Source organism: Physeter macrocephalus, chromosome 2, assembly GCF_002837175.3.
Source record: "Physeter macrocephalus isolate SW-GA chromosome 2, ASM283717v5, whole genome shotgun sequence".
Taxonomy (NCBI): Eukaryota; Metazoa; Chordata; class Mammalia; order Artiodactyla; family Physeteridae; genus Physeter; species Physeter macrocephalus.
Genome location: NC_041215.1, coordinates 14186566 through 14253962, shown reverse-complemented (window position 1 = coordinate 14253962; position 67397 = coordinate 14186566). Strand labels below are relative to the sequence as shown.

At 48.3% G+C, this 67397-nt stretch overlaps 2 protein-coding genes and 2 pseudogenes across 2 annotated transcripts; 2 read left to right on the top strand and 2 right to left on the bottom strand.

The window, feature by feature from the left end:
• The first annotated feature begins 12173 nt into the window (after positions 1-12173).
• LOC112067637 (NADH-cytochrome b5 reductase 3-like) lies at positions 12174-13071 on the top strand (annotated as a pseudogene).
• Positions 13072-17873: 4802 nt separating this feature from the next.
• LOC102994417 (NADH-cytochrome b5 reductase 3-like) lies at positions 17874-18771 on the top strand (annotated as a pseudogene).
• Positions 18772-21903: 3132 nt separating this feature from the next.
• Positions 21904-53210, bottom strand: AP1M1 (adaptor related protein complex 1 subunit mu 1). Its single transcript, XM_007104974.4, has 12 exons — positions 53052-53210; positions 47298-47454; positions 44730-44797; positions 42821-42951; positions 41828-41975; positions 31862-31988; positions 30672-30814; positions 30136-30207; positions 29340-29498; positions 23687-23812; positions 22977-23052; positions 21904-22814 (listed from the first exon to the last, which is right to left on the bottom strand). The coding sequence occupies exons 1-12, from the start codon at positions 53091-53093 to the stop codon at positions 22792-22794; spliced, it is 1272 nt and encodes a 423-aa protein (XP_007105036.1). The 5' UTR covers positions 53094-53210; the 3' UTR covers positions 21904-22791.
• A 3734-nt stretch (positions 53211-56944) lies between these two features.
• FAM32A (family with sequence similarity 32 member A) lies at positions 56945-61614 on the bottom strand. Its single transcript, XM_007104969.3, has 4 exons — positions 61497-61614; positions 61265-61406; positions 57504-57557; positions 56945-57201 (listed from the first exon to the last, which is right to left on the bottom strand). The coding sequence occupies exons 1-4, from the start codon at positions 61568-61570 to the stop codon at positions 57133-57135; spliced, it is 339 nt and encodes a 112-aa protein (XP_007105031.1). The 5' UTR covers positions 61571-61614; the 3' UTR covers positions 56945-57132.
• Between the last annotated feature and the right edge of the window lie 5783 nt (positions 61615-67397).

The following is a 67397-nucleotide window of genomic DNA, read 5'->3' as shown; positions in this document are numbered from 1 at the left end:
GGCCCGCATACCACCAAAAAAAAAAAAAAAAAAAAAAGGTGGGTGTGGTCAGCACCCCACTGGTTCCTCAGTGGGGAGCTTGGCACAGAATCCGGTGGGTGCAAAGTCCAATTGCAGTGGGGTTGGAACATGCATGAACCACAGCCCTACCAGCAGGGCTGAAATGGAAAAGTCTGATAACACTAAGTGTTGACGAGGATGTGGAGCAAATGGAACGCTAGCTCACCTCTGTGGGAGGTAAAATGATACAGCCACCTTGGGAGACTGTTTTGCAGTGTCCACCGAACATAGATCCCCCCTCCCCTCTAACCCAGACATTCCACCCCTGGGTATTTATCCACAAGAGATGAAAACATGCAGTAGCCACAGGACCTGGGCACACCTGCTTGGAGAAGCTCTGGACACAAGCTGAACACCCATCAACAGAACTGGCCAAACAAATTGCTGTACAGTGGTGCTGTGGAATAGTATACCTCAAGGAAAAATGATGGAGGATGTGGGTGAATCTTGCAGGTACGATGATGAGCAAAAGCAGCGAGATCAAAAACAGGACACACTGTGTGAGTCTGTGTACCTGAAGTTCAAGAACAGACAAAATGAACCAATGGTGTTAGCCAACAGGATAGTAGTTCCTTCTGGGAGGTGGCACGAGGGAGCCTGCCTGGGGGATGGAGCGGTGTTATGTTATGTGTCAATTTGAACATACACAGAGGTAAAAACGCATCAGGCTACACATTGCTGTGTGTTATATCTCAATCCAAAGGTGAATATATACAGTCACAAAAAACAATTTGGGCAGCGCTTGAAATACATGAGATTTGGTGGGGTAGGGAGGCTGGGCAGTGATCACTGAAAAGAACTTGCCAGAAAATTCCAGGCATGGTATTCCCAGTTTGGCCAGGAGTCATGGCCTTTTAGTCTTATAAAAACCAGTGAAATTCCTCAAAAAAACTAAACATGGGATTTCTGTATGATCCAGGAATTCCACCCTTAGGTATATACCCAAAAGAACTGAAGGCAGGGATGAAAATAGATATTTTTACACCTATGTTTATAGGAGAATTATTCACATTAGCCAAAAGATGGAAACAACTCAAGTGTCCATCTACAGATGAGTGGCTATACAAAATCTGGTAGATCCACCCAATGGAATATTATTCAGCCATAAAAAGGAATGAAGCACTGATACATGCTACAACATGGATGAATCTTGAAAACATCATGCTGAGTGAAAGCAGCCAGACACAAAAGACCACACAGCACGTGATTCCATTTACATGAAATGTCCAGAACAGGCAAATCCGCAGATATGGAAAGCAGATTGGTAGTTACCAGGGACTGACGGAGGGGGATGGGGAGTGACTGCTCATGGGGACGGGTTTCCCTTGAGGTGATGAAAATTTCTGAAATTAGATAGAGGTGGTGGTTGCACAATATTGTGAATGCACTAGATTCTGTGGAATTGCCCACTTCAAAATGGTTATGTAAATTGTTATATGTTATGTGAACTTCACCTCAACTAAAGAAACAAGAGTAAATTGGCGACATCAGGGCCTTGCACCTTCTAAAAGGATCTTGTCCCCTAGAGAGGGCAACTGAGTAGTTCCTACATGGTTGACAACAACCTAGAACTTCCTTCTTCTAACAGAATGGCATGTAGAAGCCCGATGTGGACATGGAAACAGGCCCAGAGAGGGTGGGGAGTCTGCTCGAGGTCACACAGCAAGGGGAGCTGGTCTGTGGGCCTCGGCTTTGGACTGGGGTTCCCGGCTGAGCTTGAGCAAGGGACAGACCCAGTTCCACATCTGTTGAATGGCTGGAAGGAAGTGGGTGAGGGGTGCCCTGTCTGCTCTCCCCCAGGAGGCCCCCGTCCCGACCCCAGGGGGCAGCACTGGGTGTAGGGGACCTGTCCAGTCCTGGTGCCCTGAGGACTGCTCCAGCCTGTCTTTGGGCCTCAGTTTCCCCATGTGTTCAGGGGGAGCTGAAGGGCTCAGGCAGGTACTGGGCCACCTGCTGTGAGCTAAGGTTCCCTGAGTCTGGGAGGGTCAGACCGACTCCTTGGTGGCCCTAACTTGATCCTTTTAGCCAGGACAGGCTGGCCAGTGGGGATCACAGGCACTACCCAAGATCAGGGCCCCCAGTGCCCCTGTCCTCCTTCCAACCATAGTTTCCCTAGCTTCTTCTGGAGGGGGCTGAGAGAGCACAGCTGAGCGATCTGGGAGCATTCGGAACCTGAGAACTTTCTATGACATTTCCGAGACAGTTTCTACATCTCTCATGGTCAGGTTGAATGAGAATCCCCCAGGAAGGATAACGTGTCTGGGGCACCCCCATGCTCAGAGAAGGCCTGATCTCCCCATCCCCAGGCCTGTCGCGTCCACCTTTCTCTGTGGCCTTGGACCCAAGTCCCCAAGCATTTATTTCTGACCCGTGGGCATCCCCTGGTGGCCACGACTGGCAGAGCCTTGTGGACATGTCCACAGGTCCCAGTCCCAGCCTAGCACTGCCCTGGACCCTGGGGACACAGCAGTGACAAACCAAACGGGGGACCCTTCCCTTGGGGGGCTTCTAGGCAGAAAGGGGACACAGGAAATGTGGAACAAAGAACAATTGTATGTATGGACAAGCTGGCCTGGCTCGGGGAAGGCGAGATTTGAATTGAGATGTGAGTGTCAGGGAGGAGGCAGCCGATATGGGTACACGAGGTGGAGGTATCTGCGAGTGCAAAGGCTCCGAGGTGGGAACAAGCTTGGGGCACATAGGTGGGGGTGGCAGGAGCAGAGGGGAGGAGGGCGAGAGTGGAGGCCTGAGAGGGGATGAGACCAGACACTCAGGCGAGGAGGGACTTTATATTTTATTATATACTATGTGACCATAGATGTCCAAGTGTTGTTTTATGTGATTTTAAACTTTGTATAAATAAGGGGGGGGGGAACATCCTCCTGCAGTTTGCTCATTTCATTAACAAGGTTTATATATTTTTAGCTATTAGTTTTTCAGTTTATTTTTAAACTTTGAAAAACTGGGGTATAACACGTGCACATAAAGTGTTTAAAGCGCATGTCTTCAGTGCATGCGACTTACACGTGTGTAAGCAGCACCCAGGTCACAATGTAGAGCTTTCCTATCATTCCTGAAGGTTCCCTCCAATCAGTAGCCTCCTAGTCCCAGCAGCAGCTGCTTTCGCTCGTGCCTGTGATCCGTTCTGTGGTGGCGTGGGGAGAGCCCGTCTGCTTTTTTTGTCACTGTATAATATTCCACTGTGTGGCTCATCTACACCTTGTGTTTCTAGTCTGGGGCTATCATGTGTCAGGCTGCTGTGAACATTTGAGCCCCTGTCTTTTCGTGGCATGTGTGCTCGATTCTCTTGGGTGAATGCCCAGAGGTGGAAATGTAGAGTCGCAGGCTGGGCAAATGGTCAGCTTTGGTAGAGACCACTGGGCGTAACTGAGAGATGTGGCCGTGTCAGCATACCCAGCCCTGGGCCATTCACTGAGTGAGCAGAATATGTGCCTGGATAAATTGACAACTGTTCTGCCATCATCCCACCAGCTCCCATTTGGTTATTTCCCATTGTTAGCTCTTCCAGAGCTATGGTGAGTGTTCTTGGACCATTTGTGCTTGTGTGAGGGGTATACAGGGGACTTGTGATGGAATTTGGGCCAGGGCCATAGGACAATGACATCGTTACTTTAGCCTCTAATTAAAATTCAGCATTTCTGAGGCAGGGCTGTGAAACCATAGCGGGCTTAGGGGGGCATCGATTACTGGCCCTTCCTGCCAGCTCTGTGCCTGTGCCAGAGAAAGCCTTTCCTTCTGTGCTTGTCTACTAGGATCTCCGAGAGGGGCACTTTCTGATGTTTGATGGTAAATGGGGATCGTTTATGATGGGGAAGTAGCTTCCTTCTATCCCTACACCTGTTTCTATTAGAAAAGTCTGCTGTGTCTTAAGCATTCCTTTCCCAAATTTACTGATATGGTTCAGTTTGGTGGTGGATGAGTTATGTGGATCGAGTGGGCTCTGTGGAACCCATATCCTTCCTGGAATAAACCTTGCTTAGTCAGAGCATGTTGTAGTATTGACTTGCTGCTCAATTCTGGTTGCTAATATTTTGTTTAAAAGTTTTGCTTCTAAAGTAAGGCTCATCTACAGTTTCCTTTTTCCCCCCTATCTTAAAAAAAATTTTATTTATTTATTTGTTTGTTTTTATTTTTGGCTGCATTGGGTCTTCGTTGCTGCGCACGGGCTTTCTCTAGTTGCGGCGAGAGGGGGCTACTGTTCGTTGTGGTACGCGGGCTTCTCATTGTGGCTTCTCTTGTTGCAGAGCACGGGCTCTAGGCACGCAGGCTTCGGTAGTTGTGGCACGTGGGCTCAGTAGTTGTGGCTTGCGGGCTCTTGAGCACAGGCTCAGAAGTTGTGGCACAGGGACTTAGTTGCTCCGTGGCATGTGAGATCTTCCCGGGCCAGGGCTCAAACCGGTGTCCCTTGCATTGGCTGGCAGATTCTTAACCACTGCGCCACCAGGGAAGCCCCTTTTCCCCTATCTTTAACTGGTCTGGGTATTCAAGTGCTGGCTGCTTCAAAGACTAAACTGGGGAGTTTTCCACCATTTTGATTGCCTGGAATTAGAGTCATCTGATTTGTAATACATTAAATTGGGGGGGAATTATAATATCATACTGTAAAGTACATGAAACAGAAATGTACAGTTTAACAGAATTATGAGGCAGACATCTGTGTTACCACCATCCACTCAAGAAACAGAGTACGGGCAGCATCCCAACACACCCCCCCCTGGTCCTTCTCCTCTCCTCCCCCTCCCCCAGGTAGCCCTGTTCTGACTTAACCTTCATCTAGCTTTTTAGAGTTTTTCCCTTCCTCTGGAAGCATCTCTGAAGAATATAGTTTAGTTTAAGCCTGTTTTTGAACTTCATCCCAAAGGAATCACACTGTTTATGTTGTGTGTCTGAATCACTATCCATTAAGTAGGTCTTGATGCCCATTTTTTCTTTAATGTTTGGTAAAACTTTCCCAATAAAATCATCTGGATCTGGAGTTTTGACTAGTTTAATTTCTTTAGTAGTTATAGAACAATTCAGATTTTTCATTTCTTTTGAGTCAGTTTTTTTCCCCTCTAGGAATTTATCCAAGTTATCTAAAATTTTCAAGTTTGCTGGCATAAAGTTGTTCATAATACCCCTTTATCCAGTACTCCTTGCCCATATGGTATCTTCAGGTGGATTAGAAAAAGACAGTCCTCCTTGAGGTGGATGAAGCTCTGGGCCAGGCACACAGCTTGGTAAACAGAAAGTGGGCTGAGTGTCTTTGTGAAGTGGCATTTGCCTTGTTCTCATCTTTTTAATGTTTCAAAAGCTACAGTAATGTTTTTTTTATTTTCCCATTTCCAATAATAGCTATTAGTGCCTTTTTTTCATCTTGCTCAAAATTTCCAGCAGTTTTTCAATTTCATTCATCTTTTAAAATAGCTGACTGGTTGATTCTTTTTATTTGAATGTTTGTTTTCTATTTCCTTCATATCTGCTCTTTATTATTTCCTATCTATACTCTTAGGTTTATTTTGTTCTTTTCCTAAATTCTGGAGACAGATGCTTTATAACATATATTTTATCAATATATATAATGTTGTATTACATATTACATATATGCAACATATATTGCATATATTTTAATATCTAGTATTAATACACTTAAGGTTACAAATTTCCTTCAAAATGCTACTTTAGCTGCATTGCACAAGTTTTTAAATGAAGTATTTTCATTATCTCTCAGTTCAAGATAATTTTCCAAAAATTTAATTATTTCCTAAAAATTAATTTCCCAAAATATAATTTTCCTAAAATTTCTTCCTTGATCAATGGGTTATTTAGAACTGGTTTCCAAAAAATGGAGATTTTTCTTATTATTGTTTTAAAATTGATTCCTAACTAAATAACATTTTGGTAAAGGGACTATTTCCTTCAATCTTGCTTTATAACCCAGTGTGTGCTTCAAAGAAAAATGTATTTTGTAGCTGCTGAATATAATGTTCTACATATACAGGCCCATTAGGTAAAATTTATTAATTGTATAGTTCAAATATTCTGTATCTTTACTGACTTTTTTGGTTTACTTGTTCTATCAACTGCTGAGAGAGATGAATTTAAATTGCTCATTATTACTGTGGATTTAACTATCTCTCCTGGTAGTTGTGTCAAATTTTGCTTTATGTATTTTGAGGCCATGTTATTAGGGTCACACAAATTAAAAATATTTTTATCTTCCTGATGAAATGAATCCTTTATTATTATAATAAACGGGAGAGGCCACAACAGTGAGAGGCCCGCGTACCACAAAAAAAAAAATCATTGTCTTCCCTCTGAACAGTTGGAAGTTACAATTCTGCTTTTATTATTGTAGTGATTCCTTTAGAAGTTATAATGCATGCTTATCAAAATGCAGATTTCATGGATGTTTTTAACTTTTTTTTTTTTTTTTTGGTACGCGGGCCTCTCACTGTTGTGGCCTCTCCCATTGCAGAGCACAGGCTCCGGATGCGCAAGCTCAGCAGCCATGGCTCACGGGCCCAGCTGCTCCGCGGCATGTGGGATCCCTCAGGCGAGGAGGGACTTTATATTTTATTATATACTATGTGACCATAGATGTCCAAGTGTTGTTTTATGTGATTTTAAACTTTGTATAAATAAGGGGGGGGGGAACATCCTCCTGCAGTTTGCTCATTTCATTAACAAGGTTTATATATTTTTAGCTATTAGTTTTTCAGTTTATTTTTAAACTTTGAAAAACTGGGGTATAACACGTGCACATAAAGTGTTTAAAGCGCATGTCTTCAGTGCATGCGACTTACACGTGTGTAAGCAGCACCCAGGTCACAATGTAGAGCTTTCCTATCATTCCTGAAGGTTCCCTCCAATCAGTAGCCTCCTAGTCCCAGCAGCAGCTGCTTTCGCTCGTGCCTGTGATCCGTTCTGTGGTGGCGTGGGGAGAGCCCGTCTGCTTTTTTTGTCACTGTATAATATTCCACTGTGTGGCTCATCTACACCTTGTGTTTCTAGTCTGGGGCTATCATGTGTCAGGCTGCTGTGAACATTTGAGCCCCTGTCTTTTCGTGGCATGTGTGCTCGATTCTCTTGGGTGAATGCCCAGAGGTGGAAATGTAGAGTCGCAGGCTGGGCAAATGGTCAGCTTTGGTAGAGACCACTGGGCGTAACTGAGAGATGTGGCCGTGTCAGCATACCCAGCCCTGGGCCATTCACTGAGTGAGCAGAATATGTGCCTGGATAAATTGACAACTGTTCTGCCATCATCCCACCAGCTCCCATTTGGTTATTTCCCATTGTTAGCTCTTCCAGAGCTATGGTGAGTGTTCTTGGACCATTTGTGCTTGTGTGAGGGGTATACAGGGGACTTGTGATGGAATTTGGGCCAGGGCCATAGGACAATGACATCGTTACTTTAGCCTCTAATTAAAATTCAGCATTTCTGAGGCAGGGCTGTGAAACCATAGCGGGCTTAGGGGGGCATCGATTACTGGCCCTTCCTGCCAGCTCTGTGCCTGTGCCAGAGAAAGCCTTTCCTTCTGTGCTTGTCTACTAGGATCTCCGAGAGGGGCACTTTCTGATGTTTGATGGTAAATGGGGATCGTTTATGATGGGGAAGTAGCTTCCTTCTATCCCTACACCTGTTTCTATTAGAAAAGTCTGCTGTGTCTTAAGCATTCCTTTCCCAAATTTACTGATATGGTTCAGTTTGGTGGTGGATGAGTTATGTGGATCGAGTGGGCTCTGTGGAACCCATATCCTTCCTGGAATAAACCTTGCTTAGTCAGAGCATGTTGTAGTATTGACTTGCTGCTCAATTCTGGTTGCTAATATTTTGTTTAAAAGTTTTGCTTCTAAAGTAAGGCTCATCTACAGTTTCCTTTTTCCCCCCTATCTTAAAAAAAATTTTATTTATTTATTTGTTTGTTTTTATTTTTGGCTGCATTGGGTCTTCGTTGCTGCGCACGGGCTTTCTCTAGTTGCGGCGAGAGGGGGCTACTGTTCGTTGTGGTACGCGGGCTTCTCATTGTGGCTTCTCTTGTTGCAGAGCACGGGCTCTAGGCACGCAGGCTTCGGTAGTTGTGGCACGTGGGCTCAGTAGTTGTGGCTTGCGGGCTCTTGAGCACAGGCTCAGAAGTTGTGGCACAGGGACTTAGTTGCTCCGTGGCATGTGAGATCTTCCCGGGCCAGGGCTCAAACCGGTGTCCCTTGCATTGGCTGGCAGATTCTTAACCACTGCGCCACCAGGGAAGCCCCTTTTCCCCTATCTTTAACTGGTCTGGGTATTCAAGTGCTGGCTGCTTCAAAGACTAAACTGGGGAGTTTTCCACCATTTTGATTGCCTGGAATTAGAGTCATCTGATTTGTAATACATTAAATTGGGGGGGAATTATAATATCATACTGTAAAGTACATGAAACAGAAATGTACAGTTTAACAGAATTATGAGGCAGACATCTGTGTTACCACCATCCACTCAAGAAACAGAGTACGGGCAGCATCCCAACACACCCCCCCCTGGTCCTTCTCCTCTCCTCCCCCTCCCCCAGGTAGCCCTGTTCTGACTTAACCTTCATCTAGCTTTTTAGAGTTTTTCCCTTCCTCTGGAAGCATCTCTGAAGAATATAGTTTAGTTTAAGCCTGTTTTTGAACTTCATCCCAAAGGAATCACACTGTTTATGTTGTGTGTCTGAATCACTATCCATTAAGTAGGTCTTGATGCCCATTTTTTCTTTAATGTTTGGTAAAACTTTCCCAATAAAATCATCTGGATCTGGAGTTTTGACTAGTTTAATTTCTTTAGTAGTTATAGAACAATTCAGATTTTTCATTTCTTTTGAGTCAGTTTTTTTCCCCTCTAGGAATTTATCCAAGTTATCTAAAATTTTCAAGTTTGCTGGCATAAAGTTGTTCATAATACCCCTTTATCCAGTACTCCTTGCCCATATGGTATCTTCAGGTGGATTAGAAAAAGACAGTCCTCCTTGAGGTGGATGAAGCTCTGGGCCAGGCACACAGCTTGGTAAACAGAAAGTGGGCTGAGTGTCTTTGTGAAGTGGCATTTGCCTTGTTCTCATCTTTTTAATGTTTCAAAAGCTACAGTAATGTTTTTTTTATTTTCCCATTTCCAATAATAGCTATTAGTGCCTTTTTTTCATCTTGCTCAAAATTTCCAGCAGTTTTTCAATTTCATTCATCTTTTAAAATAGCTGACTGGTTGATTCTTTTTATTTGAATGTTTGTTTTCTATTTCCTTCATATCTGCTCTTTATTATTTCCTATCTATACTCTTAGGTTTATTTTGTTCTTTTCCTAAATTCTGGAGACAGATGCTTTATAACATATATTTTATCAATATATATAATGTTGTATTACATATTACATATATGCAACATATATTGCATATATTTTAATATCTAGTATTAATACACTTAAGGTTACAAATTTCCTTCAAAATGCTACTTTAGCTGCATTGCACAAGTTTTTAAATGAAGTATTTTCATTATCTCTCAGTTCAAGATAATTTTCCAAAAATTTAATTATTTCCTAAAAATTAATTTCCCAAAATATAATTTTCCTAAAATTTCTTCCTTGATCAATGGGTTATTTAGAACTGGTTTCCAAAAAATGGAGATTTTTCTTATTATTGTTTTAAAATTGATTCCTAACTAAATAACATTTTGGTAAAGGGACTATTTCCTTCAATCTTGCTTTATAACCCAGTGTGTGCTTCAAAGAAAAATGTATTTTGTAGCTGCTGAATATAATGTTCTACATATACAGGCCCATTAGGTAAAATTTATTAATTGTATAGTTCAAATATTCTGTATCTTTACTGACTTTTTTGGTTTACTTGTTCTATCAACTGCTGAGAGAGATGAATTTAAATTGCTCATTATTACTGTGGATTTAACTATCTCTCCTGGTAGTTGTGTCAAATTTTGCTTTATGTATTTTGAGGCCATGTTATTAGGGTCACACAAATTAAAAATATTTTTATCTTCCTGATGAAATGAATCCTTTATTATTATAATAATAATATGTCCCGCTTTATCTCCAGCAATGATTTTGCCTTAAAGCATATGCTGTCTAATATTAATATAACAATTCCAGCTTTCTTATGGTATTTCTATGGTTATTTTCCCCATCTGTTACATACATATTTTAATTAATTAATTAATTAATTTTATCTTTGGCTGCGTTGGGTCTTCGTTGCTGCATGTAGGCTTTCTCTGGTTGCAGTGCACAGGCTCTAGGCTCGCGGGCTTCACTAGTTGCAGCACGCAGGCTCAGTAGTTGTGGCGCATGGGCTTAGTTGCTCGGCTGCATGTGGGATCTTCCCGGACCAGGGCTCGAACCCGTGTACCCTGCATTGTCAGGTGGATTCTTAACCACTGCACCACCAGGGAAGTCCCCATCCTGTTATTTATTTATTTATTTTTTAAATAAATTTATTTATTTATTTTTGGCTGTGGTGGGTCTTCGTTGCTGTGTTAAGGCCTTTCTCCAGTTGCGGAGAGCGGGGGCCACTCTTCATTGCGGTGCGCGGGCCTCTCACCATCGTGGCCTCTCTTGTTGCGGAGCACAGGCTCCAGACGCGCAGGCTCAGTAGTTGTGGCTCATGGGCTTAGTTGCTCCGCGGCATGTGGGATCTTCCCAGACCAGGGCTCGAACCCGTGTCCCCTGCATTGGCAGGCAGATTCCCAACCACTGCGCCACCAGGGAAGCCCGGGTATGTTAGTTTTGAGATTTTGAGAAGGTCTGTTGAATATCCAGATGGAGATGTCATATAAGCAGTTGAATCTACAGGTCTGCAGTGCAGAGAGGTTGGAGCTGGTGATAGAAATTTGGGAGGATACAGTATAAGGATGGCTATTTAAAGCCATGATATTATATGTCCTTAGGGAGTAAAATATAGATAGAAAAGTGGTGCCAAGGACACCACCTTGGGTCACTCCCAGCATTTAGAGGTCAGAAGATTAAAAGAAACCAATCAAGAAGATTGAAAAGGTAGGAAAACCAAGAGGGTAGTGCCGTGGAAGCCAAATGAAGTGTTTCAAGGAGTGAGTTACTTAAGTCAAACGCTGGTGGTAGGTTAGTTAAGCACGGGACTAAGATTGGATTAAACAAAGTAGAGGTCATTGGTTACTTGCCAAGAGTGATTTCCTAGAATGAAGAGGATGAAAGGCTGATAGGAATGCTTGCAAGAGAAAATGAGAGGCTCCGCGGCATGTGGGATCCTCCCGGACTGGGGCATGAACCCGTGTCCCCTGCATCGGCAGGTGGACTCTCAACTACTGCACCACCAGGGAAGCCCTGTTTTTTACTTTTGTCCCACACAATCGTGGACTTGGAACACTTTAACTCCATTTACTCCCTGAGGACTTTTTTTTTTTCTGTTGTACATTTTAATTCTATCACTTTTTTTAACTCCAGGAAACATTATTATTGTTTTATGCAACCTATGTTTGTTTAGGTTTTCCCATGTATTTACTCCTTCTTTATTCTTTATTCCTTCTTACATCTTGACCTTCCATCTGGGATCACTTTCTTTTTGCCCGAAGTAATATAATTTAGAATTTTCTTTAGTGTGAGTTGGCTGCTGGCAAACTCTTACAGGCTTTGTCTGAAAAAGTTCTTATTTCAACCTCATTCTTGAAATATTTTTGTTGGGTTGGCAGTTTTCTTTCAGCACATTGAAAATGTCATTTTGCTTTCATCTGGCTTCCTTTGTTGCTGATGAAAAGTAGGCTGCTTACCTTGTCACACTTTTGAAGTTAATGTGTTTTTCACCCCCAGCTGCTTTACAGATTTGTTGTCTTTCTTTTCTTTATAAATTTTACTGAAGTGTAACATATATACAGGAGAGTGAGCAATCATAAATGCTTGATGAATTTTCAAAAGTGAGAACACTCATGTAACCTGCATCCAGATTTTAAAAAATCACTGGTATTTTCTAATTTCCATTACATTTTCTTCTTTAATTACACATGGTAATTTAGAAGTATTCTTAAAAACTATATTTGGGCTTGGTGACGTGGCGGTGGGGGAGGCAGGCCCGGGGCGTGGCAGTCTTGGCGGTGGCGGTGGAGCTAGAGCAGAGCAGAGCCACCACGGGGGCCCGGCTGAGCACGTTGGGCCACGTGGTCCTCTCCCCAGTCTGGTTCCTGTACAGCCTGCTCATGAAGCTGTTCCAAAGCTCCACCCCATCACCCTTGAGAACGTGGACATCAAGTACCTGCTGCAGCTGATCGACAAGGAGGTCATCAGCCTTGACACCTGATGGTCCCACTTTGCTCTACCGTCGCCCCAGCACATCCTGGGCCTCCCCGTAGGGCTAGCACATCTATCTCTCGGCTCGAATCGATGGGAACCTGGTCATTCGGCCCTACACGCCCGTCTCCAGCGATGACAAGGGCTTTGTGGACCTGGTCATCAAGGTTTACTTCAAAGACACCCACCCCAAGTTTCCCGCTGGTGGGAAGATGTCCCAGTACCTGTAAAGCATGAAGATTGGAGGCACCATTGAGTTCCGAGGCCCAAATGGGCTGCTGGTCTACCAGGGCAAAGGAAAGTTTGCCATCTGTGCGGACAAGAAAACCAACCCTGTCATCAAGTGAAGTGAAGTCTGTGGGCATGTTTGCGGGAGGAACGGGCATCACCCCAATGCTGCAGGTGATCTGCGCCATCATGAAGGCCATGGATGATTACACCGTGTGCCACCTGCGCTTTGCCAACCAGGCTGAGAAGGACCTCCTGCTGCGGCCGGAGCTGGAGGAACTGAAGAACGAACATTCTGAGTGCTTCAAGCTCTGGTACACGGTGGACAGAGCCCCTGAAGCCTGGGACTACAGCCAGGGCTTTGTGAACGAGATGATCCAGGACCACCTTCCGCCCCTGGAGGAGGAGCCACTGGTGCTGATGTGCGGACCCCCGTGCATGATCCAGTATGCCTGCCTGCCCAACCTGGACAGCGTGGGCCACCCCAACGAGCGCTCCTTCGCCTTCTGATGGGCGGGCCCGGGCTGCTGGCTCCGCCCCACACTCACCATGCCCTGTCCGCACCCACCCCTCCTGCTGTTGTCTGTTAACACCACTCTCCCCCACATCTCCTGCTGCGGGCCGGGTTCAACCTGGCCTGCCCGTGCCTGGGAGGTCACCCCGCTGGGCTGGTCCCCAAGGGGCCCCTTTGGGAGCAGGGCTCTGTTACAGGTGGGCCGCTGTCAGCCACCTTTAGGGCAGATTCCTGTCTGGGCCTCACTGGAGATGCCCTTCCCCACCCCCTCTTGGGAGGGGCTGCTGGGTGAGAGGCTGCTTCGACCCCAGGGTACAGCAGGCTGGGCCAGCAGGGAGTTGCGCTCTCCCTGGGGCTGGAGTAGGAGGAGGGGGCTGGCCAAGGGCCCTCTCAGCTGGCACATGGGCCCTCCCAAAGCCTCAGCATCTCCCCCAAACACCCAAACATTTGGGCAGCTTTGGAAGCTCCAAGCAGTCGAACTCTGATTGACCAGCTTGGGGTCCCAGGCTGCCAGCCCTAATGGCAGAGCTAAGACGATGCATTTATCCCTCTGTCCCAGACCCCCCTCCTGCTGCCCTCACCCCAGGTGGGGGAGATTTTGACACAGGGACTTAGTTGCTCCGTGGCATGTGAGATCTTCCCGGGCCAGGGCTCAAACCGGTGTCCCTTGCATTGGCTGGCAGATTCTTAACCACTGCGCCACCAGGGAAGCCCCTTTTCCCCTATCTTTAACTGGTCTGGGTATTCAAGTGCTGGCTGCTTCAAAGACTAAACTGGGGAGTTTTCCACCATTTTGATTGCCTGGAATTAGAGTCATCTGATTTGTAATACATTAAATTGGGGGGGAATTATAATATCATACTGTAAAGTACATGAAACAGAAATGTACAGTTTAACAGAATTATGAGGCAGACATCTGTGTTACCACCATCCACTCAAGAAACAGAGTACGGGCAGCATCCCAACACACCCCCCCCTGGTCCTTCTCCTCTCCTCCCCCTCCCCCAGGTAGCCCTGTTCTGACTTAACCTTCATCTAGCTTTTTAGAGTTTTTCCCTTCCTCTGGAAGCATCTCTGAAGAATATAGTTTAGTTTAAGCCTGTTTTTGAACTTCATCCCAAAGGAATCACACTGTTTATGTTGTGTGTCTGAATCACTATCCATTAAGTAGGTCTTGATGCCCATTTTTTCTTTAATGTTTGGTAAAACTTTCCCAATAAAATCATCTGGATCTGGAGTTTTGACTAGTTTAATTTCTTTAGTAGTTATAGAACAATTCAGATTTTTCATTTCTTTTGAGTCAGTTTTTTTCCCCTCTAGGAATTTATCCAAGTTATCTAAAATTTTCAAGTTTGCTGGCATAAAGTTGTTCATAATACCCCTTTATCCAGTACTCCTTGCCCATATGGTATCTTCAGGTGGATTAGAAAAAGACAGTCCTCCTTGAGGTGGATGAAGCTCTGGGCCAGGCACACAGCTTGGTAAACAGAAAGTGGGCTGAGTGTCTTTGTGAAGTGGCATTTGCCTTGTTCTCATCTTTTTAATGTTTCAAAAGCTACAGTAATGTTTTTTTTATTTTCCCATTTCCAATAATAGCTATTAGTGCCTTTTTTTCATCTTGCTCAAAATTTCCAGCAGTTTTTCAATTTCATTCATCTTTTAAAATAGCTGACTGGTTGATTCTTTTTATTTGAATGTTTGTTTTCTATTTCCTTCATATCTGCTCTTTATTATTTCCTATCTATACTCTTAGGTTTATTTTGTTCTTTTCCTAAATTCTGGAGACAGATGCTTTATAACATATATTTTATCAATATATATAATGTTGTATTACATATTACATATATGCAACATATATTGCATATATTTTAATATCTAGTATTAATACACTTAAGGTTACAAATTTCCTTCAAAATGCTACTTTAGCTGCATTGCACAAGTTTTTAAATGAAGTATTTTCATTATCTCTCAGTTCAAGATAATTTTCCAAAAATTTAATTATTTCCTAAAAATTAATTTCCCAAAATATAATTTTCCTAAAATTTCTTCCTTGATCAATGGGTTATTTAGAACTGGTTTCCAAAAAATGGAGATTTTTCTTATTATTGTTTTAAAATTGATTCCTAACTAAATAACATTTTGGTAAAGGGACTATTTCCTTCAATCTTGCTTTATAACCCAGTGTGTGCTTCAAAGAAAAATGTATTTTGTAGCTGCTGAATATAATGTTCTACATATACAGGCCCATTAGGTAAAATTTATTAATTGTATAGTTCAAATATTCTGTATCTTTACTGACTTTTTTGGTTTACTTGTTCTATCAACTGCTGAGAGAGATGAATTTAAATTGCTCATTATTACTGTGGATTTAACTATCTCTCCTGGTAGTTGTGTCAAATTTTGCTTTATGTATTTTGAGGCCATGTTATTAGGGTCACACAAATTAAAAATATTTTTATCTTCCTGATGAAATGAATCCTTTATTATTATAATAATAATATGTCCCGCTTTATCTCCAGCAATGATTTTGCCTTAAAGCATATGCTGTCTAATATTAATATAACAATTCCAGCTTTCTTATGGTATTTCTATGGTTATTTTCCCCATCTGTTACATACATATTTTAATTAATTAATTAATTAATTTTATCTTTGGCTGCGTTGGGTCTTCGTTGCTGCATGTAGGCTTTCTCTGGTTGCAGTGCACAGGCTCTAGGCTCGCGGGCTTCACTAGTTGCAGCACGCAGGCTCAGTAGTTGTGGCGCATGGGCTTAGTTGCTCGGCTGCATGTGGGATCTTCCCGGACCAGGGCTCGAACCCGTGTACCCTGCATTGTCAGGTGGATTCTTAACCACTGCACCACCAGGGAAGTCCCCATCCTGTTATTTATTTATTTATTTTTTAAATAAATTTATTTATTTATTTTTGGCTGTGGTGGGTCTTCGTTGCTGTGTTAAGGCCTTTCTCCAGTTGCGGAGAGCGGGGGCCACTCTTCATTGCGGTGCGCGGGCCTCTCACCATCGTGGCCTCTCTTGTTGCGGAGCACAGGCTCCAGACGCGCAGGCTCAGTAGTTGTGGCTCATGGGCTTAGTTGCTCCGCGGCATGTGGGATCTTCCCAGACCAGGGCTCGAACCCGTGTCCCCTGCATTGGCAGGCAGATTCCCAACCACTGCGCCACCAGGGAAGCCCCATCCTGTTATTTTTTAACTTTCTGTATTTTAATGGTTTTTATATGTCTCATAAATAACATAGAGTTGAAATTTTTAAAAATCCAGTTTGACAAACTGACCTTTAGCTGGAGTGTATAGTCCATTTACATTTAATGTAATAACTGATATCACACTTAAATCTAGATTTAAATCTACCCTATTAATTTACTTTCTATTTTTACCCTTTCTATGTTCCTTTTTATCCCCTCTCTGGCCTCTCTGGCCTCCTTTTAGGTTGTCTGTGGCTTTTTAAAAAAATCATTGGGGGCTTCCCTGGTGGCGCAGTGGTTGAGAGTCCGCCTGCTGATGCAGGGGATGCGGGTTTGTGCCCCGGTCCAGCAAGATCCCACATGCAGCGGAGCGGCTAGGCCCGTGAGCCATGGCCGCTGAGCCTGAGCATCTGGAGCCTGTGCTCTGCAACGGGAGAGGCCACAACAGTGAGAGGCCCGCGTACCACAAAAAAAAAAATCATTGTCTTCCCTCTGAACAGTTGGAAGTTACAATTCTGCTTTTATTATTGTAGTGATTCCTTTAGAAGTTATAATGCATGCTTATCAAAATGCAGATTTCATGGATGTTTTTAACTTTTTTTTTTTTTTTTTTGGTACGCGGGCCTCTCACTGTTGTGGCCTCTCCCATTGCAGAGCACAGGCTCCGGATGCGCAAGCTCAGCAGCCATGGCTCACGGGCCCAGCTGCTCCGCGGCATGTGGGATCCTCCCGGACTGGGGCATGAACCCGTGTCCCCTGCATCGGCAGGTGGACTCTCAACTACTGCACCACCAGGGAAGCCCTGTTTTTTACTTTTGTCCCACACAATCGTGGACTTGGAACACTTTAACTCCATTTACTCCCTGAGGACTTTTTTTTTTTCTGTTGTACATTTTAATTCTATCACTTTTTTTAACTCCAGGAAACATTATTATTGTTTTATGCAACCTATGTTTGTTTAGGTTTTCCCATGTATTTACTCCTTCTTTATTCTTTATTCCTTCTTACATCTTGACCTTCCATCTGGGATCACTTTCTTTTTGCCCGAAGTAATATAATTTAGAATTTTCTTTAGTGTGAGTTGGCTGCTGGCAAACTCTTACAGGCTTTGTCTGAAAAAGTTCTTATTTCAACCTCATTCTTGAAATATTTTTGTTGGGTTGGCAGTTTTCTTTCAGCACATTGAAAATGTCATTTTGCTTTCATCTGGCTTCCTTTGTTGCTGATGAAAAGTAGGCTGCTTACCTTGTCACACTTTTGAAGTTAATGTGTTTTTCACCCCCAGCTGCTTTACAGATTTGTTGTCTTTCTTTTCTTTATAAATTTTACTGAAGTGTAACATATATACAGGAGAGTGAGCAATCATAAATGCTTGATGAATTTTCAAAAGTGAGAACACTCATGTAACCTGCATCCAGATTTTAAAAAATCACTGGTATTTTCTAATTTCCATTACATTTTCTTCTTTAATTACACATGGTAATTTAGAAGTATTCTTAAAAACTATATTTGGGCTTGGTGACGTGGCGGTGGGGGAGGCAGGCCCGGGGCGTGGCAGTCTTGGCGGTGGCGGTGGAGCTAGAGCAGAGCAGAGCCACCACGGGGGCCCGGCTGAGCACGTTGGGCCACGTGGTCCTCTCCCCAGTCTGGTTCCTGTACAGCCTGCTCATGAAGCTGTTCCAAAGCTCCACCCCATCACCCTTGAGAACGTGGACATCAAGTACCTGCTGCAGCTGATCGACAAGGAGGTCATCAGCCTTGACACCTGATGGTCCCACTTTGCTCTACCGTCGCCCCAGCACATCCTGGGCCTCCCCGTAGGGCTAGCACATCTATCTCTCGGCTCGAATCGATGGGAACCTGGTCATTCGGCCCTACACGCCCGTCTCCAGCGATGACAAGGGCTTTGTGGACCTGGTCATCAAGGTTTACTTCAAAGACACCCACCCCAAGTTTCCCGCTGGTGGGAAGATGTCCCAGTACCTGTAAAGCATGAAGATTGGAGGCACCATTGAGTTCCGAGGCCCAAATGGGCTGCTGGTCTACCAGGGCAAAGGAAAGTTTGCCATCTGTGCGGACAAGAAAACCAACCCTGTCATCAAGTGAAGTGAAGTCTGTGGGCATGTTTGCGGGAGGAACGGGCATCACCCCAATGCTGCAGGTGATCTGCGCCATCATGAAGGCCATGGATGATTACACCGTGTGCCACCTGCGCTTTGCCAACCAGGCTGAGAAGGACCTCCTGCTGCGGCCGGAGCTGGAGGAACTGAAGAACGAACATTCTGAGTGCTTCAAGCTCTGGTACACGGTGGACAGAGCCCCTGAAGCCTGGGACTACAGCCAGGGCTTTGTGAACGAGATGATCCAGGACCACCTTCCGCCCCTGGAGGAGGAGCCACTGGTGCTGATGTGCGGACCCCCGTGCATGATCCAGTATGCCTGCCTGCCCAACCTGGACAGCGTGGGCCACCCCAACGAGCGCTCCTTCGCCTTCTGATGGGCGGGCCCGGGCTGCTGGCTCCGCCCCACACTCACCATGCCCTGTCCGCACCCACCCCTCCTGCTGTTGTCTGTTAACACCACTCTCCCCCACATCTCCTGCTGCGGGCCGGGTTCAACCTGGCCTGCCCGTGCCTGGGAGGTCACCCCGCTGGGCTGGTCCCCAAGGGGCCCCTTTGGGAGCAGGGCTCTGTTACAGGTGGGCCGCTGTCAGCCACCTTTAGGGCAGATTCCTGTCTGGGCCTCACTGGAGATGCCCTTCCCCACCCCCTCTTGGGAGGGGCTGCTGGGTGAGAGGCTGCTTCGACCCCAGGGTACAGCAGGCTGGGCCAGCAGGGAGTTGCGCTCTCCCTGGGGCTGGAGTAGGAGGAGGGGGCTGGCCAAGGGCCCTCTCAGCTGGCACATGGGCCCTCCCAAAGCCTCAGCATCTCCCCCAAACACCCAAACATTTGGGCAGCTTTGGAAGCTCCAAGCAGTCGAACTCTGATTGACCAGCTTGGGGTCCCAGGCTGCCAGCCCTAATGGCAGAGCTAAGACGATGCATTTATCCCTCTGTCCCAGACCCCCCTCCTGCTGCCCTCACCCCAGGTGGGGGAGATTTTGAGCAGAGCCTCTTGTCTGAGGGATATTCTCAGTGGCCTCGACATTGCCTTTAGACCACAGCGTGTCAGCCTCTTGCATATTAGCTTTTTAGAGTCATTTATGAGCAAACATAACATTGAAGTAAAACTTCGCTAATTTGGAAAAAAAAAGAAAACTAATTATATTTGTAAATATTTTAAAGAAATTCATTTGTTGTTGAATTCTAACTTAATTCTCTTGAGAATTCCTTAGAGAATGTGGACTCTAATACCAAGAATTCTTGGGAATTTGTGAAAAGTGTTTCAGGGTCTAGTACACTTTTTTTTTTGGCCTGAAGTCTATTTGGTCTGATATTAATATAACTACATGAGGTTTATTTTGGTATTGGTTAGCATTATTTTCCTTTTAACTGTGTTGTGTACTTATATTTCAGGTGTATATTTCACAAGGATATAGCTGGATTTTGTATCTTAAACTAGCAGGTTTGCTTCATTTACATTTATTGTGATTCCTAACATTTGGATTTATTTCTACAATCTTATTTTGTGGTTTCTATGGCACAGTGTGAAAAGTTGTGCAGTTTTAAGTGTTATTATTAAAAGATTCTTAGGACACCTTGTATTTATCCCGCTTTTTCATGCTCCTCTCTCCTTTCCTGTTGGTTTGTTAAAATTTTCTTTAAACTGTTTCCCAACCACTGGTTTGGAAGTTATACAAGAATATATAGTTTTTTAGACTTTAGTCCATCTTCTTCCCAAACAGTATAAAAACCTTGGGAGGTATCGATGCCAACTGCCTATCTATTTTGCAGGATGCTGTCCAGAATTTTACTTGTACCTTATGTTACTACTCAGACATTACTAACTCATCATTACCACTGCTTTATACAGTCAATGATAGTTTAGATAGTCCCAATGTTTTCCAAGCTTTTTCAGCAATCCTCAAGTCTCCTTTCTTCCTCCTGCATTGGATCCTTTTTTGTTGTTGTTGTTGGCAGTGTTGGGTCTTCGTTGCTGTGCATGGGCTTTCTCTAGTTGTGGAGAGTGGGTGGCTACTCTTCGTTGCGGTGCGCAGGCTTCTCATTTTGTGGTGGCTTCTCTTGTTGTGGAGCACAGGCTCTAGGTACATGGGCTTCAGTAGTTGCAGCACGCAGGATGCAGCAGTTGTGGCGCATGGGCTTAGTTGCTCTGCAGCATGTGGGATCATCCCAGACCAGGGCTCAAACCTGTGTGTGCTGCATTGGAAGGCGGATTCTTAACCACTCAACCACCAGGGAAGTCCTGAACCTCCTTCTTGTTGTATGCCAAGTTGCTTCGTGAGGGTCTGCTATTGTTAAACTTCTAATTTTGTTCTTTTGCTGGGCACAGAATCGGTCATCACAGATTAGCCATCTTCTCTCAGCAATTTGAGCCTATTCTTTATCTTCTGACTTCCATTCTTGCAGTTGTGAAACCAGCTCTCAGCCTAATTGCTTTTTTCTTTTTTGTGTTGTGTTTTTATCTTCTTTGCATTGCTTTTTATGATCTTCACTGAGTCTCTAATGTTCTGCATTTTGACGGTGATTTTTTTAGTTTTAGACTTAGGTTTATTTATCCTGATTTGGGCTCACTGGTTTCCTGAATCTGAGAATGTAAAGATTTTATATTTAAAATGTTTAATTTTGGAAAATTCTGGTCATTTTCTCTTTGTATATTGTGGCCCCCCAGGGTCTTCTGGAGGGAGGCCACCAGGGCTTGCTGCAGATGTGGGCATACGAGTGAGGGGTGGGGCATTAAGGGTGCCCGCAAGGGCTTTGGCCTGAGCCCTGGGCCAGGGCAACGTCCTTTACTCCACGCGGTAGAAGGCCAAGATTCCACTCAGGCTGATGCCCACTAGACCTCCAAGGAGGAGCTGGGTGATATGGGAGAGGGAGAAGAAAACACAGCCCTTGAAGGTAAGAGGGTGTGGGCCAGGCAGGGCCATCAGCATTGGAGGGACAGTGGGTGCAGGTGCCTGCAGTGGGAAGACAGGCTCCTCCTGCCCATGTGCCCACCATGATCCCCTCTATGAACCAGTCAGCAGTTCTCAGACTCCAGTGCGTGCACGAATCACACGTAGAGCCTGTTAACCGGTCTCCTGGGCCCCATCCCGAGAGTCTGCCTCAGCAGGTCACGGTGGGCCTGTGAACCTGCATTTGTAGTGAGCTCGAAGGGGACGTTGATGTTGCTGGTACCAGGACCACACTCTAAGGAAGACCACTGGGCTGGGGAGGGATGGGGGCAAGCTGTTGGTGATCTGAGGGTTGGGGGTTGTAACAGTCATCTAAGATGAGAGGGATACATTTTGCTCATGTGCTCTCCTCTGTGTGGCTCCACTAGAAGGGGTGGCCCTGGTGGCCCAGTGCAATGGCTCTGCCGTCCCACTGCCTGTTCCTGTCTTCCCTGGGGGATGCAGGGGCACTGGGAGCTGGTGACACTACACGGAGCCACACATAGGTTGGCGTGAGCCTGCACCTCCCCCTGGCCATCCAGAGGGAGTCAGCACCACGCTGCATCAGATGGAAGGCAGGCAGCATGTTTAATTGATGGAATTTAATGTACTCATGACACAAACACAGACAGGGTTGAAGGGTGTGGTGTCCAAGCACAGATGTGGATGACCCACCCTCTGTGTGCGCCCCACCCTCTGAGGCTGGGGGCCCTTCCTGGACCCCACCTCCCCTGGTGGGACAAACACTGATGTGGCCGAGTGACAGCATCGTGTGGCACAGGCTGCCCCTGAGAAGGCGCCTCTGTTGAAGCCTATGCGTCCAGGCCAAGGAGCCTCCAAGGAACAGCCATAAGCTGCAGCCTCCGATCAAAGTGCCAGGTTCTGGCCTGATGTGGGAAGGCGACCCAGCGTCAGCCTCGCTGGGGAGGCGGGCGAGGAACGGGGAGGTCCTGTCCTCGCTAAGTGCTGCCTGAGCGCTTCAGGATGAGGGGCAGGAGGCGTGGACAGTGAAGTTCACGTAAACAGCAACGGACCAAGACAAAAATCCAGGAACACTCAATAAACGTACAACATTCAAAAGAATGGCAACAAAATGGTGGCCCTGCCAGCCCGGCCAGACAGTGGTCTGGCGAGCGTTTCCCAATCTTTTTGTGACTAGGAGCTACAGCACAGAAGGCTGTATTTGATCTCTGGAGGGAAAGATTTCTTTCCTTCCCTTCAAACTGACTCGGGGGCAAAGAGGCGAGACTTCTTGAAGATAAGCCTCTTCTGGGAAAAGGGACTTGGGGGATGAGAGTGGCGACGGCACAGCAGGTGCACCTGGAGGAGGAGGGCCCCTGGGTGGAGCCGGGAGGGTGGCTGGTGTCCAGGGGAGCCCTTCCTTCCGGCAGGCTTGGCAGGTGCTTCCTCTCGGTGCTTCCACCAGGAGCCCCAGTGCCGGGCCGGGAGCCTTGGCCACCGTGGCCCCTCACTGGGTCCGGAGCTGGTAATCTAGGAGTGGGGAGGAGGTGTCTGTTGTCTTCTCTGCACCCTGGACCCACCTGCCCTGACCCTGGGGCTGCTCCGTGAGCACCACCCTGGAGACAGCGGCATACCCACCAGGGACCTTTTCAGCACCCCCCCCGACCTGCCCCGCGGGTGGGCTGCACGCACCTCCGTTCTGAGTGATGTAACGAACCCACGGTAGGGCCTGGTAGCCGCTCTTCTCGATGATCTTCAGGTAGCGCACCTGGGGCACAGGTACCAGGGCCCTAAGCATGCACACATCCCCATCCCCTTTCCTGGTCCCCCCTTAGTCATTCCTCCCGGGGCCAGGCTGTGACCAGGAGGGTGAGGGAGGGGGCAAAGGGCCTTGATCTGTCTGAACCTCTCTCAGGCTGAGGGAGGGTAGAGGTACTTCTAGATGCGGCAAAGAGCCAGATGTGCACTCTCGGGCACAGCCCTCTAGCAGATTCCTGGAGAAGGGGTCCTGTCCAGGGTTCTCTTCCCCATGCAGGTCTTCTGCAGAGGTGCCCAGGAAAGCAGGTCCCATGGTGGCAAGTGTGTGGATGCTAGAGGCTCAAACTCTAGTTTTGGGGACTGAATGTGTCTCTGAGCTTGGAGCTCAAGCACAGGTCAGGTCTGGGTAGACAACTGTGGGCCTCTTTCTATTAGGGCCGGGCTGCCCTCTGAGACAGGCAGAGCCGGGGACCACTGCGGAGCCCTGGAACAAGCCAATTAGCACCCTTTTCTAACTGGTTGCACTGATGTCTGTCACCGACAACCCTCTGAGCCTGGACTGACACCTGGTCTCGGTCCCTGTGAGGCCCCCCTGGGCCTGTCCATGTCTGCTCTGGGGCCCTGGCAGTCCTGGCCGCATGTACCTGGATGCCGGAGGTAGTGAAGTAGGGGATCTCAAACTTGACACTGATCGGGGGCTTGCCCTCCTTGTCCTCTGCCTCCACGCTGGGCAGGCCGAAGTGGGCCCGCATCAGGTACTCCTTGCCGCCCTGGGGGAGAACACCAGGGTGGAGGTGGTCAGGCTGAGGTCCTGGGCAAGCTCAGCCAACAGTTGCCCCTGGAGAATGCCATGCCAGGCTGCTGGCTCAGCCACCAAGCCCCTTCCTGTGTGGCCTGCAGTCGCCCAGTGCCTTGGCTTCTCCAGAACACTCATACTTGTCCTCCAGGCCTCACGGGCTGCCCCCACCAGCCCCGCTGGGGAAAACTGTTGAATTCTGAGGATGAAGAGAAAATTTCACAAGTTGCCAGGCACAGAAGCCTAGCTGCTTCAAGGAAAATAAGACCAACAGGCCTTGGGAGGGAAGAACAGAGAGGGAAAGCGAGCACACACAGCACAGATGTGGGCTGCCGTGGGACAAGGGCCCTACCTGCCCAGGCCAGAGTCCAAGTGAACACCCCCAGAGCCCAGTGTCAGGAAGGTGTGTGAAAGCAAGAGGGACATGTCAAGATGAAGAAAAGGGAACAGGGAGAGGCAACAAAAATAAGAGACCAAGGTCGGGGGCTGACTGATGAGCTGGCCCTGGGTCTTGCCCCCAAAGGGCGTGGCTCTGGCCCTGGAAGCTGAGCAATGACTCCAGAGATGGGGCTTGGAGCAGGGCCAGGAATGACTGGAACCCTCCTCTCGGCCACGAGGAGTCAGGAGTCTTGGCCTGGTTGTCCAAAGGCCCGGTGAGTCTCACCCAGAACAGCAGGGAGCAGTGGGGAGCACAGCTCTCGTCACACCCGGGACATGGAGGGTTTTGATCCCCAGGCCTCTGGCAACAGGAGTCACTGCCAACCAGAGCTACTTCTACATGCCTCGGGCAGGGCAGGGCAGGGCAGAGCCATGCCTCCCCAGGGCTGAGCTCATACTCCCCTTGCCGGGATGAAGCGAGTGGTCTGTCTCTGCTCATCAGTGCAGGAATGTGGACTCTGCCTGACTCGGTGCTATGTGCTGAGTGAAGATTCTGGGACAACAAGGGGAGAATAATGTGGTCTCAGCAATAGACGAAGCAGGCAGTAAAGGAATAAAATCAGCTCCATCAGCCTGTGTATGAAACAATAACCTGACCAAAAATCTCAGCCTTATAAAAACAAAGTGGAGGGACTTCCCTGGTGGCACAGTGGTTAAGAATCCGCCTGCCAATGCAGAGTTCATGGGTTCAATCCCTGGTCCAGTAAGATCCCACACGCCACGGAGCAACTAATCCCATGCGCCACAACTACTGAGCCTGTGCTGTAGAGCCCGCAAGGCACAATTGATGAAGCCTGTGCACTCTAAGGCTCACGTACCTCAACTACTGAGCCTGCATGACGCAACTACTGAAACCCACGTGCCTAGAGCCCGTGCTCCGTAACAAGAGAAGCCATCGCAACGAGAAGCCTGCGCACCACAACAAAGAGTAGCCCCCACTCGCTGCAACTAGAGAAAGCCCGCACGCAGCAACGAAGACCCAAACGCAGTCCAAAAAAAAAAAAAATGTTAAGAGTATTAATTAAAGAAAAAGCAAAGTGGAAAATGAAAGCAAAACAATATGCAGAGAGGCAGGCCCTCTCTGGTGGCGGGGTGGAAGTCTGAAAGCCTACCTTGTGTCAGTCATGTCCATGTAAATGGGTTTACTTCTCCTATTAATGAGAAAGACTTAGAGGTTGGCTCACAGACCAAAACCCAACTCCACACTGCAAAAGCAAAGTGAGGAAGGCTAAACCAGTAGAAAGAATGGGTGAAGGTGTGCCAGCCAAAGTCAAACAAAATAGAGCAGGGCTGCTGCCACAGCGGAGAATTCAGGGCAAAGAATTACAGGTGCAGAGGACGATAGTCCACAATCCTAAAGGCTATTCCTATGATCCATAGGGAGTATACAATAGATAGGAGTATCTGTGCACCAAATAACATGGCAGCAACTTTTGTTAAGCAGATGCTACAAGAGAGGAGAAGAGAACCAGAGGAAGGCAGAGCTGGCCCAGCTCTCTGTCTGACTGATGCTGTCATGGCATCATGGCAGACCTCATGGCACATGTGTCAAATTCTCTACCCCAATAACAGAGGCCCTATCTTCTTCTCAACTACATATGGGATATTCACAAACTTTGACCTTCTATTAGTGCACAATGAACACTTCAATAAATTCTAAAAGTAGAAACAGCATGAATAATATTCTCTGGTCTCAAAGCACCAAATTTATAGTGAAGACAAAATGGAAAAAACCCCTTGACCAGGAAATTCAAACAAAACAAAACAAAACAAAAAAACACTCTCCATTCAATTACAGAATTTCTAGATAATATCAAATATTACATGCCAGATCTATGGGCTATACAGCTAAGGCAGGGTTCAGAGGAACATTTGTGGCTTAAATGTTCATTTATATCAATACAAATTTTAAAACAAAATAATCAAATTAAAATACATAACTTGAAAACTAGAGCAAAGAAAGGATGAAGAAACTAAAATTAAAGACTTATAAAACTGAAAACTATTACAACAAATAAACTAAAAAGTGAATCTGGAAAAAAAATACGCAAACCACCAGGTAACCTTATCAAGGAAAAATGAAGGCACAAGTACGCAAAATAACATATAACAAGGGAGAAGTAATTGTCATAAGAGAAGGGGAAAAAAAGACACCAATTTTCTACAACTCTGTGTAGACAAATTTGAAAACCTGGTTAGGATGGATAATTTTGTAGAAAAATACAATTTACCTAAACTGACTCGAACAGAAATAGAAACTCTAAACGGTCTAATTTCCACAGATGAGGTAGAGAAAGTAACAGAGATACAGATGGTCACACAGCCAAATTCTACCAATCCTCTCAAGGCGAGACGATCTCAAGACTACTTAAACTGTTCTGCATCATGGAAAAGGGAGACAAAAAAATAATGAAATGGGTACAATATTGATACCTGATAGAGACTGTACCAAAAAAAAAATCAATCTCAGTTATGAATCTCAATGTAAAAATCCTACATACAATGTTAACCGACAGTATTAATAGCACATTAAAGAGAAAATAGATCATGATCAAGTGGAGCTTGCCAGAATGCATGGATGGTTCAAGATCCATCCTATATTAATATAGGAACTTACAGACACTGAAGAGGTGTTTGGGTAAATTCGTTGGCCATTTGTGCTAAAAACACAGTAAAGGGGACTTCCCTGGTGGCGCAGTGGTTAGGACTCTGCACTCCCAATGCAGGGGGCCTGGGTTTGATCCCTGGTCAGGGAACTAGATCCCACATGCATGCAGCAACTAACAGTTCGCACACAGCAACTAAGAGTTCGCATGACACAACTAAGGAGCCTGTGTGCTACAACTAAGGAGTCTGCCTGCCCCAACTAAGACCCAGCACAACCAAATAAAAATAAATAGGGCTTCCCTGGTGGCGCAGTGGTTGAGAGTCCGCCTGCCGATGCAGCGGACACGGGTTTGTGCCCCGGTCCGGGAAGATCCCACATGCCGTGGAGCGGCTGGGCCCGTGAGCCATGGCCGCTGAGCCTGCGCATCCAGAGCCTGTGCTCCGCAACGGGAGAGGCCACAACAGTGAGAGGCCCGTGTACCGGAAAAAAAAAAAAAAAAATTTAAAAAAACCACAGTAAAGTAGGACTTAAGTGAATTGTACCTCAAAGCAGCAACACACTTAAGAGGGGAAACCCTGCCAGCTCCAACTGGGGGCAAAGCCAGGAGGCTGCTCTCTCCACCGCCATTTACAGGCAATGGAGACAGCAAGTTAAGCAGTGAGATGCCAGAAGCCATAAGGTGCCCAAGAATGGGAGAGGAAAAGGGGAAACTGCATCTGGCTGCAAACAGTATGGAAGAATATCTAAAAAAACCCAAGAGAATTGAAAGAAAAACTACCACAAACAAAAAATTTAGTAAGGTACCAGGACACAAAATTACCATACAAATGTTAGCAACCTGTTGTAAGAGATCATGGAAGAGAAGACCCCATTTACCAAAACATCAACTTAAAAATTATCTTAATGAGAAATATGCAAAACCAGAAGAGATCCTTGGGGTGTCCTGGAGGCAAGGAGTGTTCTGTAGCTTTTATCTGGTTCAGTTGTGTTCACTCTGAGGAAATTCACTGAGTTGTACACATATCACTTGTTACTTTTCTGCATGTTATATTTAAATAAAAGTACCTTTAAAAACAATGGGAAAGGCCATATGAGGTATATATAAGGTAAGCATTAAAATATTCCCAAAAGGCACAAAGGTGAGAGTGGGGCAAGGCTATTGATAGGATAATTTGGCCTCAAAAAGGTGTTAATCCTTCCCAATTAACTTACAAATTTAGTGCAAACAAACTGATTCTAAAATTTATAAGAAAAATGAAACAAGCAAGAGTTGCCAGGAAACAGACAAGCAGTGGGGTTGTGGGGAGTTACGGTGGGGATAGGGTTGGCCCTACCAGATGTTAAAACATAGAATAAAGTTAAAATGTGGCCTTGCGGCATGGAGAGACAGACAAGAGGATGCTCAGAAAGAGACCTAATGCCGCGTGAAAATTTGATTTTTGAAAAACACCGCATTTCAAACCACAGGGGAAAAGATGGGACTTTTTAGTGAATGATGTTAGGAAACTGACAGCCATGTGGGAAAAGATAACGTTGGATCTGTAGGTCACCCATTTACCAGACTGTGCTCCAAAAGGACCTAAAGTCTAAGGTGAAAAATACTACTGTACTCGTTCTAGAAGCAAACATGGGTGAATTGCTTTATAGCCTGGAATGGGGAAGCCTTTCAAATCATGACTTAAAATCCAAACACAATAAAAGAAAAAGACTGAGAAATGTGACTACATTAAACAACAATTAAAAGAAGAAGCAATCAAAAAGGTTACACTGCAAAAAAACACCAGAAGCAAAGTCAAAAGACAAACACCAAACACTGAGAAATACCATTTGCAACTGATATCAAAGAAAAGGTACTAATCTTGCCCATGTGTAAACAGCTTTTGGGAACTAAGAAGAAAAAGAGCAAACTTGGTAGAGAAGTGAGCAAGAGACAGCTACTACACTTTCCAGAGAAAGAAGCACAAACAGTCCTCTGAGACATGAAAAAGTGCTCTATCTTGTTTATCATGAGAATGGCAATGGGCCGCACCCTGAGCCAGCACAGCCGCTTACCCATCTTCCAGTCCCAGGGCACCCTTCCCACAAACCCAGACTCAAGTGCTCAAAATCCTGAACACAAGCCAGGTGGCTATACCAGCCTGTGGGCCGGGGCAGGAAGTGCTCTACCTTCCTGGAGCTGGTGCTGGATTCCTGTGAGGCTCTGGCCCCAAGGCAGTCTGTTCCCCAGGAGGGAAGTTGAGTTCTAAACAGGAGTGTCAGAGGGAGAAAGAAGGAGGGACAGAGGGAACCCCGCCGTGACTCTGAAGACAGGCCGGTTCACACACAAGAGGAGGGGGGAGGGCCCCCCTACCCTGGGCCCCGGTCCCGCCCCCGCCCCCGCCCCCGCCAGGCTGAGCCGAGCCGGCCTCTGCCCATGCCTGTCTGGAGGGGGTGCCCCGCCGAGAAGGGTGCTCACCGGGAAGGACTTGATGGACCACACAATCTCACTGTTCTCGGGGACCCACTTGACGCTCCCCACTGTCGTCTTGAACTTGGGTGAGTCGGCATCATTGGGCACGGGGATGTGGATCTCCACGTTGTTGGCCGTTGACCGCCGCTTGAACTGGCTCTTGGCCTGGAGACGAGGCCAATGTGGCCAAGGTTGTGGCGGGTGAAGGTGAGACAGCCTGGCTCCCACCCAGCCTGCTCCCACAGGGGCCACGTGCCCCTTGGCCTGGCCTCTGGGAGTCCCACCCCCAGCACCAAGCTGATCCCCATGCCCTCTCCTGCCCCCTGAGGTTTTCCTTAAGCTCAACTTTGGACGGTCAGTCTCTGCCCTCCTGTCCCCTTGGCCTCTGGAACTCCCGATCCCTCCCTCTGACCCTGGCCTCCAGGGAAAATGTCTGTGTGACCAGAGCTGGCCTGGGCTAGGCGAGGTCACTGAGTGGCAGGAGTGCTCCACCTGGACACTTGGTCACAGGCCACTGCCATGGTGGCTGCACACAAGACCCGGGCAGCGTGTCCTCTCTGTGCCCAAGGCCCACGCTTTGCATGAGCTCACAGTGAGGCAGCACGGATGACAGCCACAGGCCTCACCCCCTGGACAGGTGTCACAGAGCCCCAGCGTGCCCCCAGTCCCGGGTGAGGACCCTGTGCCAAAGGCCCCAGACAGGCCAGAGATACCAGAAGGCCTGCACCAGGCGGGGGAGCCCAAATGCCCCCTCTTATGCCCTGCACGCCTGGCTGATGCTGCGTGCAGGAATCACACGCACCTTGATCATGTACTCGATGCGGCTGTGGGAATGCTTTTCAATCACGGACTCGATCCAGATCAAGGGCTTGACCTGTCGGGGCGAGTGAAGATGGCGCTCACAACCAGTCGTTTTACAAAGCCCTGTTTCACAGAGGGGAAACTGAGGGCAAGGGACCACTGGACCAGGTGTGAGCCCAGCACACTGCTGCTTGGGGCTCCACAGCCGGTGCCAGGATGGGTCAGAGCATTAGAGAAAATGCAGAAAACATCACCGAGGATGCTCTGGTGGGGATGCCTGGGAAAGGGGCAGTGGTGCCAAAGGGGTCTGGCCCCTCAGTTCAGAAAGTTCAGAGCCTTGCATTGTCAAACAGGCTCCTTGGAGCCCAGGCTGCTCGTGGGGAGCTGTGCCCATCCTGGGCATCACCTCACAAGACGTGAGACTCGCTGTGGACGGGACCGGCTCCCAGCCAGCAGCGAAGAGGAGGGAGGCTGCCCCAGGGGAGGAGCAGGGGCGGGGGCCTGGGGGCCCTCTTGGCTGGCAGCTGGTGCACTCACATGGGTGTTGAGGCGGTAGGACATGAGCTCGAACTCGCCATCGGGTGGGATGAAGGAGATGGTGCGGTCGTTCTCAAAGCGAGAGAGCCGCACACACTGGTGGAACTTCACGTCCTCCAGCTCCACGGACTTGCTTTTGCCACCTGAGGGGAGGTGGGGGTGAGGGCGGGACAGTCCCTAGGCCCCCCAGGCCACTCTCTCAGCAATGCTCCCACTGTCTGGGGTCCACTCCTGACAGAGCAGAGCAGAGCTGCCCCCAAATCTGTGAGAGTATCTTGGGCAACAAACACCAAGGGGGCCGGTTTCTGAGGCAGCCACGCCCCATCTCTCCTCACCCCGTTGGAAGCCCCATCACGTCCCAAGATTGGGCTGAGGACAGGGCTAGTAGGCCTAGTTCACACTGAGTCCCCAGCCAGGGTTGCTGCCTGGGACATGTTTGCTGAATGATTAACAGACCCCACTGGTGGTGCTCGGTGATGGCTTGGGGCTCCCTGAGGGCCCCGATCCTGTCATCCCTGGGGTCCTGTCTTGGTTTCCCAGCCCAGAGAGGCTGTGTGGGTTGAGCTCAGTCCTGAGAGGGGAGCTGCTCTGATGGGCTAACGTCAGAGAGGCCCTCACTAGCGATGCTGCAGACGTAACTATGACAACACGCGCCACTGCTCCAGCCGCTGGTGGACCTGTGGTTGGCGGGGAGGCTGGTGGTCCAGTTTGCAAACACGGAGCCCCAGCCACCCTGGGCTCCTGAGGCCGCTCTGGCCATGCCCCACCATGGGAAGTGCTACATCCAGGCCAGGCAGCACATGTTCGAACCACTGTGTGTGGCTTTTGAACAGCCCAGACCCAACGCCAGAGGTGAGGGCAGAAACGGCCTGGGAGGGGAAAGCAAGCCCCGCAGTACCTTCCAGTAGGGTGGAGTTGAGGACCTGTTGTATGATGCTCCACGCGCTTTGGCACCTAAGGTACTCACCTGCACCTCTGGCCCTTGGAGCAACAAGGGGGCTTGACTTGAGGATTTTCACTCTCCCATGTCCTCTAAGTCCAGGTGTTAGCTTATTTGTTTTCACAGTTGTCTTGTAAACAACGTGAAAATGTTTCTAAGCCAAGTGCTTGAGATGAACTTGTTCATCACGCAGGTGAACGTTCCCTCAGCTGCCCCAGGGGTGAAACCTGGGCCCCGGTGGCATACTCACGGCCCGTGTTGTCGAAGAGAACCTTGTCGTTGAGGCCCAGGCGCAGCTCAGGCATGCCCGACAGGAAGACCCGCATCTTGATGGAGCCCACAATCTCACTGCGTAGGACGTTACCGTTGGCACTGACCTAGGGGGTGGCGAGGAGGGGGTGAGGGGAGGCCCCACACACCGGTCACTGTCCTCCACCACGCTGTGTGACCCTCCTGGCCACTCCCATTCTCGAAGCCCTTCTCACTGTCCCCTGAGCTGGGGAGGCAGTGCCAGGCCAGGCCAGGGAGGCAGACACTTACAGGTCCTGCCTTCTAGGTCTCAGGCCACACTAGGCTCCTCCCTCTCAGATGGGCCAGGTGATACTGTACCTGGGAACCTCTCTGAGGGCTCTACCCTAAGTTGCTCTTGGGATGCCCGGGGCAGACCTGTTGGCTTGAGGCCGTGTGCTCGGCTGGCCTGGGCAGGGACTCTACCAGGTCTGCTCATCTGCTGGGCTCTCTTGGAGCAGGCCAGACTCACTTCCCTGGAAATCTCTGTTTCTCCACGTGGGGCCTGGCAAAGCCCCTAGGGCTTGTTGAAGACGAAGCTTCCTGGGCCCTGCTCCCAGGGCTGCCCTGATGTCTGATAACCACTGATCCAAAATAACAATATACACTTAAGCAAATACAATCACAGCTACAACACTGACTGAGCAGCTCCTCCTCAACAGGGCAGGGCTGTGACTTGGGTGACCTTTTAACTCCTGTGCAAACCGGAAGGCATCTGAGAGTGCAACTAAAAATCACAGCAGGACGATGGGCAAACCCGGAGACTGTCCTCAGGGAGCCAGGCTGCTGGAGCACCTCTCCTTGTGCCCATTTTAGAGACGAGGACACTGAGGCACAGAGGGGATGCCACACGCCAAGGTCACAGAGTGGCTGGAAGAGGTGCTGGGGCCACAGCATCGACCACCACCCCGTAGTGCCATTCTACATGAGGCCACATCCACACCAGCAAGTGAAACAGAGGGCTACAAACTCAGAGTCCCTAGGGCCATATGGGCCATTCCTTGGAGGGCCTGAGTTTCCGATTTCTGCAGAGAAGCAGGAAAATCTGTCCAGTCTTTAACTCAGATGTCTGCAAGTAACACGTGCACACATGAAAGCCCTTCGCCTCTGAGGGAAGTGGAGAACTGAGGCGCCATGTGGACGATGACCCCAAGAAAGGCACAAAACAGGACAGAAGGCCCTGCAGGGTGTGGCTCCGTCACTTCCCGTCGCTCACTATACTCTGACCACGCTGGCCTCTCACTGTCCTCACCTCACCAGGCAGCAACCTGACCCCACAGCACACAGAAGCTGCTTCCTCCTCTGCCTCTTGCCAGCCCTGTCTGCCTGTCCATCCATCCTGTCCACGCTCTGGTGAGGGGTCATGTCAGGCTGCTCACTGCTGGGTCCAGCACGAGGACAGTGCCTGGGGCAGCGGGCACTCGGCGAGCCCGTGCAGACATGGTCCTTCGCCCCTGGGATCTGGGCAGCTGGCACTACCACCTGCCTTACTCTGCGGGTCCTCCGTGTTCCCCCCGACAGTCTGCCCTTAGACCCCCTTCTCTGGGGGGCTGTCTCCCCTTGGGGAGTTGGGACTGCACCGCCCTCTATAGCTGAACGATGGGAAAGAAGGCTCAGGAAGTGGAGACAAAAGCCATGCAGCCTCTAAGGCTAATCCTGGCCCTCTGGGCAGCAACCAGGACGGTGCTGAGGCGTGACTGGCAGCCCAAAGCTGGTGCCTTCCCCAGGGTGGGCCTGGAGGAGATGTTTGCTGGGGGATCGGCTGCCTAATTATACTAGTACAACAAGATTTTCAGAATCTGGAGGCCAATGTTGACTCTGAAGGCCGCCAGTTCTGCAATCAGACTTAGGAAGGTGTGTTCCAACATGGCCGGGATGTCCATACCTGCCTCTTGCTGCCCCTCGTATGGAAGAACCGGGGTCCTTGGGCAGTGCCATGTGTAGGGACACACTGCGGCTGGGACACCCCTGAACTCCCAGCACTTTCCCAGGCAGTTGTTTATAAGCTGCTCCCTGGGATTGCTTCTCTACCTTAGGACGCCCTACAGCCATGTTCTGGGCTCAGTAAACAATTCAGACGAAGGTCCTCAGGCAGGAGGGGAACGCAGTGAGTGAGGCCACTGTCTTGCCTCATGGCTTAGTAAGTAAGACAGCAAATAGGTTTATATTCAGTCCACTGGGAGAATCTTTTTGGAAAGCACTGTTACTTAGCAATTGCATGTCTGGGAACTCGGCCCTCCAGAAATCCTGCCCAGATAAGGGAGATGCCCAAACACACATCTGAGGATGAACAATCATGCTCATTTCTGCACTGGCTGTAACAGTCAGAAATGGGCACACCTAAGTGGCCCACATGACTGGATTGGCCCAGCCAATCCTCGTCTGCCCAAGTAATAGGAGTGAGGCCCTCTCCCGTGTGGTGACAGGCAGGCTGCAGGTGAGATAGAACTGGCCTGCATCACCCTTTCTCTATCACTGACTACAGCTATAAAACCTGGGCAGGATGTATGGGCAACTACTGGAAGACTGAAAAGGTAGATCTGGGGGGAGCCGAATGAATGAGCAGTCCTCCCTACCCCCCTACCCATGTGAAAGTGCAGCAGAAACCTGGAAGTGTAACGAAGAAGTACGGTGCAGTCAGAGCTTGTGGAAGCCTCTGGCTCTAGCTCCAGGGCCAGAAGGGGAACTGCAGCTCAGGAGTATGGAAATCCCTCATTTACCCCCTTTTCTCTGTTTTCTCATGTCCTAGGCCCTAGGCAATTCAGCTGCCTTTCCGAGAGGGTGGGGCAAACCCAGGATTTCAGCCCAAGTGCAGACAAGAGTGAGAGTAGGGATCTAGAGCCCCAAATTTTTGGCCACAGAACCAAAAAGGGAAGCCCCCAGCCAGAAAGCACCAGGTAGAGAGCAGAGAGTGAAAGGTTCAGGTAAGCAACCTCATGAAGTTGTTTATGTCTCCAGATCTCTCTAGAACCAGGCATGCATGGATATAATCCTAATTAACACGCCAAAGACATCAAGAACCAAACTCTCCCCAGTCCCTGACGGACCACTGGGCAGTGCATATTTGGGATAGATTTAAATAGCAAAGGGCACAAAGGCTTTGAAAACTGAACTGATTCTCATGGCCCATAGATTGGGGGTTGAAACTTGTGGCCTGAACCTAACCAGGACGACTGTCAGCTAAAACAAACAAACAAACAAAATCAACACTTTCTGTATAATTTAAACAAGACCTAGAATCTTACCCCAGGATATAATCTAAAATTACTCAGCATACAAAGAACCACGAACATTTCAGCTCACATGGAAAATACAATCAACAGACACCAACAATGATATGGATATTGGGATTATCTGACAAAGACATTAAATAGCTAGGATAAAAACTGCAAACACTCTTGCAACAAACGTCAAACTAGAAAGTCTTGGGAAAGAAACAAGACTATAAGAAGAGAATCAAATGGAAATTTTAGAACTGAAAAATACAATAACAAATAAAAAAAATCACTGGATGGGCTTAATAGCAGAATGGAGAAAACATAGGAAAGGGTCAGTGAACTTGAAAGCAGATCAATAGAACTTATCCAGTCTAAACAATAGAGAGAAAAAAAGATGGAATAGAATGAACGAGCCTCAGAGACCCTTGGGACAATAACAAAAGGTCTAACATTTATGTCACTAGAGTCCAGATGGAAACAAGAAAGAGTGAAATGGTGAAAACATATTTTAAGAAATAATGGATGAAAACATCCCGAGTTTGGTAAAATACATAAATCTACAGATCCAAGAAGCTGAACAAGCCCCAAACAGTAGGAATCCAAAGACATCCATACCTAGACACATCATAAGCTATCTGCTGAAAACTAAAGACAAAGAAAAAATGTGGAAAACAGCCAGAGAAAAACAACACGTTACCTACAGGGGAGTACCGATTCGAGTGACTGTGGATTTTCATCAGAAACCATGGAGCCCAGAAGGAAGTGACACAACATTTTTAAGGTACTAAAAGAGAACTGTTAACCCAGAATTTGATATCCAGTGACAATATCCTTTTGGAATGAAGATGAAATGAAGACATTCTCAGATGAAGGAAAACGAAGGGAATATGTAGCAAGTAGGCCTGTTTTGAAAGAATTGCTAAAAGAATCTTTTTAGATGGAGCTGAAATTGTACCAGAAGGAAACCTGGAAAATTGGGAGTGAGGGGAGAGCAACAGAAGTAGTAAATATCTGGGTAAATATGGTAGAGAGTCTTCTTTTTCTCCTCTTGAGTTCTTTAAAGTATGTTTGACAATCAAAAGCAAAAATTTTAACACTGTCTGATATGGTTTTCAATGTATATAGATGAATATATAGGACAACTCTATAACAGGGTAGTAAAGTTTCTAAATTCCAATTGAAGCTGTAAAATATTAACCCTAAGTAGAGTATTTTAGAGCAACCACTAAAAAAACTATACGAAGAAAAAAAAGATAGAGTGAAGAAACAAAATGGAACACTACAAATGTTCAAAAAGATCACAGAAAGACAGGAAAAGGAAACAAAGGAATGAAAAACAGAAGGCAAGTAATAAGTGGTATATTTTAATCCAAGCAAATTAACAGTTATAGTAAGTATAAATGCTCTAAATATATAAAAGACAGAGACTGTCAGAATGGATTTAAAAAATGGCTCAATTATATGTTTTCTACAAGATATATGATATGACACAGGTAAGTTAAAACTAAAAGGATTGGGCTTCCCTGGTGGCGCAGTGGTTGAGAGTCCGCCTGCCGATGCAGGGGACACAACAGGTTCGTGCCCTGGTCTGGGAAGATCCCACATGCCGCGGAGTGGCTGGGCCCGTGAGCCATGGCCGCTGAGCCTGCGCGTCTGGAGCTTGTGCTCCGCAACGGGAGAGGCCACAAACAGTGAGAGGCCCGCGTACCGAAAAAAAAAAAAAAAAAAAAAGTAAAAGGATTTAAAAAAAAAAAGGAGTAAAAGGATAGAAAGACATATACCATGTAAACACTAATCAAAAGAATTCTGGAGTGACAATATTAATAGCAAAACAGACCTCAGAGCAAAAAAATTATCAGGAATAAAGAGGGACGTTATATAATGATAAAGGGGTCAGTTCACCAAGAAAACAGAAGAATCCTAAATCCATTTGCACCTAATAGCAGAACTTCAAAATATGTGAAGCAAAGACACAGACAAATTCACAATTATAGCTGGAGATTTTAATGCTCCTCAGTAACAGGTAGAACCAGTAGACAGAAAATTAGCAAGAATTGCTAGAAGAATTGAACAATGCCATTAACCAACTGGATTTAATTGGTATTTACAGAACACTCTCTCCAACAAGAGCAAAATATACATTTTTTTCAAGGGTACATGGAACATTCACCAAGATAGATCATATTCTGGATCATTAAAACAGACCTTAACAAACTTTAAAGAATTGACAGTATATAAACTATATTCTCAGACAATAATAGAATTAAATTAAAAATCAATGACAGGGACTTCCCTGGTGGTCCAGTGGTAAAGAATCCGCCTTACAATGCCGGGGACGTGGGTTTGATCCCTGGTCAGGGAACTAAGATCCCACGTGCCACAGGGCAACTAAGCCCGCGTGTCACAACTATTGAGCTTGCACGCCTCAACTAGAGAGCCTGTGTGCCTTAATCTACAGAGCTCATGTGCTCTGGAACCTGCACGTGACAACTACAGAGCCCATGCACCCTGGAGCCTCGGTGCCACAACTAGAGAAGAGAAAACCTGCACGCCACAAGTAGAGAGAAGCCCGTGCGCTGCAATGAAGATCCCACATGCTGCAACTAAGACCTGATGCAGCCAAAAATAAAGAATAAAAAATATATATATAAATAAATAATAAATAAATCTTAAAAAAAATCAATGACAATGAGATAACAGAAAAACCTGCAAACATTTAGAAATTAAACAACACTTTTATTAAATAAGCCATGGGTCAAAAAGAAGTCTCAAGGGAAATCTGAAAATATTTTGAACAAAAATCCAACATATCAGTGTAGGATACAGCTAAAGTAGTGCTTAGAGAGAAATTTATAGCATTAAATGTTTATATTAGAAAAGAAGAAAGTTTCAAATTAGTATCTTTAGTTTCCACTTTAAGAAACTAGAGGGCTTCCCTGGTGGCGCAGTGGTTGAGAGTCTGCCTGCTGATGCAGGGGACACGGGTTTGTGCCCCGGTCCGGGAAGATCCCACATGCCGCGGAGCGGCTGGGCCCGTGAGCCATGGCCGCTGAGGCTGCGCGTCCGGAGCCTGTGCCCCCCAGCGGGAGAGGCCAAAACAGTGAGAGGCCCACGTACCACAAAAAAAAAAAAAAAAGATGTTGGCCAGGGTGGGAGTCTCACCTGAGGCTCCTCCTCCAAGCTCCCTGGACGTTGGCAGAACCCAGTTCCTTGTGGTTGTAGGACTGAGGTCCTCAGCTCCTTGAGGCTGCCTATCCTCTCCATCAAGCTTCCTTAAGGTCCACAGCATTGCAGCTCTCTGCTGCTTCCAATTTCTGACTTCTAGATGCTCTTTTTTTTAAAAAAAAAATGTTTCTTCAAGTCCAGCTACTTAGTTTAATTTTGGGTTATCCAACATTGTTTTTTAAAAAATTGTGATAGGGCTTCCCTGATGACGCAGTGGTTGAGAATCCGCCTGTCAATGCAGGGGACACGGGTTCGTGCCCCAGTCCGGGAAGATCTCACATGCCGCTGAGCGGCTGGGACCGTGAGCCATGGCCCCTGAGCCTGTGCGTCCGGAGCCTGTGCTCCGCAACGGGAGAGGCCACAACAGTGAGAGGGCCGCGTACCATTAAAAAAAAAAAAAAAAAAAAGAATTCTGGAATGACAATATTAATAGCAAAACAGACCTCAGAGCAAAAAAATTATCAGGAATAAAGAGGGACATTAGAGGGCCACAACATTAGAGGGCCACAACAGTGAGAGGCCTGTGTACCACAAAAAAAAAAAAAAAAAAAGTAAAAGGATTAAAAACAAAAGGAGTAAAAGGATAGAAAGACATATACCATGTAAACACTAATCAAAAGAATTCTGGGGGCTTCCCTGGTGGCACAGTGGTTGAGAGTCTGCCTGCTGATGCAGGGGACACAGGTTCGTGCCCTGGTCCGGGAAGATCCCACATGCCACGGAGCGGCTGGGCCCGTGAGCCATGGCCGCTGAGCCTGCGCATCCGGAGCCTGTGCTCCGCAACGGGAGAGGCCACAACAGTGAGAGGGCCGCGTACCATTAAAAAAAAAAAAAAAAAAAAGAATTCTGGAATGACAATATTAATAGCAAAACAGACCTCAGAGCAAAAAAATTATCAGGAATAAAGAGGGACATTAGAGGGCCACAACATTAGAGGGCCACAACAGTGAGAGGCCTGTGTACCACAAAAAAAAAAAAAAAAAAAAAGTTGATTCTTTGTGAAAATCAATAAAACAGATAAACCTCTCATAAGATTGAGAAAGAGAAAAGAAAGACAACATAAATTACCAATATTGGAAATGAAAGAGAGTGTATCAGTACAGACGCTGTACACATGAAAAAGGTAATAAGGGAATACTATAAACAACACTGTGCATATAAACTCAGTGACTTAGATGAAATAGATCAATTTCTTAAAAACAGCAAACTACCAAAACTCACTCGAGATGAAACAGAAAACCCAAATAATTCTATAATCATTAAATAATTGAAATTCATACTGAAAAATATTCTGAAAAATAAATCTCCAGGCTCAGATAGTTTTGCAGGTGAATTCTACCAAATAAAATAAAAAATAAACAGTTTACAATGGCTTCCAAAAAATGAAATACTTAGGTATAAATCTAACAAAAAATTTGTACATGGTAAAAACTAGAAAATGCTGATGAAAGAAATCAAAGATGACCTAAATATATATAGAGAGACATACTGCACTCATGGATTGTGAGACTTAATACACTTAAGATATCAAACCTCCCCAAAATGATTAATAGAGTTATTTAACACAACACCAATCAAAATCCCAGACAAGCTGATTCTAAAACTCTACACAAAGGAACTAAAGAGCTAAACAATTTTGAAAAAGAAGAATGTTGTGAGAGTCACATTATCCGATTTTCAGACTTACTATAAAGTTACAGTTATCAAGACAGTGTGGTTATTGGTGAAGGAACAGATATACAGATCGATGGAAAAGAACAGTCCAGAAATAGACTTGCACAATATGGCCAATTGTTCTTTGACAAAAATGCAAAAGCAATTCAATGGAAAAAGGATAATATTTTCCAAAATGATTTTACAACAAATGAAAAAATGTGTTCAATATGCAAAAAAAATGGATATATGCCTCATACCTCAAATAAAATTTAAGTCAAAAATATCATAGACCTAAATGTAAAACTATAAAACTTTTAGAAGAAAATTTAGGAAAAAATCTATGTGACCTTGGGTTTGACAATGAGTTCTCAGACATGGCACCAAAAGCTTAATCAATTTAAAAAACTGACATTTGGACTTTCTCAAAATTAAAAACTTTTGCTCCGTGAAAGACAATGCCAATAGAATGAAAAGAAAAGTGACAGACTAGGAGAAAATATTTGCAAATCACATATCTGACAGAAGATTTTATCCAGAATATATAAAGAACTTTCAAAACTCAACAATCAGAAAACAAACAACTCAAAAATGATCAGAAGATATGAAGAGACACTTCTCCAAAGAGCATAATGATGACTAAGAAGCACATAGAAAGATGCTCAACATCATTAACCATTAGGGAAATGCACATTAAAGCCATGATGAGACACCTATTAGGATGACAAAAATAAAAATGTTGATCAAGGATGTGGAGCAACCGGAACTCTCATCCGCTACTGGTGAAAATGCAAAAATGTTAACAGCCACTCTGGAAAACAGTTTGGCAGTTTCTCACACAGTTAAACATACACTTACCATATGACCCAGCAATCCCACTGCAGGGTATCTGCCACAGAGAGATGAAAACTTCTGTCCACACATAAACCTATACATGAAATGTTTATAGCAACTCTTTTCACAACTGCCAAACATTGGAAACAACCCAGATGTCCTTTGATGGGTGAATGGATAAACATACTGTAGTTCAAAATATAAAATAAACAAATATAAGAAGAAATAAACTTTTGATAACAGAGCAACTTGGATGAATCTCAAAGGCATTATATTGAAAGAAGCCAGATTCAAACTGACACACACTGTATGATTCCACTCATACAACAATCTCAAAAAGACAGAACTATAGTGATGAAGACCAGATCAGCAGTTGCCAGGGGTTGGGAACAGGCAGGAGGGTGTGACTACCAAGAGGCAGCATCCAGGGAGGTTTCTGAGGTGATAGAGCTGTTCTGATTCCTGGTTATGATAATGGGTACACAAATCTGTACATGTGCTAAAATTCATAGAAAATATGGTCAATTACCAAATAGTAACTTAAAAAATAAAATTAAAAAACAAACAAATACACACAAAACAGTAAAAACCAAAAACCAAAAAACCCCCAAAACAAGTCACAGGAGAACTACATCTTATGCTCTCAGTTTCACAGAAAAACAACGTATGTCTGTATATCTACAGCACGAGGTCCCAAAGGATGACAATGAATCCTTAAGCGATGTGGCCTTTCTGATTACAGAGCCCTTCACTTTCAAACTCTATACACTGCTTTTTTTTTTTTAAATGATGTGCATGCATTCACTCTAAATAAGAACAGAAACTAATGAAGATAAAACAAGCTCGCATTGCAATGAGCAGCCCAAACTGAATCCCGCTGATCTGCTATCACACAGAAACTACCTGTTTCTCAGGGCCTTGCTAGTTTTAAAAGTCGAGCTGCTTTTATTTCCAATCATGGAGAAGACAAAATTTTAAAAAAAGAAAAGGAAGCCTACCAGGAGATTGACGGACTCAATGACGTCCAAGAACACCTCGTTCTTCCGGTACTTGATGCCCTCAGAGCGCCAGGACACTGCGTTGGTGACGGTGGCTGGGGGCCGTGGGGCCCCTGTTTCCAACTTGTGGCCTTCCTGAGTTATGTACCTGTGGGCCCGGGCTCACAGTTAAGCAGCTCAGGCACTGACATTCTTCAAAACAGCCCCTCCCTGTAGCAGGCGCCAGGAAAGGCAGGCTCTGGTTTCACCTGAGGCTGTTTAACACAAGAATATCTTACGATTTCCAAAGCCTCCAACAAACTCTTCAGTTACAGTGAGTGAAGAGTGGTCACTTTTAGGGGGCCAAGGAGACAGTGTTGGTGAGGAAAACAAGAAGTGGGCATGAAGTGCTCCCCCGCTGGGGGTGCAGAAGGGACCAACCTCCTGGGGGTGTAACCTGGTGACCCTGATTCCACTTGGGGAACAACAGATGTGAGATGTGCTGAAGTTAACGCGGCTTCTCTGAGTGTCCCTCTGCTCCCCTGTAAAATGGGAAGACAGCACCTCTGATTGTGAATGGAGTGAAAAAAAGTGCCTGCACAGGGTCTGGCTCACAGGAAGTGCTTAATCCACGGTGACTGTTATTTGATGGGCAGGATTCCAAAGGAGGGAGATTTTTCATCACAGCTTCATTTATGACAGTAAAAACAAAGGCAGGTGACTGACTCCCTAATAACAGGCCATTTAGCACACTTCTGTGGATAGAAATGAAGACCTCGCAACAGGAAAAATGCTCATGTTACGCATGGTTGCTGAGTGGAAAAAGGACCCACAGCTGTCCCAGTGACTTAGTAAACTTCTGGTGCGGCTGGAGACAGGGCAGGGGGACCAACAACATGAACATACGTTTGCTTCCTCCACCTCCAAACCTGCCGACGACTTCAATGTTGTGACGTCACCCAGGAGGGGCCTGACCCCCGCCCCCCATCCCCGGGCCCCATCCCACCCACTCACTCCTGCAGGATCTTGCTGTCTGTGGTCTGGGGGTAGCCGAAGTCCATGAGCTCATCCAGCAGCTCGTAGATGATGACGAAGTTGTCGCGGATACTCTCCTCCTCCAGTTCCTTGAAATATTCCGAAAATACCTGCGGTGTTGCGTGGGGGGCAGATCGTTGAGAGGAAGGACGAGGAGGGGATGAATACTTGCACGAGTTCATTTGCCCTTCATGCCCTGAGGCCTCTGCTAACAGCCCTTTTGTCCACGAGCTGCGTTTGCCCGTTTCCCAGAGCGCTATGGACTAGGCCTTGGGCTCAGGGAATGTGGGCAGGAGGACAGCAGTGGCCACCTATGAGGCGGGAACCAGGCTGGGGTAGTACAGGCGTCAGGCCTGGTCAGAAGCCCCACACCTGCGGGCCCACTCTCCTCCCCTCCCTGACAGACACTCCCAGGCCTGGGGCCCCTTCCCATCTTCTCTTTAATCCTGACTGTAACTATCACCCTTTGCCTCTGAGTCAGGAGTGACTCAGGTGAGGGACAAGAACCCCTGCGGATGCGACAAGTGGCTCTTCCGGCCTCCTCTGGCCTCCATGAACTCCAGTCTGTACAGCTGTGCCCGCAGACGAATCTGCCCCATTTCAACAGAAAATTAAGAGGATCAAAGCAGGGACACCAAAGGAGACAAAGGGAAGAGGGGCTTGGTAGAAGCTCTTTCATGAGCACAAACACTGAAGCAGAAAGGCAACGCCAAACACTTCAGGGAGAACCTTCCTCCTTCCCGCTTCCCCGTCTCCACACCCCAGGACTGCAACCGCTGGGCCTCTCCTCTGAAATCACAGGCAGCGCAGCCCGGCCTGCGACAGCTCCGGAATGCAGGCCTACTCCTCAGCCTGCACTCGGGGCCTCCCCTGGGGTACATGCTGCTCTCCTGCCCTCACGTCCTCACTGCCCACACCAGCCTGTTCCCCAGCATCTGGTGTAGGTGGCTCCTGATCGGGCTGCACAGGGCACCATCTGAGGGATGAAAGCTTTCCTGGGCCCACCTCAGGCCTCCTGGGCCCAGCTGCCTGCTTTCTTCAACCCCACGGCCCCCACTTTGGCCGTGCCCCTCCACCTCTCTCCTGGAAACCTGCCTGGCCTCCCAGCTGTCTTCAAGTGCTTTTTCTACTCAGCAGCCAGAGTTGATCTTACCTCGAATCAGGTCTTGTCAGTCTCCTGCTTAGTGCCCTCTACCATCTCTCACGAGACTTGGAATGAAATCTGAACTCCTCACTAGGCCCCGTGCATCTCGCCCCTGCCCACCCCACCCACCCCTATGGTCTAGCCCCGTCACCTTGCTGATAGCAGCTCCACACTCTGTCCTGAGCACACTGGCCCGCCTGATGTTCCCTGACTGCACCACATGCACTCCCGGCCCAGGGCCTTTGCATGTGCTGCTCTCGGCCTCCCCAGCTCACTGTCAGCTGGGCCTGCTGTGTGTCACCTCTCTCCAAGGTAGGGCCTCAGGCCTCTGTGCCTTTAGGCCCCACCCCCCCCACCCTCACAAGTTTCTGAGAACTTGGCTCTGCCCTCCTCCTGCTTATCTCACCTTCCTAATCTCTGACTCATCTGGTTACCCTCCACCCTTCCACAGCCAGCTAGGGGGCATACCTGTCCCTCTTGGAGTCATACCTGTCCCTCTTGGAGTCATGGCACACCCCTGGCCTGAGCCCCACCTCCTGTTCACTTTCCTCTCCTCACCAGGCAGAGGGGCAACTAAGGCCGCAGAATCCCACTCACGGATCACGTGGAGCTCCCCAATCCCACTTCTGGGGTTCCAGCTCCAAACTCCCTAGGGATGCTGCAGCCCTAGGGTGGCTGGTATGGCGAGGCACACTGCAGTGCCAAGGCGATGGATACCCCTGTGGCCCCTGTGGCTCAACTCACCTGCACCACCTTGTAGAGGAAGGAGAACACCAGTGACACGCACGCGTTCTTCTTAGAGGTGGCGACCACTGCGTGGCGGCTGCAGTTAAGGAGCAGTCAGAGGCCTGGGCTGCCACCCCACAGACCCCGGTTCACTGCATGTTTTGGAGCCACCCCAAGCCATGACTTGGCCCTCAGAGGGTTACCGACCTCCTGGTCTGAGCTGGGCCTGGGACACAGCAGTTACAGCCAGAGGAGGTCCCGGCTCCCAGGGAGCGCTCAGCTGACAGAGGGGCAGCAGGGGGCACAGGGAACCCACCCCAGCTGCTGGGTAGCGGGGGCTGCCCTGAGGAGGTGATGCCTGAGCTGAGGGCTGCAGCCCAGGGTGTAGTAGAGGGCACTTCAGGTGGGGTGAGCAGCCTGGGGCAGGAGGAGGTAGTGAGGGTCATCCCAGAGCGGAAAGCAGGAGCACAGTCGGCCCTTCTCCAAAGCCCATTGCTTACGTGACCCTCCTGAGGTCCAGGGCTCCCCAGGCAGGCTCCGGCAGAAGCAGCCGAGGCCAATTCTAGCTCAAGCCTTTCTTTGAGCCTTTGCCCCTGAAGCAAACCTTTTGAATGAAGCCTCCATTTTCTCACTAGTATGATGGGGGCCTGAGAGTGGATTTACTGAGGTGATGTATGTAAAGTGTCTGGCACACTCCCTCTGATGGGCGGGGGGGACGGCGGGTGCGTGTGGGGTATGTCCCCACCTCTTGGGGTCAGTGTATACTGGGCACTTCCTGTTCCTCTTTCCTTCAAGGGCCTCAAGCCACCCAGGGAGGCCAGTTCCTGTGCACTGCGCCCTGGCCATTCACAACAAGCCGGTGCCACTCCAGTGCCGAGCTGTGAGCTCTGGGAGGGAGAGAAAGGGACTGCCTCCACTTCACTTCCTGCCTCAACTGGCCCAGCACAGGGCCCCAGGAAATGGAGCTGGGCCAGTCAAAGGAGTGCTGGCTTCCCACCTCTAGTCTGGGCAACGTGCCGTCCACGTGCTCTCTAAGGAGGGGCAGAGGGTACCTCTGACCCTCGTGGCTGGGCCTTGCTGGAAACTGCCACCTGACGATGGAACTCAGGCTGGAGGTTAGAGGGTGTCCACTCAGGCAGGGTGTGCTGGGCACTGGCACCCAGAGGGGCAAGCCCTCGATGTCTCCTCCCTGGCTGCCCATGCGTGAAACACTGGGGCCCAACTGGAAACTGGTCTGATGGCTCCTGCTGCGCTGACACAGCTGTCCCTCCCTCCTCTCCATACCTGGGCAACCACTGCCCAGACCCAGGGCAGCTTCCAAGATAGCCAACTCTTGGCTCACAGGCCACCTGCCATACTCTACAGAGCTGCCCGAGGCCTTCCAGAGAGGGGTGAAGAAACAGAGGCACGATGAAGGGAGCCAGACCTCAGGGCACTGGATGAAGGTCCCAGGCCAACACCTCCCACCCTGTAACATGTACACAAATCACTAGGGATGGCCTTGCTACAATGAAGATTCTGACCCGGCAAGGCTGCATGGGATCTGGGATTCTGCATTTCCAAAAGGCTCCCAGGGGATGCTCAGGCCCGTGGACCACACCTGCACTAGCAAGGTCCTGTGTGTCTCCATGAACACGGGAAAGGGGACAGAACCCATGTCTGCTGGGTGTGATGCATATGCACCAGCTCAACGGACCCTAACAGTCCTGCTCTCACTGGACCATGGGAAGGTGAGGATTTGCCTCCAGTCCCATAGCTACTGGAGCTTGGGTCTCAACAGGGCTGTGTGTTGCAAAGCCATGCCCTTCTTGCAGCAGTGCAGATACCAGAATGTGCCTGACCAAAGCCATTGTGGGGCCGGTCAGACCTCATGGATGGAAACTGGCTCAGCCAGGTCTCCACATGAACCTGAGCACGGGGGGCTCTGAGATCTGGGCAGGGTTGGGAGGAATCTCTCCCCTCCTCTGTATCCCACCACCCTTCATGATCCAGGCCACCACCCTGCCCACCTGGATGCCAACCTCTGCCTCCCCACCCCTCCCTATGTCCACTTCTGATCCCTGAAGTCTGGCGTCCACTCAGCAGCCAGAGACTTTCAGAAAATGCAAACGTGCCCGTGTCACCCCTCTGCCTGAAACCTTCCAAAGACTCCCCAACACACCAAAGGTGATTTCCTATGAGGCCTTGCAGTGCACACCCTGCTGACCACTTGGGCCCTGCTTCTACCATGCAACCCCCTCCAGTGCTCCAGTCACCCCCACTACAGCTTCGGAATGAGACTTCGCCTGGGCTAGTGCTCCTCGTGCCGGCCAACTCCTGTGGCTGGCAGACACCTGGGCTTCCTGCAGGTCTCCTCCAGGATGTCACCTCCTCAGGGAACCCTTCCTGGCTCCTTGGACCTCTTCACACTGGTCATCCTTGGGCAGCAGGGAGCTCCAGAAAGACAGGGTTGTGCCTCATGGCCCCCACTGGCCTGAGCCAGACCTGGGTCAGCTGGGGCAGGGGCCGGCAGCCCTCAGCTACATGTGTGTGTGCACACACATGTCCACACAGGAGCCCCCTGGGAGCACCCTAGCCAAGGGATACGATACAGGTTGTTGTGCTTGATCCACATGAAGCGGACTCCCCCATGGGCCAGGATAGGTGACAGCATCCCCTCCTCCTCTTTCTCCATCAGGATGGGCATGAAGTGCTCCACCTCCGACATGTCCACGTCGCCGCGGTAGTTCCGGCAGATGAGCACCTGGGTGGAGGCGGAAGAGAGGGAAGACACTTTCATCTTGAGTTCCACCAGCTGGATGGCTGGGGTGGGGGGTGAGACGCACCAGCTTCCTTCTCTCCAGGGACCTCAAACACACCTGTCCATCAAAGGGCCATCCGATCTCCACCCCCCAGGGGATTCCTCAAGGAAAGCATTTCGCCAAGTGAACTTCCACAGGGGCCAGTGGGAATCTTCCCAGAGGGAGCGTGGAGGGGGGCTATGGGGCAAGAGTCCAGGACCGTGTCACTCGGGAGATGCCAGGTTAAACAATGTCCCATAGGCTCTCATTGCAGCCTTTCTGTGCTAATGAGCCCTGCTCTTCTGTCTGTGTCAGGAGAGGGACACTGCTAAGCGTTCACATCTACTAGAACCTGCCTGTGGCCTGAAGAGAAGCTCTTCTCCTCATCTCTCGCTCATGGCCTGTGGGTTTGGAAGTGCAGCATCACTGCCGATAGGAAAGGAAAATGGGACAACCACTTTGGTAAAGTTTGACAGGTGCTCAGAAAGTTATAATCCAGCTTATAACCCAGCCATTCCTCTCTTAGGTATTCACCCAAGAGAAGGAACCATACGTCCACATGAAGATGCATGCATGGATGCTCACAGCAGCTTATTTTAAATAGACTCAGGCTGGCGAGAATGCCAATGTCCTTCAACAGGTGAATGGAGACATAAACTGTGTCCATCCACACCATGGAACACTCCTCAGCTATGAAAAGGAATGACTACTGACACTGATGACAACACGAGAGAATCTCAGGATCACTGAGTCGAGTGAAAGAAACCAGACAATGGAGAACATATCTACGTGATTCCACTTAAATAAATAAATCCTGGGAAACGGTAACAGAAGACACATCAGTGGCTGCCTGGGGACAGGCTGGATACAGACGGGTGTGAGGAAGCTTTAGGGGGTGATAGAATGTGTGCTTATGGTTTCCTGGGTATACACAATGACTGAACTCATCAAACTATATGCTTTAAATAAACACAGTCTGTTACATGGAAGTTACACCTCTCTGAAGGAACGAAAAAGGAGGTGTGAAGCTATGCCATTCTGAGCAAGGCCCCATTTGGAGATGCCGCCTAGAGCTGCCACCACTCTTGTGTGTCCATGAGGACAGCTGGCGGCATAACTCAGTAATATGCGGAGAATGACACCACAGAGCTGACCAGCCTGGGAGCTGCCTGCCTCAGAACGTGTAGTTTCATAAGATACATTGTCTCACTGTTACAAGCCAGAGAGAGAGAGACAGAAAGAGAGAGAGCAGGCGAGTGAGCGGGCGAGAGACAGCCTTACTTTTCTAGTTTCTCCTTTGTGGCCTATGCACAAGGGACCCTGTGCCCTCACTGCTGTTCAGAAGGCCTCTTAGAGACTCAGCACCCAGTGGGTGAGCTTGTGGGTACCTGGACCAGGCCCTGGCACAGGGATTCCCACATAACCTCTCATATATTCTTTGCCAGGAGTATATATTGCCTCATATAGTCCCCCGACCATGAAGCAGGACTGATATTTTTAAAGAGATGGACAGTGATGTCCAGAGAGACGGCACCACCTGCCTGAGGTCACACAGCGAACAAAGGTGAGCCAGGATTCTAACCCCACTTCTCACTCCCTTCAGGGCCACTTCTGCTTGATAAATATTGCTTTCCTGGGCTTCCCAAGCCCACCTTCTACCCCATGTATCCAATTTTGGGGGATGCCACAGGCATGGAGTCCCCGGGCCCCTAGTCTGTTCAAAGGAAAGAGTAGGGAGCAATTTATTTTGCTCACCTTCATCACCAAGGTTGCAGAGAGGTCCACTCATTCATACCGTCTACCATACATCATGCTGGGCCTGGAGACACAGGGGTGACCAAGACAAACAGGGTCCCTGCACTGAGACAGCTGGTCAGGGGGAAATGAGAGACTCTGCAAGGGTATGACCTTCAGACTGAGGCCTGAGGGGACAGGCAGGGTAGAAGCAGAGGGACCAGTGTGGCTAAAGCCATGGGGTTAAGGGTGCAGCCCATGTGGGAATACCTAGGAGCACTGGTTAGGTAGAGTAGGGGCAGCCTCGGAGCTCAGGCTGCAGGTCAGGACAAAGGCAGGAGACAGGACAGATTGGAGGGAGGCAGGCAACAATGAAGGGACAATCCTCAACCCCTACTGCTGATCTTGACCCCACAATTCCTTCCTCGCAGAGAGTGAGACAGGCCTTCTTAAACAGAATCAGATCAGACTGCTTCTTGTTTAAACTGCTGCTACCCCAGCCTCCCCTCATACAGAACAAACTGCAAGTCCACCCCCATGGCATGTCTTCACAGCCCCTCCAATGCCTCTCCATCCATGCTCCCCGGGCTCACCCCATTCCAGCCATCCTGGCCAGTACCCTAGCTCTCTCAAAGCAATCTACATTTGCTCCTGCCTCAGGGACTTTGCACTTGCAGTTTCCTCTGCCCAGAACGCCCTGGCCTAGATCTCGGTTCTCAGACCTGAGCTCAGATGGCACCTCCTCCAAGAAGTCTTCCCTGCTCACCCTGTCTAAGATCATATCCTGCCCCTTCCCACTCCCAAGCCCACTTTACCTTCACTGCCTACATCACCACTGCATTATATATTCATATCCTCATTTATCATCTGTCGCTTCTACCAGAGTCTAACACTCTCTGAGAACAGTGATCACTTTTGTCTCGTTTATGGCTGTGTCCCAGCACCCACAACAGAGCCTGGCCCATAGTAGCTCCTCAGTAAAGTCTGTGCAGTGAACATGGCAGTGAGGAAAAGGAGGCCAGGATAATGTCCATGTCTCCAATGTGGGCAGCTGCATGGATGGTGGTGTCAATCGCTGAGATGGGGAGAGAGAGCAGGGCTGGCGGGTGGCGGGGAGCTCATCTGGGGAAATGCCAAGTTTGCGGTCGCTGTGAGACCTCCAAGGTGTCCTGGAGGCCCGTGGATCTCCAGATAAGTGCTCTGGACTTTGGAACAAATTTGAGAGTCATTGGCACAGTGACATAAATCAAAGCCTGCCTCAAGGACAGCAACAGTACGGGAGGCACGCCAGGCCCAAGCATGAGGAGCCAACGTCCAAGGGGAGGGCAGAAGATGAGGGGCAGCAGTCAGTGAGAGAAACGGGGAAAATAGAGAGCACAGCAACCTCGAGGCCAACAGAAGCCTGCTGAGGAGGAGCGTAGTAGTGGTGTCAGAAGCTGCAAAGAAGCAAGAAAGATAAGGGCAAAGAAGTATCCATGGAGGGCTTTCTATCAGCTGAATGTGGCCCCGCTGGTTTCCTCGGTGATCAGAGGCTCTGGCTGGCAGGTAGATGTGTGGTTGTGAATTTCCTGACCTTATTTTTTATTAAATGAAGTCTGCGCAGAAGGCAAGCTTTCAAAACATGAGGTCCATGGGGAGTGGAATAACAAATGGCGTGATGGTCACTGAGGAGGGGAGGCAAACCCACAGCTGCCTCAGGAGCTTCCTGAAAGGCACGTATAATCATGCTTCTTCCAGGCTATTGTCTCCTTATGGTGGCTGCTCCTTCTTGGGATCAAAGTGGTTCCCTCTGTCCTGCTCTCCCGTCTGGACATCCTCAACACCCACGGCCCTCTTGGTGCCATCCTCCAGGCTCCAGCATTACCCAGGACTTTTGGCTTGCCAGCGCCAGCGAGCCCACTGTGACACCTCCTCGTTCACCTGACTGCCACCTGGTCACTCCCTCCTCAAGGAAGCCTTTCGTAAACACTTCTCCTCCCGCCAGCCCAAACTGAGGTTGGGTAACTGCATTACCTGGGGCCTTGTCCTTGTGACTAATGGGATCTGACCATTTGGATCCATGTGTCTGCTTGGATCTGTCAGCTTCCATGCACCTCCCCTACCAGAGCTCAAGGTCCGTGGGGACTAACATAGCCTGTGGACCGTGGGTGGTGCTGAGCCTGTCTGGTGCGCCTGCTCAGCGAGTTCACATACTTGCCCTAGGTCGTGCAGCTGAGCAGCAGAGACAGGTTTTGAGCTCAGCCCTAACTCCTCAGTCACAGAGCAACGGTCCGCACTGGAACTGGTGCCTACTAGGTGCTCATGAAATGTTTGCTGAAGAAATGAGTGATCTGAGTAGGCAGCCTGTAGGACCTCTGGCGACACAGTGGCCAGGGAGGAAACAAGAACACGTGCTACAAAGACTTGGGGAACACTGCACCCTCCCAGACCCTGGTGTGCCCTGTGTTTTTCTTTGCCTCCAAGAAGGTTGAAGAAGGGAGCCTAGTACTGGGTCTCACTAGCTGTTGACTTTGGGTGGCATCCAAGGCAGGCAACCCACTTAAGGGACTCTGGGAAAGTGCTGGGGGTGGGGAGTGGAGCGGCAAGGGACAGTCACTTCACCTCTTCACTCCCTACTGCTTCTGAGCTAACTCCTGCCCACTTCACCTAGGCCCGACACCCATGTTTCTCTCACTCACTGATGTGGAGCTTGTTTAATATTGTTGGCCCTGTCCTATTCTTGTTACTCCCCAATGCAAGAGGCCAGATACTCGCTTGGCTTCTAGCCGGGATGGACTTGGGGGAAGGCAGCAGGTCACTTCTGAAACGTTTTGAGATCCCTCCTTTATGAAGCTTTCCCAAAAACCCCTGGGAAAGGTACCCAAGTCCTAGTTATGTCCAATTCCTCCTTCATGTCTCAGCTGGGTTTGTCACTCCCCCTGGGCAGCCCTTCCTGACCCCCAGCACAGGCTGACTCTCCCTATTATATCATCACTGCTCCACCACTGCAATTTATATTTATTTGTGCTTTTCGAGATCAGCGTGTCCCTCTCGCCCACCAGATTGTGAGCTCCAGAAGGACAGGGACTGATTCTGATTTTGCTCCCCAAAGGCAGCCCAAGGCTTAGCACCCTGCCTGGCACTTAGGAGGTGCTCCTCAAATAGCAGCTGAATGAACAAATGATTCTGGGTTCAACTCCTAGACCTGCCACTTCTCTGTGACCGGTGTGACCTTGGGCAGGTTGCATTGCCTCTCTGTGCCTCAGTTTCTCCCTCTGTTAAATGGCACTCCCATCACCCACTTCACCTGACCCTTGTAACTCAATGTCACAGTGAACGCTAAGAAATCCCTACCGGGACTGGCACAGAAAAATCGCTGAATAAACATAAGCTGCTGCGCTCCCAGAGGGCGGGACTGGCCCGAGGGCACAATGTACCCGCAACGCCTCACCACCTCTGGTCAAGGGTCGTGCAGCCCCTCGGCGCCAGGCCTGGCTTCCAAGCGGGCTGCGGCCCGCGCTCCCCGTGGCCTCGGGTTCCCCGAGGCCCCCACGGAGGCCTGGGCCGCCAGCCCACAGGGGTGGGGGATGAGGGTCTTGCAGCCGGTTACCTGGCAACGGCGGCAGCCCACCGCGTTACCTAGCAACGAGGCAGGGCTAAGGCGGACCTAAGACCCCTTCCTGGATACTTAGCAACAGGGTGGAGGCCTCAGGTGAAGCCAAACGGCTTCCTTGCCTAAGACCAGGATGGCTCCCATTGGCCGGTTAACTAGCAACAGGGTGGGTTCCCATGGGGCGAGGCCCCCGCCAGTTGCCTGGCAAAGCGGAAGGTGGGGCGCCCTCGGTACCTTGCCCTTCAGGTCCAGCACGTAGACGGCACTGGCGGACATGGCGGCTGCGGAAAGCCTCGGCACTGGCCGAGGGCGGCGGCGACAGCGGGGACTGCCAGGCGGTGAGCCAGGCCGAGGGCGCCCCGCGACAGTTCGTTTCCACTTCCGGTCCGGGGAGCCGCGCGCGGACCGTTATGTCCGGCCGGGGACGAGCTGCCAAGAATGCGCCGGCGCAGGGCGCAGGGTGCGCAGGCGCAGTATATCCGATGCGCCCTAATTTCCCGCTCCTCCCTCAAGCATCCCGGAAGTAAGCCGAGAGGGGCGGGGCGGGGCCGGGCCGGGCCAACTGAGGCAGGGCACTCTAGCTGCCTGACTGGGCGAAGCCCCTGCAGCTGAAAACCCCACTTTGTGGGCCAAGTTAGGTAAGAGATCCTGGTGGTTGAACCCACCTGGGGCCCAGCCGTATGGAACTCATAGCCTGGTGGGGAAGTCGAAAACAAATATACAGTCACCAATTGTGATACCCTTTATAGGGAGGGGTAAGGTGGTGGTTACTTGGAAAGAAGTTAAGCTCTCTGGCAATCGAGCCGTATCAACAGTCAGTTCCTGTCACCTGTCAGTGTCAACGTTTGTCAGTGGACAAGTGTGCCAGTTCATTGCCTGAAATGATCTCCTGAAAGCCACACCCCACTGAACCTAGGCAAAAAGCAGGTGATTTATTTCTGTAGTTAGTGGTCACTGTGGATAATGCAAACTGTGACCCCAATTAATCTAATTGAATATCTCATTTGCTTTTAAGAATACTCGGCCTTTGGAGAAATGCCTGCCTTCTGTCCCAATGAACTATCACAGTGCCCTGGGCCCAGTCCTGCAGTATCAGAACCACTTACCCAGGCTGCTTGTCTCTCTCTTATCCTTTTTTTTTTTTTTTGGCGGTACGCGGGCCTCTCACCACTGTGGCCCCTCCCGTTGCGGAGCACAGGCTCCGGACGCGCAGGCTCAGCGGCCATGGCTCACGGGCCCAGCCGCTCCGCGGCACGTGGGATCCTCCCAGACTGGGGCGCGAACCCGGTTCCCCTGCATCAGCAGGCGGGCTCCCAACCACTGCGCCACCAGGGAAGCCCTCTCTCTTATCTTTTATCTTCTCTACTACCTCCACTTGGGGTTTTCAAAGATAGTTTTTGCAACTCTGTGGTTATATATCCTCTACTTGGGATAGAGATGTAAGTGCAAGAAAATCCAGAGAAGAAAACTGGAATCTTTAAAGGTTATCAAGTAAATCCTGGGCTGGAAGAATTCTTCCACAAAGCAGCCAACTGAGGCTTTTTGACACCAACTCTCTCTTAAGAAATCCTACCGTGCCTAGCCTCATACCTTGCCCAATTTATTGCAATGTTTTAGAAAAACATTCCTTTTTTCTAACTACAAAACTGTACATCTCACTGAAGAAAAACTGAGGAAATGCCAAAAAGCACAAGGCAAAAAGAAAAGCCACCCAGGAGAGGCAACCCTTTCCATTATGGAGGATTTCTTTTCAGGCTTGCTGTGGGCATTTTAGATGTTTAATACAGTATCGGGGGGCTAGGAGGACAAAAGTCTTTTGAGGAAACAAAGACTTCCAAGTGCCAAGAGCACTGTCACAGTAAACACTGTTTACACATAAATTACTTGTAACCTCCTTTTCTCCCTATGTGGAGGAAGGAATTTGAATCATATCTGAATTTCATTCTTGGCAGTTAATGTATAAGTCAGATTTGACCTCTGTGACATCTCAGGAAAGACCATACTGATTGTGCTAAACCAGAGTTTTTCAAACTTTGCTGCATGCTGGGGTCACCTGGGGAGCTCTGAAAAATCTCATGACAGAAACCCACCCCAGGCAGCATCAGTGGTTCTTAATGCTCCCCAGGAGAGCCTAACATACAGATTTTGAGAACCACTGTGGTATAAGTGATGGCCCTCAGTAAACCACATCTTCTGGTGTTCGTGCCCTGTGTAATTCCCTCCCAGAGTGGGTTTGGCAATGACTTGTGTTGGCGATGGAACAGGTTATGTAAAGGGAGATTCTGGAGGACGTTCTGGCCCCAGGCAAGTCAATGTAACTTACACATGAACTAAACTACACCTCATGGAGCAGAACCATCCAGCTGAGCATGGTCAATACACAGAATCGTGAGAGAGAAATTCCACTGTTTTCAGTCACTCAGTTTTGGAGTGATCTGATGGGCAGGGAGAATTGGAATAGCTGTCTTCCCCACTACTGAAGCAGGCTTTTCACAGCACCACCACATCATGCTCACAGATCCCAACTGCTGACTCATGGATGGCAAAGGCCTGAAAGTGCCTTTCTACCAGTCAGTGGGGGAATCCACCGCAAGGAGCCATGCTAACGAGAGAGTATGTCACTTCCTTTAGGTGGGCTGCAAACCCCAGATGGAAACATGTCATCTAATTTTCTCCAAATTGAGGGAGAATAGTTGTTTTGTGGTACGCACATTCTTTGTGTGTGATAATCCTAAAGGCAGTGTTTCTAGTAGTAATCAAACAGCCTGTAATTATGATACTCAGACTCATAGTTAATAACTTTTTTTGGTTTTATTCTGCATTTCACATATGACAGTCCCAAACCCAACACATGGTTTTGTTTTCTGCCTTTCTTATTCTCTCAGCATCTATGTCAACACATTTTTTCCCAACAGCATATGCAATCTGATCCTTATCTGGTGGGTATACATAGGCCCTCAAAGGTCCTGGCTCTTCTGCATGGGAACCTGAGTCCTTCCTTTCGACTATACCCACGTCTGTCTGTGCTGGGGATCTGCCTTGGTCCCATCACCCTCGAGGTGTCCTTAGGCCAGTAACGCCAAACATGTTATGTGCCAACTCTAAATAAATACAGGGGGCTGCTTGGAGCCCAGGGTTGAAAGTAAGATGGCTGGCTGTGTCTGGGTTCCATTACAAAGAATGCTGTGCTTGACTGGCAATGCCTGCCATGGCAACACCCACTAGACATGTCTGGAATGGGGATACTGGGAGAAGAGGCTACATGCTGGCCACAGGTTACATGGTTTTGTTTTCTGCCTTTCTTATTCTCTCAGCATCTATGTCAACACATTTTTTCCCAACAGCATATGCAATCTGATCCTTATCTGGTGGGTATACATAGGCCCTCAAAGGTCCTGGCTCTTCTGCATGGGAACCTGAGTCCTTCCTTTCGACTATACCCACGTCTGTCTGTGCTGGGGATCTGCCTTGGTCCCATCACCCTCGAGGTGTCCTTAGGCCAGTAACGCCAAACATGTTATGTGCCAACTCTAAATAAATACAGGGGGCTGCTTGGAGCCCAGGGTTGAAAGTAAGATGGCTGGCTGTGTCTGGGTTCCATTACAAAGAATGCTGTGCTTGACTGGCAATGCCTGCCATGGCAACACCCACTAGACATGTCTGGAATGGGGATACTGGGAGAAGAGGCTACATGCTGGCCACAGGTTTAGAAAGGGACAAGGTGTACGTTCCATCCTTGCCGTAGGTGGTTGTTCTGTTTCCCAGGCTGTGTTGTCTCACTGGCCAGGAGGCTGAGGGGGCAGTCTGAAGACCATAGCTGCAAGTGGCTTCCCCAAGCCCTGGATGGGAGAGCGTAAGCCCCAATCTAGAGGGAGCTTGGAAGGGCAGCCTGTGCAGGGCCCTACAGGGGTGTACATGCTGCAGGCCACGCTGGCATTAGCTCCTTGTCCTCTGGAGTCGGTTTCATCCAGGCAAAGCCAGCTGGATGGCTGTCAAAGAGTCAGATACAACTCGGGGGTAAAACCACTTCTCCATGGCACTTGCACAGAAATGACCTTAATCTCTGGATACACTTTCCAAACTAAAAATGTTTCTCTTCTATGTGCTACTGAGAAATCAAAATAGAGTTAAAGGACGGTCTTATTTTAATCAAGTTCCAGAATGAGGACATACAGCTTTGAAAAGCACTGTCTCAGCAGATGATGCAAGGATGTGTGTAAAAGAATGTTTCTAGAAAATACCAAAGGCACCAAATATAACCCCAACTTTGCCTTCTGCTTCTCCTTGATGCCACTCCATACCCCAGGAGGGGAGGCTACTTCGTCCAGCTGACTTTGGGAATGTCATAGTGCTCCGTGAGTGTGTCCAGGTGTCTGTTGAAGTCCTGAGAAAGCCGAGGAGAAAGCCCATGTCAATACAGACCCAAGCAGGGCACTAGGGATACGCAGCACTGCCCACTCCCACTTCTCTACATCCTGCCTCTCCTCAGTGAGCCCCTTCCTCTCAAAGCCACCCTGCCAGGCATTATAGATGCCTGAACCCTGGCCTTGCCCTTATATGACCCTGGGGAGGTTGGGTAAAGCCCCTCCCCACCAACACTCCAATGGCTCCTCTACCAGGCTCCTAGCCTTTGGGCCCAGCCTGGTCCCTACATGGCTCAGTCTCCCCCACCAGCACGTGACTTACCTCTACTCTCTGCTTGTGGGTTTTGGATGCTTTCTTCAGGATCCTTTCCATTTGCTGAAGAGAGGAGAGAAATGGAGGTGAGTCACATGCCTGATGCAGCCCAGGCCAGCACGCGATGGAAGATGAGAGCCCCCAGCCAGCCTGGCTGGAGGTCTCAGGGTGAACACCTCGCCCCTCCCTCAACTCCACTCAGGTGGGTCCAGCAGGGATGCCTGACCATAACACACCCCAGTGGGAACTCACATCAGCTGCCCTTTGGTCTGAGTGGCGGGAAACGTCCGAGCACTGACTTAAGGAGACTCCGCTGGGAGCTGTACATGTGCTTCCTGCATCCTTGGGCAACTGACTGCATTCCCAGTTTGCAGAAAAAGAAAGCCTCAGAAGGGGTCTGAGGAAGGATGATAAATGAGGAAGGAAAAGAGCCTGACACAGAGTAGGTGCTTGAGTGACAGTTCACAGAGCCAAGAGGGTTACAAGATCCAGATCTCCTTGACAAGTATGATTCTGGAACATGCATCCTGTACCACCATGACCTACCCGACTCCTCATGCTTAACACCAATTATACCTGGTATGAGTTAAGAGCGTGGGATGCAGAGCCAGACAGACCTGGGGCCGCACCTGGCTCTACACTTACTAGCTGGGTGACTGTGGCCGACTCACTTTGGTGGCCCCCGCCATGAACCGAGCTGCCTGGTACTGGTGCCCTGGTGCAGTCCTCTGTCGCACTGACTCTGGGTTGGTCCTGTGACATGGTTTACTTAACAGAATGCAGTGCCAGTGCTGGGCTGAAGCTGTAAGGAGACCTAGCAGGTTTTGCCTTGTGTTCTTGGAAGCTAGCCACCATTCGGGAAGCCTGATGACCTTGCTGCAAAGAAAGGACCTGGAGAATGAGATGACATGTGGGGAGGGAGGCCATGGAGGAGCACTGAGGCACCAGACATGTGATGGTGAAGCCATCTTGGATTTCCAGCCCAGATGGGCCTCCAGCCCCAGCTGCCATCTGACTGCACCAGGTTCCAAGGGAGGCCAGCAGAAGAACCACCCAGCTAAGCCCAGGCAACCCACAAAAGCATGAGATCTACTGTAGACTGCCCCCTGGCTGCTCCTCCCTTTCCCTCCTCTTCTCCTTTGCTGCCTCTTTATCTCCCTCTATGTCCAGTCAGCTCCCACCTGGCTGACACTCCCACTCCCTCTGAAGTATCTGCCTTATCCATCCCTGCCCCTTCCTGCTGCTGTGAGCCCATGTGAGGCCTGTGTCTCCTCACAAGAGGCCACACTGACTTGACCAGCTGTCACCAATGCCAGACACTTTGGGGGGCTCTGCCCTCCTTCTTCTCAGTCCATGCACCAAGTTAGAGGGTGTCATGGGTGCTATTGCAAACCCCACTTCACAGACAAGAGAAAATGAGGACCAGAGTGTACAGTGGGTGATGGGGCTGGAAATGCCAAGCTCTGATCCCTTCCACCAGGCTGGAGCCTTCCTTCCAGGAGCTGTCCAGCCTATAAAGCCCACTGTGCTCAATCCAACACTCTTCCACAAGGGAATCTGCATTTCCCAACTGTACCTCGCTTTGTCCACACCTGCTCCCTTCTCTCTCATCCAGCTCATGTACCTCCCTCTCTTCCCCTCTCTCTCTCTCTCTCTCTTCCTGCCCCCCTCTCTCCCTCCACTGGGTCAAACAAAACCCTCAGGAGTATTTCTAGTATTCATTGCCAACAACGAAAACTTCACCTTGACCTTCTACCCTCCAGCTAGAGGCCCATTTCTCCATTCCCTTTGACAGCAAATCTCCCAAGACTTACTTCTAATCCTTGTCTCCATCTCTGCCTTCCCCTGCCCCCACGTGGATCCACTATAATCAGCCTTTCCTCCTTCTCATACCAAATGCCAACTAAGGGCTCTGAGAGAGTGCTCACCCAACTAGACCTCCTGCCAGCATACGACACAGTTGATCACGTCTTCCTTCTTGAAACACTTTCTCCACTCGGCTCCTAAGGACACACTCTCTCCTGGTATCCCTCCGTCCCGTGCTCCTTTGCAGTTTCTTTTCTGCCACCCTCTGATCACCAGGGGTCAGATCCTAGACCTCCTCTGTCACTATCCTTCCTCAAAGGATCTCATGCAGTCCCCAGAGCAATTCGAAATGTTTATCTGGGCCCAGACCTTTCCTCTAAACTGCAGATTCAGGTATCGAACTGTCCACGAGAACTCTCCACTTGGGTTTCTAACAGGCACCTCAAATTTAACTTCTAAAATGAAGATCTTGATTCCCCCACTTTAGAAACCTGCTTTACTTACAGTCCTTCCTGTTTCAGTAAAACAGCACCTTCATTCACCCAGCTTCTCCCACCAAAAATCTTGGTCATCCTTGATTCCTCTTTCCCAGCCCACAGCCAACCCATCAGCTAATCTGGCTGTTCTTCCTTCAAAACCTATCCCAAACCCGATACATTCCATCACCTCCACTATTACTGCCCTAGTCTGAGGGGCCATTATTAGTCACTCTGATGGTTGCATGAGCCTCTCCCCATCTCCACCCCAACTCCAGCAGTAAAATCCCAGTCCTGCCTCTGACTATAACCTTAAGGAACGGGCTTAAGTGCATTCACTTGTTAAATCCTCACCACCTATGAGGTTGGAACTTAAGTCCCACTTTACAGATGAAGAAATTAGGTGTGGGAGGTGAGCCAACCTGTCCAGAGTTACACCACCAACAGTGGTAGAGACAGAATGAGACGCAAGTCTGTCGTGTCAAAGCCAGCGAGTCTCTCTCTCTCTCTCTCTCTCTCTCCTTTTTCTCTTCTATGACTCAATTAGGCCTGGGAGTAATGAGTTAACTTTTTCCTGATGTTACTGGACCAAATCGCCAAGATCACCATTAGCGTTTCTCAGCCTGGGCACTACTGACATTTTGGGCCAGATCAATCTTTGCTCTGGGGGGCGTTGTCTCAAGCACTTCAGGATGTTGAGCAGCATCCCTGCCCACTCCTGCCCCACCCAAGTTGTAACAAACAAAAATGTCTCTAAACATTGCCAAATGTCCTCTTGGGGGTGGAGGTGGGGGACAAAATGGCCCCCAGTTGAGAACCACTGACCTAGACTGATTATTCCCCCCAAACATAATGGGCTGAACGTATCTATCCTATGCTGACCTCTCCTATCCTTCGCCACCCAAACTTATTATTAAGTATTAAGAGAAATCATTTTTCAGAGCCTGAAAATACAACGTATTTGAAGCTGCCAAAGTCGTCATGGGAACACTTCGTGGTGACCTACAGCAGTGAGTATGCCCATTTAATGTCAACAGCTAACATCCATTGAGCACTGACTTTATGCCAGCCTGAGTGCCATTTGCCCGCGTTACCTCATCCAAAGTTCCCATCTCTCTTAAGAGAAAGCATGATCCTGACCCCTACATATGTGGAAACTGAGGCATCAAGAAGTGAGTCACTGACCCAGTGTTACGGGGCAAACGAGCGACAGCGCTGGAATCCAAAGCCGGGTCTCTAGCTCTCCCCTCTGCGGTCCAATCCGGCCAGAAGAACTTCTTGTCCTCGGAGCTCCCCCACCGTGGACTCTTCCTCTCTTTCTCATGCAGCATCTTCTCCCCGGAATTCAGGTCCTCACTGACCGCTTGCCCTCCCCGGAGCGTTCTGGGGTAGACCCCGGTTACGGGTCTCCGGGTCCTGCCTCCGAATCCACCCCAGGAGACCTAGGCCAGCGATGCGGGACATCCCTAGGCTTCCCACCCGCCTTACCCGCTTCTCCTGCATCTTCTCGAAGGCCGCCTGGGCCGGTGTCCGCTTGTCCAGGCCGCGCCGCTTCTCCTCCTCGTTCTTTTTGCTTGTTCCCATCGCTTCCAGCAGTTTCGCCTTGTCTTTGTCCTTCTTTTTCTTCTTCCTGGGAGGGGAGACGGGGTAACGGCGGGTCAGAGGGCTACGCTCCGGGGTCTCAGGAAGAGGCTCAAGGGGACAGCCTCTCGGGACTCACCGCTTAGTCACTCCGAGCTCTGCCACGCCTTTCAGCTTCAAGGGCGCCTTCTGGACCTGCTCGTAGGCCTCCATGGCGCCCGGCTGACGTCCGGAACGTAAAAAGGCCACACTTCCCGATTTTCACCCGAACGCCCGCCTTCCTTCGTTTTGATTGGCCGATCTAGGCTCTGCGCATGCGTATTTGCATCTGGACGTGGGCCACACTTCCGGGTTCAGGGCCGGACTTGGAGAGTCAAGCGCGTCCCCAGCTTCTGCATCCTGTTTCCTGCCACACTTCCGGCTTTGGCGCCCACTTCCAATTTCCCCAGCCTTGGGCACCTAGACCTGGGAAGCGTTTTTGACAAAGCGCCGGTTTTCTAAAACCCAACGTTTTATTGAGTGTTTTGCGCGTGTTTGAATGGTCTGTTCTCCTTTACTGCCATATTTTGAGGGTTCAATAGATAACCTAATTTTGTAAGCCTAATAAGTACTCCTTAGTTTTTCAGCTTTTGGTAAGTGACGGTAGTATGTGAAATATATGTTCGTGGTATTTAAAATAAAAATCGATTTCATTGAGGTACAATTTATAAACAGTAAAATGCACCCATTTAAATTGTAACCTTCCACGAGTGTAGTCACATTTATACACCTATGTAATCGCCTTCAGAATCAAGATAAAGAACATTCCTTCACCCCCAAATTCCTTTGTTCCTCTTTACAGTTAATTCTCCCATCCCTTTCCCCAGGCAACTCCAAATTTGTTTTCTCTCACTATAGGTCATAATGGTCTTTTTAAAAAGTTTCATATATGTGGAGTCATAAAACATGTGTTCTCTTGAGTTAGAGTACTTGCACTGGGCATAGTGTGTTTGAGATTCTTCCTGTTGTTGGGTATAACAGTACTGCATTTTTATTGGTAAGTGTTATTCCATTGTAACTGAGTAGGACCCTTCCTGGAACACACCCTGCCCCACCCACTCATACACCGTGTCTTCTGCCTGCCTCTCGTTTGTAGAAGAGCTTTAGCCTCCTAGGCTGTCCCCAAGTTCCAAAGTGTAAATTTAATCAGAGAAGTGAGACAATGCAGAAAGAAAGTAAGACAAAGTAATAATAGTGTAGCCATTAAACAAAGTCAAGGGGACTTGCCTGGTGGTCCAGTGGCTAAGACTCTGAACTCCCAATGCAGGGAGCCTGGATTCGATCCCTGGTTGGGGAACTAGATCCCACATGCATGCCGCAACTAAGAGTCTGCATGCCGCTACTAAGACCTGGTGTAGCCAAAATAAATAAATAAATACTTTAAAAAAAAAAAAAACAAAGTCAAGGACATTTAGTTCCTCCTCAAGGGCTACAGGTAATATTCTGAGCCATACACTTTGAGGGTTTCCCCACCAGGTAGAAGAAGTTAACTGTATGCTGACCACAAGCACATAGATCCCAGACCTGTTGGAACCAGAAGATTGATGATGTTGACTCCCAATTGCCTCATGACCAACCAATCAGAAAAAGGTCCATGAGCTGATCACATACCCCACAATCCCCCTTCCTCACACTGTCATTAAAAATCTTTCCCTGAAAGCCTTCAGGGAGTTCAGGCCTTTTAAGCACTAACTACCTGGACTCCTTGCTTGGCACCCTGCAATAAACTCTACACTTTCCTTCACCACAATCCAGTGTCAGTAGATTGGCTTTACTGCACACAAGCAAGCGGACCCAAGTTTGGTTCGGTAACACCATTATATATAAATGTATTCAACTTGCTTAGCCACTCACCTGTGGATAGATATCTGGGTTGTTTCCAGTTTGTGGCTATAATGAATAGAGCTTTTGTGAACATAGTATATATCTTTGTATGGACATATTTCTCATTTCTCTTGGGCTCACTCCAGATGCCTTTGCTTCTTGAGGTAGAATTGTAGCAAGATTTGGTTTTCCTCAGAATACAATGTTGACTCCCAGCCACTCTGGCTTTGAGGCTGTGATAAGAGAAAATAGTTGCAGAAGGTGTACCAAAAAACCTGATCTAATAGTGTCATAACACTTGGGACTCCAGTGAGTTGGGCTTTTAATTCCCTGATATCACAAGTAATTTGTTTGTTGAATAAGCAGAACTATTGTCATAACCAAAATACAGTTCTATCTTTGTTTCCTTCCATTCTTTTAAATATTATATTTTTCAATGTGGATCATCTTCCTCTGCCCTGGATGAAAATGCTGTCAGCCCCATGGCTCTCCTCTCATTTTTTCATGTGACGTAGAGGAAACTCACTTTATGTAGTAAATAAGCCTCAATTCAATAAATGGAAAGACCTCAAATGGAGTCACTTATACTAAGTGCCACATCACCAAACTGAGACTTAATTACAGTTTTGGCTCTTCCAGAAATGGAATCTCAAACTAGTCAATCAGGAATTGCCTGGTCAGCACTAGTTGGGTCATCTGCCTGATAGACTCCTACCATCCCCTAAAGAAAAGTAACCTTGCAATAACCAACCAGGTAAATAGCATAAAACATAAAATGTACCATGGTAACCACTTTAAATCGTACAACTCATCAACATTAAATGCATTCACGATGTTGTGTATCTTTTTTTTTCAGATTACAAAAGATATACAAACATTAATTGTGGAATATGTAATAGAAAAAAATACAGAGAAACCCAAAGAAGACAGAAATTGCTCCCATCCAGAAAAAAAAAAATCTGTTAGTGTTTTGATTTCTTTATTTCAGTCTATTATTATTTATAATTTTAAAAAATAAAAATGGGATCTTATTCTATACTTGCTTTGTCACTGACCCTTGCCCCATCAGAATACTGTGACTGCTTTCATGTATTGAGTTAAAAATTTTACCATTGGATTTTTTTTTTTTTTTTTTTTTTTTGCGGTACGCGGGCCTCTCACCGTTGTGGCCTCTCCCGTTGCGGAGGGTCGCGCAGGCTCAGCGGCCATGGCTCACGGGCCCAGCAGCTCCGCGGTATGTGGGATCTTCCCGGATCGGGGCACGAACCTGCGTCCCATGCATCGGCAGGCGGACTCTCAACCACTGCGCCACCAGGGAAACCCTATCATTGGGTTTTTAACACTGAGAGAAACAGGGAATAAGCCCCAAATCTCCCATAATCCTTTGCTGACATTAATATACATGTATAAATCCACATGTTCCGTGTAAGGAAACCACACAGTAAAAAAAAAAAAAAGGTTAAAAGAAAGAAAGAAAAAGGAAAACAAAAAAGTAGAAGCTTCCCTTCCCACCTCCTGCCAAAGCGATTAACAAGTTCATTTTGATCCTTTGCAGCACAAAATGTGTATATGCCAACATATATGTAAATATATCTATATCTATATATCTATATATATCTTTGCGATGTTCTTTTATTTCTGCCTTCAGCTTTTCACTTATCAAAATGTCTTGAAGCTCTTTACAAGACAGCAGGTACACTTCCACCCCATCTTCCTCAAAGCTGGATGTCCTGTGGCTGAGTGAAGCCCTCCCCAACCAATGACCATTTAGGTGCCCACAAATCTTATCTGACTTTTGCAAGTGGCCTGGATCTGTAGCAGTGGAATTGCTGAGTCCAAGAGTATGTGCATTTGTGCATTTAAATTTGGACTGCTGTTGCCCAAATTGTGCCAGGGACCTTTTTTGGAGGGCATTATGGGGGTGGAGGAGAGAGAAGAAGAGAGAAGCAAGCGCCCCCAAATCTAGAGGGGGTCAACAAAGGAGGGCACGATGCCTGTCTATTCCCATTCTACCTGCAGGGGGCAGCAAACGACTGTCCAATTCTCCAGCCATAGGCTCAACCTTTGGCGAACCGGAATTGATGAGATCGCCAAGAAAGGAGTGGATGTAAATATATATACATAACAGATTCACTTTGTTGTACTCCTGAAACTAACATAACATTGTAAATCAACTGTACCCCAATACAAATTTTAAAAAAAGAAAAAGAAAGAACGGGCTTCCCTGTGCCAGTGAATGGGGGCGACCAAGTGGCGCCAGCTTACTTGTGGGGCTGTCCACGACAGAATCAACTCTGCAGGGAGGGACAGGACAGATTCAGGTGTGGAAATCTGTCCTCTCCAAGCCAACCCAGCAGCCTTGGAGCTCCTTTTGGGCACTTCCAAGGCTGTGTGCCCTGACCTCTCTGAGCTTCTCTTTCCTCTTTTATAAAATGGGAGTGATGATGATGATAACAACAACAACTAATACTTTATATGGCCTCATATGGAGATCATCGAATTTACTCTCACAGCCACCCTATTATGTAAACCATCCTGATTTTATAGGTCGGGAAACTGAGGCACAGACATAATCCAGTGCACACTGAGTAGTGTTTGATCCTTGCTTTTGTCAACAACTATGAGGCCTCCACTCAAATTAGATGCATCACTATTTTATAAACCTTAAGAAAGTGTTTTTCAACCTTCCCCCCCCACTTATTCCCCCCTAAAGAGACCATTTTAATTTAATTTAATTAGAGAAGTTAAATGCTGATGAATAAGATTTTGCCAGGGAGGGTTAAGCTTTGGAGGGCCACAAACCACTGAAATATCTAAGATTTTTTTGTCACCTCCTCCCTCCAAACCAATTTTCACCCCCTTGGGGGCAGTATTACCCCCATTGATAATTTCTGTTCGAAGAGGGAAAATGTGACAAGTGAACTATGACACAGTGTTTTTGATCCCTTAAAATTTTTATTTTATATCCTTTTAAAGAGTCTTGAGATTTTCATTATATGCTACTGCTGTGTATCCATACAAAGAAAACCAGTAAATCAGTTAAGGCTTCCTAAATGTCTTCAGAGTATACTCTTCAAAATCACTTTCCAACTCTAGGTTGTCAATGCCTGTGCTTTATCACATGACATCTCCCTCTGTGCCATCAAGGACTCCAGTAAGGAGCATTTCTTTAAGACAATCCGCACTGTTTCCAAAGAATAGGGTATGGAAAGGGAAAAAACATAGGTTATGGTGGGAAAACATGGGACATATCGCCTTCCAAGTGCTCAAAGCCAGCGTTGTTGGTGACATGGTATGGCTCCTGGTATGATGTGATGATGAAACTGAGCAGGACCCTGCAGGGCCTTCCTGGGGACACACCCCATGTCCTCCACCTCTTGTTTGTAGACAAGCTTTAGCCTCCTATGCCTTCCCCAAGTTCCAAAGAGCAAACTTAATCAGAGAAGTGAGAAGATGCAGAAGCAAAAGAAAACAGTCAAGTGAAACAAAATAATAATAGTTTAGCCATTAAACAAAGTAAGGGACCTTTGGTTCCTACCTCAAGGTCTATAGATAATATTCTGAGCCATATCCTTGAGTTGTTTTGCAGATACTAAAACCCCTACCAGATGGAAGACGTTAACTGCATGCTGACCACCAGCACATAGATCCCAGACCGGTTGGAACCAGGTTGATGATTGACATTCCCCAAATACCTCCCTGCTACCTCACCACCAACCAATCAAAAGACATACACGAGCTGATCCCACACCCTATGACCCTCTCCCTCACCTTGCCTTTAAAAACACTTCCCCAGGGCTTCCCTGGTGGAGCAGTGGTTGAGAGTCTGCCTGCTGATGCAGGGGACGCGGGTTCGTGCCCTGGTCCAGGAGGATCCCACATGCTGCGGAGCGGCTGGGCCCGTGAGCCATGGCTGCTGGGCCTGTGCATCCGGAGCCTGTGCATCCGGAGCCTGTGCTCCGCAACGGGAGAGGCTGCAGCAGTGAGAGGCCCGCGTACCGCAAAAAAATAAAACAAAACAAAAAAAACCACTTCCCTGAAAGCCATCTGGGAGTTCAGGTCTTTTGAACATGAGCTGCCCATTCTTCTTGTTTGGCCCTGCATTGGGCACCTTGCAAAAAACACTGAACTTTCCTTCAGCGAGACCTGTTGTCAGTAGATTGGGTTTGCTGCATGC

Coding starts and splice junctions, on each gene's coding strand:
- FAM32A (XM_007104969.3), bottom strand. CDS start 61,570: ATGGAGGCCTACGAGCAGGTCCAGAAGGCGCCCTTGAAGCTGAAAGGC. Junction 61,407..61,496: donor GAGCTCGGAGTGACTAAGCG/GTGAGTCCCGAG, acceptor CTCCCCTCCCAG/GAAGAAGAAAAAGAAGGACA. Junction 57,558..61,264: donor AGAAGATGCAGGAGAAGCGG/GTAAGGCGGGTG, acceptor TCCTCTCTTCAG/CAAATGGAAAGGATCCTGAA.
- AP1M1 (XM_007104974.4), bottom strand. CDS start 53,093: ATGTCCGCCAGTGCCGTCTACGTGCTGGACCTGAAGGGCAAG. Junction 41,976..42,820: donor GACAGCAAGATCCTGCAGGA/GTGAGTGGGTGG, acceptor CCGGGCCCACAG/GTACATAACTCAGGAAGGCC. Junction 23,813..29,339: donor GGTCCATCAAGTCCTTCCCG/GTGAGCACCCTT, acceptor GTTCTCCCCCAG/GGCGGCAAGGAGTACCTGAT.